The sequence below is a fragment of the Dermacentor silvarum genome, chromosome 7 (assembly GCF_013339745.2).
Source record: "Dermacentor silvarum isolate Dsil-2018 chromosome 7, BIME_Dsil_1.4, whole genome shotgun sequence".
In the NCBI taxonomy this organism is placed as follows: domain Eukaryota; kingdom Metazoa; phylum Arthropoda; class Arachnida; order Ixodida; family Ixodidae; genus Dermacentor; species Dermacentor silvarum.
The window spans coordinates 60,993,514-61,065,602 of NC_051160.1; the positions used below are offsets into that span (position 1 = coordinate 60,993,514).

Genomic DNA, 72,089 nt, shown 5'->3' on the forward strand with positions numbered 1-72,089 from the left:
TGTATAAGTCCAGGCGTTCTTCTTCATTACAATATATATATATATATATATATATATATATATATATATATATATACAGTGTGTTTCAGCGAACAGTTTCAAAATTTATTGAAGGTTGCCTGTGGCAGATAGCCCAATTCTAATTAATGAGCAGGTCTACTCGAAGCGGCGGACATTACTTGCACAAAAAATTGAAATGCATAATCGACTCTTCAACAAAAGTTCACTAATTAAGTTTTTAATTAATTACCTGATGACCCATATTGCAATTTACAAATTGTAGCCGTTGAGTTCGCAAGGCGGATCCACTTGGAACGAATTCTCGGGATGACACCAGTTTCGAGATATTAATTCCCGAACTTCCCGGAGAAATGCATTGGCGTTCCAGTTAATTTTGCGCTTCAATGCATAAAGCGACGTTTTGTTAAGATACTAACTGGAACGCCAATGCATATATGCATATATGCATATATATATATATATATATATATATATATATATATATGTGTGTGTGTGTGTGTGTGTGTGTGTGTGTGTGTGTGTGTGTGTGTGTGGTGTGTGTGTGTGTGTGTGTGTGTGGTGTGTGTGTGTGGTGTGTGTGGTGTGTGTGTGTGTGTGTGTGTGTGTGTGTGTGTGTGTGTGTGTGTGTGTGTGTGTGTGTGTGTGTGTGTGCGCGTGTGTGTGCGCGTGTGCGCGTGTGCGCGTGTGCGCGTGTGCGCGTGTGCGCGTGTGCGCGTGTGCGCGCAGGTTGTATACACAACACAGAGACAAGGCCCTAGGACTCCTCGGAAAAGCATGCTTTTAACAAGGAGGATGACCGTTTTTACGTGGCCGAAAAAAACACTTTGCTTAACTTCTGGCGCTCATTGCTAAGGCGTGCAGTCACTTCGCATCAAATTATGTTATCGTCCTTATGATATTTTGAGAAATGAATATATTTAAAAAATGACCATAACATTTCGTTTACAAATTGATGCACTTCTATAACGTATGTTGATGACCTAGTTTGTAAATGAATCGGAAAACGAACAGCGCTAAATAAGCGACCAAATAAAAGCAAGACAGGTGTCTTCTTGTTTAGCCCCGTCTTTGGAGCTGTATATTTTTCCCATCACTTATGCAAGGAGCATCGTTTACAAACCCATATATGAACAACGTAACCCATCATGGCCCACCCTTCGCAGATATATTCTGCGCATGCGCGAGGGATGCATTTTTCCAATCCCAATATTCTCGCCCACAGACTAGCTGAACAACGTACTCTTATCACTGAAAAGCTTCGCCTTTACCACTCGACACCGCATTACGTGATCTTATAGGTTTCGGTGACGGCAAAAGCCCTTGAATCGCTATATCTCTCGGCGGTCAGGGGTGGCGTCGGGAACCATAAGAACCATAAGTTTTCCCAGAAATTGTAAAGCCTTTGAGATCACGCTCCTTCGATCCCTTGAGAGACCGCAGTTTGAGGGAGGAGTAGAGGCTGTGGAGAAGAGCTATAATCCCCGTTGGAATTGGCAGTATGTAAGAAATAAATAAAACGCCTAACAGCCGGGCAAGACAGCAAACTTGGATTTTTGCCAATGGTCTATAAAAATTAGCCGTCTATGTGTTTTTCGTGAATGGAAAAAGGACTGACGTTTCCTTTAATCATTACTTGACGCGTGAAAGGTGAGGAGAAGGAACGTCTCTGGAAAGAAAGGCAAAGGGCAAAAAGAGACCTGTTGCCGCCCAGTTAACAGCGGAGATCAGCGTTGTTTTCCAACCGAACTGAGCGTTTCGGCCCCGGGTATTTACGGAAGTGGGCGCGCACAATTTTGCAAGTCGCCCGTTACTCAATCGCGCTTCATGCGTTGTGCTGATCCTATATTCTTCTACATTTAAAATACAGGAACGAAGCTTTGCGCTAGCACTTCGATAGTGTCATATGAAGTAAGTTTCACTCACCTTCGGTGACCTGCTGTCCCGACTTGTTCGACGAGATGTTTGGAGGGAACTTGCGGTCGTTGTATCGTACTAGTCCTCGTCGCGCAACACATATCGTTATTTGATCGCACTCGGGAATCGATGAGGCAGACAGTCCGAAGCAGGGCTGCTTTCTGTGTTAGCCTACATGCAAAAACAGCGCTTGTATGTAGGCTCCCTAAGCTATAGGCGGCTGGCCACGGCCGTCTGGTGTCGAGGTGGCGAAACGCTCTTCCTTTGTCCGCAGTTTCTCGCCACCTTCGTTATTCACGCCATTTATCCCCCCCCCCTTCCTCTAGTCGCACTCTTCAGCGTTCACCGGGTTGTTGAACGACGCAGCGGCCCCTGACATTCCTATATATTTCTCAAACGTCAGGTCGACGCAGCCCAACGCGCAGTGAAGGTATTTATAGATACGTAGGCTACTTTTTAGTCATTTTAAATTTAGGCGCACCGACACGCTTAACATCGATCGGTAGCTATGTCGGTCGTAGTAAGCTTTTAGCAAGTGTTCCTCCCGGGTGAAGTTCACGGTGGAGCTCCAGCAGGCCCATTCCATTCCGTTTCTAGACCTTCGCATACTCTTTAATGAAAGTGACCACATCTGGGGTGGTGCTCTTTATGCGTTTCCTATAGGCAAGCGACTCGAAAACATTTTCGGAAAGCTTTTCTTCCACAAAGCGTGGTCGACGATTCGATCAAGTACCAGAAATTAGAAGCTCTTCGGCGACACAAGGGCCTGGTGGGGAGCAACAATGTCCCAAAATTTTAAGCGCGCACACGTCCCCTCTTTCTATGTTGTGTAATTTCTTCTTAGCGCTGACCCCTCCCTCCCTCCCCGACAGTTACGGTTAACACTATCCAGAATGAGGTAGAGACGCGCCTTAATTGGGTGGGGCCGTAATGTTCTGCCTGCTACAGAAGCCGGGCAACACCTTTCCCGTATATATGCTTTTATCTTGCGAAGCGGCGCACTGCTTGCGCCCCTTTGACGCAAGAGTGTGGTCTTAAAGCGGTCCTAAACATTATAGATTCAGCGAAAGGGGGGTTCTACAGCTGATTTTTTTTTTTTTTTCGTCGGCTCTGTGTCCACGCCACAAATATGACTGCAAGCAGCCAGGTTATGCTGCATGCTCCTCTCCTATCTACGGAGGGTCTCATCAGTGGCGCAGTTTGTGTGCGCAACCGGTGAAAGGTTGTCGATTTTCGCTTCAATATCGCTCTCTCTCCGCTCCCGTAATCGCCATGCGCATGTCAGGGCCAAACGTGCCTGGACGGAGCAGCGACACGGTTGAACTTGTGTGTTCGCTTCGAGAATGCCTAGACGCCGGCCGTGAACAAAGCCGAGGCCCACAAAAAATTCTCGAATCTTACTATATTGGTGTCTTCATCAGAACTCGCTTAAAGTGATATGACATTCAAAGTCACCGACTACAACTTGTAAATTGTAACATGTGCCGTAAAGTAATTTGTTTAAAAGTCAATTAGAAATGGTTAATTAGTCAAATATTTACTTTGATTTCTCGCGCAAATAATGTCCGCCTCAGCGTAATTGAGCTTATGAAGTATGATTGTGCTACATGCCACGAGTGAGGTTTAAACATTCTGGTAATGATTGAAAAAATGTCGCAGTTTCGCCAGAAAGGCGAAGCATCAATTACGATAGCAAATTAGTAGAGAACTATACGGAGTAGGGATAGTAGTTTTATCGGCTGCATAAACTTGGACACATTCGCTTACTAACTGAATTAACAAGCGTGGTGTCAGCGCGCACAAGCAAACGTGAATATATCACACTCGATGACCGCAGACAACCACTGTCAGAACGCTGGCGTGAGCTATCGCAATAAAATAGCACGCCGTACTTTTAAGCCCGAGAGCTCGCATGCCGGCACGATTTCTAGCGCAGCGTGCAGGCTCGGCGTTAGCAGAGTTCAAGGCGCCAAAAGAAGCCGCTGTACAGAACAGCAGACCTTCTGTTGACCTTGCTACGAGGTCGCCTAGAGGGCGCAGGAGGGCGCGGCGGCCGCATTCCAACGGGAGAAAAATGCAAAAACACCGGTGTGCTGTGCATTGGGTGCACGTTAGAGAGCCCCGGGTGGTCAAATTAATCCGAAGTCCCCTACTAAGGCGTACTTCATAATCATGGCGTGGTTCTACCAAGTAAAATCCCAGTTTTTCATAAATTTTATTTACGAGTCCGCCTATAGAGTTGCGCTATTTTCAGCCCGCGAGATTTAGCGGATTTAGATTCGTGGCTTTCTGTACGAACGCCGATGCGAATTAAAGTAGGCCAACCACAATGAGTGGGTCAAATGGGTGGCGCCAAGGGAAAAAAAAAAAAAAAGATTATGCGCAAAGCGGCGTGCTCCCGAGAATGCAACCATGAGCGCAGGCTCCCATGAAGATCGAAATATTTTTGTACCGACAAGCAATCAGTCGATTCGAAGCATGAGTGACTGTACCTCGACCGAATGCGCAGTACAGTCACCTCACCGTCACCAAAAGTACATGAAAAGAATAAAACAGGCGTGTCACACGCAAGCAGTACAATACGAGTTGAAACGAAAACGTGCGAATTAGCGCTAGAACGAAGGGGAATCACATTCGAGGCTGGAATATTTTTGAACGGCGCTACCGCCCCACCCCCAGGTATTGAAGAATGATAAAAACGCCAAACAAATTATTTCTGCTACGCGACTTTGTGTGATCGCAAACAATGCTCGAATGGCGGGCCAGCTAGTGGAAGAGCAAGAAACGTAGTTCTATGCCGCCAAACGAGCCGCACAGGTTGAAATCTATAGTTTCGGCATGCTTACAGCACCCGCTGCGATAAGCCTGTCACGAGTAATTAACTCTCCATAATGTCCCTGTATGTACGTATACAGAGACACTAACTCTCCCGAACGCATTCCACGGGCCATGGATGACTGCAGTATGATTACGAATTAAAGTTTGTCTGTGTAACACCGTATCTCGCACGCGTGTCAGGATCACGGAGAAAAACAAGAAAACGCGATAAATCGTCACTCAAAATGTGGAAAAAAGCATTCATTTATCTGTCAAAGTACATGCCTCACCGTTTAATTTGACACCGCGGCAAGTTCACAGCATACCTTGCGAGCGCGTCGCGCAAACGTGACGTGCCCACGCAAAGGACATTTCGGGGTAACACTTCTCAAAAATAAGGCGCTTTCATGCGATACTCACTTTTTTGTCGGCGAAACGCAGGCATTAGAAGAGATCTATAGCTTGTCCGGTAATCGTATAAACGCGGGCGGACCGAGCGTTGGGGCGTGTTGGCGGAACTACGGTGGCTAAACCGTAAACGTGAGCGGCCTGCATGGTGCTGCCACCTGGTGGCGCAGAGCTCAAACAGACAAAAACAGCTAATATTGCAGTAACCAAGTGTATTCTACTTCGCTGATGGTGTAAATTTTCGGCAGCAGCCGAAAAGCAGCCGACAATTTACCCCAGCAGCGAAGTAGATTACACTTGGTTACTGCAATATTAGCTGTTTTTGTCTGTTTGAGCTCTGCGCCACCAGGTGGCAGCACCATACAGGCCGCTCACGTTTACGGTTCCGCCAACACGCCCCAACGCCCGGACCGCCCGCGTTTACCCGATTACCGGACAAGCAAAACCTCTCGACTAACGAGGCTGGATCCGCTTTCCGAGTCAAAGAAGCGACGCCGTGTACTCCAAGGTTCAACAAGGGCCGTTGGTTAACGAATTGAAACCACAAAATGGACAGCATTTGAATGCAAAGCATTATTTGCCTCAAATGCAGGCGCATTGCAATAGGCATTGATTCCCGTCTCGTTCCGGGCCTCTTCAATACTTAAAAAAAAAAGAAATCACCGACGATTACGACACTCCCTAATGCGAAATTTGAGCGCAGTTCTACAAGTGTCTTCATTTCGCGATATATCGGCTGGCACGGACAATTTGTCTCGTGCGGGACGTTGCAAACGGAGCGAAGTGTGGCACAACTCCCTCGCTAATCGTGAGATCGCGAGAGCCAGCGCGTGGGCGCGAATCACAGCAGCCGCCTCAGGACTTCCACTCATGCAGCGCTTTGTTTCCATATATGGTATCGTTGGCATCATCGGTGAACAGACGACGCGTGCTACTCTGGCGCCATCCCGTAGTTATCGTCGCCGCAGTGCCCGTCTTGCGCAACGCTAGGCTTTCCTTCTCAGGCTTTCGCCATACCCTCCTCGTCCTCCGCTTTCCTCCTCGTGCTCTCTTCGCTATCTCTATCTTTCACCCGCCGCTACTCTCCGCGTTCGCTCTTTCAGTTTTACGCTGTGCTAGCTCATTCGCTTGGTCACGAGGGACGCCGACGGCCGACGCTCTCCGTAGGAACGCGCGCCCAAAAGCTGCGCTCTAAAAGTGGTGATCGATGGTGGAATCGAACCTGTATTCGAGCACAGCGCAGCCCAATGCTTTGATTAAGCCCCGATCGCACGCAAACTTCTCGCGTGCCAAAGCACACTAGCTCTTCCAGAGGTCTGCCGCGTGCATCACGTGGCAGTTTCACGCATTATTCCCTCTTGACAGCCAGCGCTTTGACACGCCGTGTTCGGCACTGCCTTCGGGAATGGACCAAATTGCCGTCCTTCTCTCGTAGGAGCTAACGCCTTTTCCGGCTTACCTCCCTAATTTCCTCGCTCCATATTCTCTCATAATACCTAAAATTACCCTTTCTTCAAATTATATAACACTAATGATTATGTAAAACATTCGTGATATCTGTGCAATTTAAAACCCTGGCACACTGCAGAGTTGAGTGAACTCAAAGAGGCACTGAGACCGAGCGTCACATTTTATTGCGATATAAATTATATGGACACTCCCGGCAGATTTCTGCTGCCACCGTATGCTGTAGGTTTGAGGGAAAGGGTGCAAGGGTGATGGCTTGATGCGCTGACTCTTTTCGCGCGCACAAGGGAGGAGGCGGTGTCTTGTCGCGTACACAAGAGGGGGGCGAGAAGAGAAGTGGGACAGATCAGAGCGCGTCTCTTCTACTCCGGCCGCAGCTGCACACGGGGCAGCTGAGCACGGCCGCTTGCCGCTACTGCCACTTTTCGTCATGGCAGCGTTGCACCAGTGCAGTGAGGGTTCGAGTGAGATCTGTTCATGTTTGCCAGTATGTGCGTGACACCAGGCTTGTTAAGTTAATTAGTAAGCGAATGTTTACTGCTATTTATACGACCGATTCAAACTAAGAACCTTGCTTCATCTAGTTCTCTATTACCTTGCTATCGCTATCAATGCCTGCAACTTTTTTTTTTCAGTCTAAAACAGAACTATAATTAATTATCTGCATGTACCACCAATCACTGGTGTGAGAGCCGCTTTAATGAACAGAGTGAGCTGCCATTACAAATGAGTTTGTGCCAAAACAGCATTTTATTCAACGAGAACCAGAACACAGGCACAGGAACACAACCACCAGCCTTCCCCGGTTTATACTGCCACATCTGGTGTCCTTGTTAACATTGAACAATCTTAAGTCAATGGGAAATTGCAATCCCCCCCTACCCCAGAACACACACAAGCATGACGGATACCTTAAAATCAATGAAGAAAAGGAGAAAAATAATGCTGCAAAAAATGAGGTGTGTGTGTGTATAAGTTTAAAAAATACCACAACTTCTCTCTTACGACAACGAGGAATTATGAGCAACACAGCAACATCTTTATCAATTTGGGTCGAGGAGAAAGAGTGGCCCACGGGATCGGGCTAAGGTTAGTTAGCATTGCACGGTTCATAAGGTGTTGGAAAAGACAAGGCTCGAACAAACATGAAATATCTTGCCAAACCTAGCAGGAGTTGCCCCGATCGATGGAACATGACACCCTTTCATCACTCCTAACTAACCACTCTGCGAAACAACCAATGAGCATAACACCTCTGTTTCACGGGAGAATTTAATGAAGTTTGTTACAAACTACATTTGATGCATCAAATAGCATTACGTTTCATGCTGTGCTACACGACAAGCATTTGTGTAGAACAGTGACAGCGATGAGGCAAGTCATAGAAGTTGCAAAGAAAAGCTAGCAATGTTTGTGCAATACATTAATAAAAGTTGTTTTAGATATTCGTATAAATCATCTGAGGCACTTTAATCTTTTTTTTGTACGTAAGCAAGCAATACTTGGCAATACTAAGTCAAGACAAGACCTGGGCCTAGCAGGGATAGCCAATATGGCAGACCACAACATGTGTGCGGAGACTCTGAACACAAACCCTGCACTAGCATTCTAGTAAAGAAAATAACATCACAACAAACCCTTAAAACTGGTCGACTGTGACCATACATTGTGCTGATTTCAGTTATTTTTGTATTTCTTTCACGATGACATTCCATGGAGAGTATGCATTAGTTTGATTCGTAATAATGTGAATCAAATGTTCAATACACACTGGCAGAAATCAAAGGAGTCTCTCGACATACCATTGGAAATGTTTTTAATCTAGTGACACTAAATATACCTGCATAGCAGTGAACTAAACACATTAAATGTGAATGTCATTCTATACATACGACATTAAATATTCCCGTGTGACAAGGGCATAAATAAGACTAGCTACGGGCAAGTGAGATTTCACATGAGACGCAGTAGTCTTCACGTTACTGCAAGGAAGCCTTTCTTTCTTTTCTCTCTTTCTTGCTCTCTCTCTCTCTCTCTCTCTCTAGGAGACCAGCTACAACCAAAGGATTTAGAGAGCCTACATGGATATGCCAGGAAGCCTAACTTTGGTTTGGATGAGTTGTAGCCATGATTTGTGCCTGGAGACAGGACCATGTGCTCTACTAAAAAAAAGACCGTTACGATGTGCACGAACGTTAAAATGACATGGAGGGGGGGGGGGGGGCCCAGTGGGGCAAATGAGACTTGGTCTTTTGTACGTTTCGACATGGTATCGCTGTCGAGGAGAGACTGGGTGCTTTACAACTGAGGCGTTGACAGCCTAGCATCTAAGCTGCTGCCAATCCTACACACACCTCCTCGCGAATCGCCACTACCTTCCATCTTCCTTATGTCTATTTTTCGTCCAGAGTGGGGGCTTGACACCATCTAGCTAACAACCTGGTTTCTTCGCGTTCACTTGATTTTGATTTTATGCAGCTTCAGCTTGAAGCCGAACAGCTCGGTGAGTGCAGCCGAGAACGCGGAGAGGCAGACCACTTTGGTGATGTTGTACAGGTAAGGGTTGGCGCAGAGACCTGAAATCTTGAACGGACTCTCCAGCTCCTGCGAGAAGAAAAAAAGTCAGACATAAATTGCTTGGTTTTGAAGGATCCGTGCCTCCGTGCACTGACAAAAATACAGCAGGTTTTCTAGGAAGCCTGAGCCATCCTTACTTTTTATTTGTGGTTATATGGGGTAATTGAAGCCAAGAATTTCTTTAGCCTTCTTAATTTATTTCCCGTTTCCCTTACTCGGATGCAAGCCTTTAACAAAGGCTTGCAGCCTCTGCAGCCTAAAGGCATTCTTCACATTATTTTTGTATTATGTGCTGGTGATGTGATTGGGGGTATTTTCCGACCGAGGTTGTGAAGAAGCTAGGGTTAGTGAACACCATAGCAGTTTATTCAAAGACATTTCTGGGTAATGACAGCGTCAACTAGATCAATACAAGATTCTACACACTTTGCCACTCACTAGACTCACTAGAAGCACCAAGACATCTAGAGTTTACACTGAGTGATTAGGTGGGAGCCCCCTCAATAAGCTAAAGGTGTGACATTCCTCTTCTTCTGGCCTTTCCTTTTCAGAGTCCCTTTGCTGCACGGGCCTTCCCTCACCACTTGCCCTCTCAGTTTGCACATTTTGATCGTGGCGATTGCGCTGCACAGCAATGAGATCAATGCAATATCAGGAGCCGCTTTCACCGCGATTGCTGGGACTGTGGGGCTGCGCACCATGATCAAGAGCAACCGTCATAAAACAAACGCAAGTAAAAACAAAAAACACAACGACAACAACAAGAAAACAAAAGGCACGGCGGCCAGCAGTGCACTAACACTAACCCACGATTCTGTGGGAACTGTGCAAGCATAGCCATGCGACTCCACTTCACCAACAGTGAAGCTCGGATAAACCCTAGACCTCCTCGCCTGCCATTACTTGCCAGCTTGGGCGATAAGATAAAAGAATGTCGCTACCTTCAGTTTCATTCATGAGGCTTAAATTGGGTGCGGCTATTTGCGCCTGCTGGCGAGAACAATACGAAAGTTACTTTTACACACGCTACTAGACCAACGACACAATGCCCTGCACCGCACCGGCGATATTTCGCTGACACCTACCAAAGCAAAAGCTGTTCTGGCTCAGCGTGGCACAATTTGGGCCATTTCTCCCGCTTTGAGCGAAATATGATGGGTATCGAGTATCACAATGGCGCAACTGGCGCAGTACTCTCATCCCTGCTTTAAGCCACCTTGTCTTTTTATTCTCGTTTTCACTATGCTTTGAATTTTGGGCAGTGCTAACTTTGCTCTGCTCGGCAAAGTTGTGCCCTTGATGTGCAAATGTTGAGAGAAGACACTCTGCTGCCTTATTTGCTGGTACGTGGTGCCCCGATCAAGCTGCATTTAATTCCCAACCTGCGTGAGTTTCAAAACACTGCAAAGATTGTATTAGTGAAATAAACTTCAACTCATGCCAATGTCACCACATAATAAAAGGCTTAGAAGGCCATTAGGGGCGAACACGCACATACAGAAAGGACGAACAGATAAGGTGACCGTCCCTCTTCTGGATGCGCGTCCATTTGTACTTGATGTCCATAGGGATGGGCGAATAGTGAACTTGAGGTTCGAAGAGAATTCAAAGCGAATAGTGATTTGGTCGAATAATTTCGAATCGAATAGTTCGAATATATATATATCACATATTACAGTAAAACCTAGTTAATTCCGATTTCACGGGACCAAAAAAAATGTCCGAATTCACCTAATGCCAAGTTATCGGGTATCCAGAAAACAATGAGCAAATGCTTACTACGTCAGCACGATTTTATTAGTGTAATGGATGAGCACGTTCTTTTGCTATTTTGCGCAAAAGCAGTGTGGAAGCTGCAATTCTCGTGATCTCGTGACTGATTGGCTTTGCAGCGGCGATCGAGGCCTCGCGACTTCCTTCGCTGCACGACCGCGGTGCGCGCCATCATTTGCGACACGCTTTACAATACCGCGCGCACATCCCGACTATTTTGCTCGTCCATCGCGATGTAGCCGGTGCTCTTCATCCTCGACAGCTTTGCACCGAGTCAAACCGAAACACCTGTTTGTCGCAACCACGGCCGCTATCGACGCGATTATGAACGGCGACTTTGCGGTGCTTAAGGCACGCAGCCGACGCACACACCAAGTCAGAACGAAATACCGTTCGCTGCAACAACTGCAGACAAAATCACGGTTACTATCTATGCGATCAAGGATGGCCACTATTCAGCTTTTTAGGCATGCTGCCGACGTGTGTATTGAGTCAAAACAAAACTACTTTTGCCGCAACCGCTGCGGAAGAAACCGCCGCAGCTATCGATGTGATCATGAATGGCGACTATGAAATCCCGCGGCCAACGTGTTGTTATGTGCAGTGGTAAACGCAATAAAGGCACAAATAGGCACGAAGCATTCCGTCGTTGCTGTCATTCACGTACAACATGGACATACGATTTCCACTGATGAATATGGTGATGCGGACTCCGCCGCTTCATTTCGGTTGTATGCTAGTGCCGTTTCTGCTCTTTTGTGTCGCACATTTCCAGCTTATTATTGCAAAAATGTATAGCCTTCGAGATTTATGGTTGATGTATGGCAGCCATGACGTGAAGCATAGCCTCCGAGATGTGTACCAGCTGTCCGTGCCTTCTGGCTGCCTATTCGGAAGCACCGAATAATTCGAAAATATTGAATCCTTGGATTCAAATCAAAGTGAATAACGAATATAAAATTATTCGATCGAACATTCGATGATACCGAATGTTCGCCCATCCCTAGATGTCCATTTAAAATTTTTCACAAACTAGCCGAGCAAAAACTTCTTTCTAAAAGCAGCCTTTAAAGGAAGCGTTAGCTCGGGTCAACTAGGGTGCCGCCTATTCAAATGCACGTAAAACGCATAAATGCTTTTATGAAACAACCCCAAGACCAATCCGAGTGAAGTTTGTTACATTTGAGAGAAAGAGTTAAATTCCAGAGACTGTTAAAATCAGAATTTATATTTTGGCCCTGGAATTGTTTACAGAATTTACCGAAAATCAGTAAGTTAAAAAAAAAATAGAAGCACAAAGTGAACCATATTGTTAACTCCGCAATAAAAACAGATATCAGTTCTGTGAACTGCATATGTTAGATAAACTAAAGCAGACAACATTGATATAGTATCAATTTACAGCTTACGTGAGTTTGGTAGAACATCTACAAGGGTTTTGCAAAAGTCCTAATCACATAATAAAGGTATTTTTTAAAAGCGATGCATAATAAATCAATTTTGTTCCCTTTATACATATTATTAGATGCAATTTAAAGAATTGCGATATTGTTTCTCATTGCCGGGTTACAAAGTTGTAAACGTGATAGCGTTGCTTCTTCAATTCTACAATTTTCAAGAAAATTTCTTTAAATATTGACTGCCTAAATCAAAATTCCGCTTCCTACAGTAATTGTATTTCTTTTTTTTTTAATGCAACAAACTTCATTCAAATCGGAGCAGTGGCTGCCGAGAAAAACAAATTATGCTTTCCTGTGTATTTACGTAGGAGCCCCGAGCTAAAGCTTCCTCATAACAACTTTTCATCTCCAGGCAGCAGCATTTTTAAAACTCCACTTTCTTTTCAACTACAAGAGATGCCGTAACCATACATTCCTTTTGCACATTAAGAAAAACAAAACTAAGCAGTGCACACAGCCATCTCCAGACCAAGAAATAGAGGACATAGATGGCCACTCGACGGCGAGCACAGAAAATACCCCACCTTGAGTAGATCAGCAGCCAGTTTCAACACATTGTTGGCAAGCATCAACTCTTCTTTCTTATGTGGCTTTTGCTCCATGTGCAGGTAGAGGTTGATCTGGAAAAGGTTAAAAAAAAAAGAATGAGCAACCAAGTTAAGCAGTGTGGCACCCAGAATACTGATTCACAGAAATGTGTAACAAACAAACATGAAGAAAAGTGCATTAGTTTTGAAAGAGTCAGCATAAGAAAAGAAAAAAAAATAAGAAGGAAAACTGTGTCGGTGACAGTGAATGACAGTGACAGTGACTGACGGTGACAGTGACTGATGGTGACTGTCACAATGCAGGATTCTTGCACTGCATCAATGCCACGAGGACGTGTCAACACCCACTTCCTGAAGCACTCTCCTGTCTTACAGATGCCATTTTCAATTGCAGTTTTCTTTATCAGCTAAGTTGCCTCTCGATGCAAAACAAATGTAGATAGATTTTTCAAAAGATAGTATTATTAAAGACAATAATTAACAGTGTGTATCTAGCTTTAAAAATATAGTCACCGACCGAAAGTTCAGACAGCTTCGTGGCACTGCCACTGGATGCTTAGACTTAATAATGAAGTCAACTGAAATTACGGACACATTACAGCATGCCGTTCCATAATTCTGAATCCGACTGCACAAAAATGTGCTAATTCAGCTACCGAATCAAGCAGGATGAGCAATTTTTGTTTTGATAAGTTGCCGGAAACAAACTAGTGAAGCCTAATAAATCCAGTAGTTGCCAACTGCACCCAAACCACGGGACAAGCCAGGCCAAGCAACTAAGTTGTAAAGGCTACATTTACGGTTTGTCATGTGAGCCGTGAGAGTTCCACACATCCACCGTTTGTTCCCTTACGTGTTAAACAGTGACACGGTTCCAGGCAATATTGACTTTATCGCTTCCAATCATCAAGTAGCTTCAAGTAGTGCCAACTCCAGCTTTGGTTTCTGAGCCGACAAGGGCAGTGATTAAGCGAGGGAAGTGCAGGACAATGATTGTTACGAACAAGCCTGCATTCATTTGGCTATTGGAGCCCAGCCGACCTCTGCTTACGTTCCAAGGGGACATATATTCAGTGCATGCATTGACTGTACTTTCATTTACTTGTAGCAACAGCATGACAATGGTTGAAATATAGACTCAGTAGGCCGCAGGCAAGCGTAGGTGCATGTAGTAATGCGTTAACAAGCATTTTTTGGCCATTCGTCGAATAAAAAGTCACTCGTTTTTAGGCAAACCTGATATTTCGAAATCTCAATTATTCAGGCATTTAGGCGGACCTCGTCGAGTGCGAATTATCAGTCAGCGATTGTGTGATGAACCCCGCTATGAAGTCGCATCCACCAAGAGAGTACCTTTACCATGCAGAAGACTTCCATTAATTCAACTCTGGTCAATTCAATCTTTTGGTTAACTTGATCCCAACCGAAGGTCCCGGCCAGCACCCATGCATTTCTATGGGGCAAAAATTTTGTTGTTTCGATCATAAAGTTCGCCTTCACCACATAATTTTAACTGACCAGTCAGCGTGCGTGCACATGACCCGTATGGTGACCCCAATAGCGACCACTTTAGTGGCAGTGTCTGTCTCGGCGGAGCTTAGGGAACGGCAAATGCATTCAACACACGTCATCTCCTGTCGAAAACGCTTTTTTTTCGGCCAGCCCTAGGAAGATCTTTAAGCAATAACCGTGGCTTACAATGTCCAATTAAGGTATTTACCCAATTCTAATGCACATCTTCATTATTTAAAAAAGTAAATAAAATTGGGATGAAAATTGCCTGAGGGGTGCAATTGAATACAACACCAAAACCACCTGCATGGACTTTGTATGCTTTGCTGCATAACACAAATGTTCTGCAACGAAGCTCACTTTAAAAACCATGCGGCAAAGCTGACTTTACGGAACCGGCTGCCATTGTGCAACACTTAGTATATTTTTCTTGCTAAAGGATTGGGTGTGCATTAGATTTCTACTTTATTTAGGAGCTATAATATAATTTCTATGGTCGTTTTCTACTTTGGTCACACAGAAAGCTGGCACGTGTTTGATTCGGGGGGTGTGTTAGACTCCAGCAAATACTGCCAAATGAACTGGCAGTGCGTTTTGGCATTTTTTATGCATCTTGTTTAATTCAACCTGTCAGATAATTCCATCAGCTTTGTCGGCCCCGTTAGGGTCGAATTAACCGAAGTCGACTGCCTCCAAATTCTGTTATATAAGCATACATACCTTACACATTGATGTCGGCAAGAAACATTTCACATTATTTCATCATAATCCGATAATTTGTTGTACTCATGTTCATTACACTGAGGTTCGATTTGGTCACTTAGGTATGTACAACTTCCTCCACGCTTACTAAGCTAGGCTTACCGACGTATCCATAAACGGTCCTCGACTCAAAGCTCTTCCATTCCACCGAGTTGAGCTCGTCACCGCCCGTCGACTAAAGAAGACATTACGCTTCCAGTTCTGTCGGATGAGGTGCTGCCATCCACTTTCTCCAGTAGAGGTGGAGCGTTGTTCAGTGGAGGAACATTCGAGAATACGGGGGGTTTGACTTAAGTGTCCTTTTATGCTAGCCATCATGGCATGCCTGACAGGCCTCATTTAGAATTTGCAGCAGTGAGATAAAAAAATTCACAACTAAGTGGATCTATCTGCTTCGCCTTCTGCCTCTACCAGAATCTGTCTTTTACAGGTGAGCCATGCAAGACAGGAGGGTCATGGGAAGATGGATATCTGAAGTGACAAACGGTGTCGCTGGGCATTCCCCGTTCGACCAATGTTGACCGCTTTTGCATGCGAAAGCGCACAAGTGCCGCTGACCTGTTCAGTGATGAGCACCGAGAGGTTGCGGTACTTCTTGTTGATCTTGGAGCCGAGGATCATGAAGCGCATGAGGAAGATGCCGAGGGCCATGCTCCAGCAGACCATCTCCCAGCAGTAGAGGCGCTCGGCAAACTGCTCGTTCTCCTTAAGCCACTGTGGAGTAGAAGGGTCCCCAAACAGAACACACTCTTTTGTGACAGGTCCTGAGCTTAAGTACGAAACGACATAGCATGTGAGATCAAGGACAACATCCCGCTTGGCCGTGAGTAACATTTCGAACCTTTCAACCACACGTTTCTTGGCTGGCACACGGTTTTGTTTTCTTGTACTAATGTGAACTTACCTGCCGACCAGACGAGATGTCGTCGAGGTGCAGATTTCATTTTGCGATCGAACCCGTTTATATTGAACTTGTGTACTCCCCCGCTTATTTCAAACTCATCGCACTCTTTTGTGTGCTCGATATAATGGGTTTGATTGTATTGCAGGAACATGAATAAAAAGAAAGAAAAAAGCAGGATTGTATTGGAAAGTTTCTGTTTCACAACAATCAAACATGCTTGTACTGTACTCTCAAAATGGTGCGCAGGAGTTTGATATAAATGGGAGCGTGCAAGTTCAATGTAAACACGCTTGATTGTACAGCAAAATGAAATCAATAACATCTTGTCTCGTCAGTAGATAGATTCATATTACAAAAACAAAAAACAAACACAAGGGCACCAACTACAAGTCTGGTTAAGAGGCTTAAACAGGTTTTTAAACGAGGTGTCATTCAATTACTAATTTCATTCTGAAATAGAATTAAACCCATTTAATATCAAACTAAAAAAAAAGCATCCACGAATTTGACGTAATCCGTAATTCAATATGAAAGTTCTATGAAATCAGATGTTTAAAATACAGCCAAGTTTTGTTTTCTCTTTCTTTTTTTTAGAACTTCCTTTACTAAGATAGACGTTCATTGGCTCTTAGGCAAATGGTACGTCACAAAATCATGCATCCATTAAACTAGTGCGCATAAACCTATTGGCCGAAGGATAAGTGATTTTCTCTTAGGGGCTGTTGGCACGGCACATATTGGTCATGGCACTGTAATTCTGCACACAGCGCATGCCATGGTAGCAGAAAACTTTTTCTTCCTTCATGGCAAGTGCAGTAGCAGAGCGTCAATGTGGGAAAGCCGACTTACAAGGGCATTTTGCACGGACATAGCTAGCAAGAATATATGCACAAAGACGGGGAGGACACGTGAATAGACTAGACAAGCTTCTGCAAGTAGCTCAGCCTATCGGGCATAGAAACTATATTAATTTGGTACAACCGCTCATTTTGCCACGTATTCTCGCTGAAACTTCGCGATGCCCCACAACTGTTCTACATAAGGGATAATTCGATATATGCGTTCCTATGGAGGCCAAAAACTGTCGCAATGCTGTAAGGTTTTCATCATACCTGCACGCAGAGGAAGGACAGGATGCAAACACCGATGATGAATGCTGTGGACACAATCACAGTCTACCGATCTCTGGGGGCCATGTTTCTGAAAAGATCAAAAGACAAAAAATAAACAATGCACACGAGTTGGCAGAAATTGGGCTCTGTGAAGAAGTGGCAGTTGAGGATGAGAAATGAAGCTATACACTATCCTACTGCATTTATGCAAATTGAGAGAAGTGGCACGTGAGGGAGCAGATCTTACCCATTTTAAATGCTGCCACGTGAACAGCTACATTTAACTATTCACCAACTTTAAGTATCAAGCGGCAAGTTGTCTTTCCTTTCCCTCTCATATCCCCATTTCATTATTATTTCTACAGCTTGTGTCAAACGCGACACACAGGCGTGCCTGCGCGGCAGGCAGGCAGCGGCAGCTCACATTTTGTTTTTGTTTTGCAGGATTTCACGCTCCTTTTCCTTTCAGCACAGATACCCAGCAGCCAGATTGAATTGTTAAACCTTAATGCAGCATGGGAACAAATGCGCATGGGAACAATGTAGCAAGCAGTTCATTTTACTATAAAACACACAGACAAATGTTCACAGTGCCACGACTGCTCATTGATACATCCAAGTATTGTTCAAACCGGTAATGTTATAAGTGGGTTTGGCTGCACTTGTTTCTGTCTAATTAAAATGTTTCGATGTCTGTCCCCTCCTCGTTTCTTTTCTTGCAGCCCGATAATAAAATTATCGGTTATAACAATGAAATTTTCTTGGCACTTGGATGCGCTGGTATACGTGGGTTCAACTTCAGCTCAGACCGATTCTAATGTAACCGCCTATAGTGTGGTCTTTCCTGACTCCCATTTATTTTCCCACAGTGCTCATATACGCATACGGCTTACAGTGCAGCCGCGGGGGACGAAATACCAGTCGTAATGCGGTTGCTAGAAAATCACGCAGACAAGTGAAGCAGCGAGCGCGCTTCTCAACGAGGTGCGCCAATCGAGGATAGAGTGACGAGGGCGATGCGCAGGAGAAGGAACCGCAGAGTGAAAAAGTGAACGCCGAATGTAGGAAAAAAAAGATTTTAACCCCTGCGGTGGCAGTGTGTACGTGCTGCTGGCTCAGCGGGTGTACGGGGGTTGCCTAGGCGACAGAGAAGCCTTTTGCTACAGTTGCTTGCCAGCAGCGCGCGCTCCGCAGCGAACGCGTGTGCATCGTCACTCTTTGGCTCTTCGGTTTGTGCGCGAAGAGTAAATATAGTAGTTTTCTTTGGACACGGACGGGGTTGCAAAAATGTCTGAATTATCGGGCAGGCCGGAAAAACTAATTTGAACCATAAAATCAATTAATTCTTTTACAGTTCGAGCACCGTGGAAAAATCGGTCGAGGCCACAAGTGAATTTCGGTTCGGCCATTGCGAAATGCAGATATTGCGCGTGCGACCTTGACTTCGTGATACTGTCAGTTTAAGCTGTGTTCTGAAATTCATCAATTCGGAACGCTGTTCCCACGTGAACTTTCACCGCTGCTACCAGTACGCGCACGTACAAGCTTTTGCTATATACCTCATCGGGAGGCGGCGCCAAATATTGCAGTTAGATGCAGAGTCAAAGAAATGTTTCGCAGCGGCTGCACGGCACTTGGAAAGCAGCGAAACTACCTTGCCAACAAAAGTGAGGGCACACCCTAGTAGTATTCTTTGACTCCCGAACACAAGCGGCTGCTTCATCTACATGTTTTACATGTGCACAGTCTTTGAAAAATGTTGTTTTGATTATAGTGCAGTACCACTTATAGTGAGTGCGGAAGTTCTCGACTCCGACGACTCATGCTTTAGGCGGTCTATGCTGTATCTTTTCTCTGTCCCTTCACCAGATGCAATACATTCAAAAAAAAAAAAAAAAGAAGTGTTGAACGCAATGGTGGATGCGATGTCACCTTACTTTACCTTGAGGTAGGAGCGCACGGACAACCAGGTTTTTATGTTGCGCACTTTGTTCAGCCGGAAATGTGGGAGATCTGAACGCAGTGCCCTTCTTGCTGAAGTAAGGTGGCAGAAATACTTGGCATAGAGAAACCTCTGCAAACAAACAAATAAAAAAGAAAAGAAAAGAAAGAAGATAAGTACACTGAAAGCAAGCAGAAGAGTGATAGACCTGCAAGTGCCAAGTGTCTGCGTTACTCAAACACTATATTACATAACTTTACCAGAAATAAATCAATGCCACAATTTAGGGAATAGGATTAAGGTGAGACTTTGTTTAGTCAAAAAGACAGATGAACCCTGTGATGACGAAATCAGCAGGGTAAGTGAAAACATTTGCTTTTGCAAGGATTTTGTTGCTGCGAAATGAAACAGCACAGACAGGAGAAGGTGCTGCGAAATGAAACATTGCTGTCAAAATTCTGTTAGCCTACTTTGACGAGCCTTGCTCGTGGCTATTCAGAAGTGCATTGCCAACAGCACAAAGTTGGCCAGTAATGACGGTACTGCCGTGGTGCGGTATTCTCGGCCGATAACTTGCGTGGATATGATAACCTTTGCATGACTCTACACCAGATGCATTGGCTTCTACGACCAACAGCGTTCCTCCAGTGCTAAGCATGCTATCTTGGCACGGGGCCAGGAACACTGTCGCCTAGTAGATGATGACACACCTGGTGCCGAGTTACTCGAAATCTCGCGAAAGTGGTCGTACCCCCAAGAGTGATAGTCCAAGCACAAGGCCTTATTGAACAAATCTTCGACCGGCAATGCCGAATCCGCACACGATGCCAGGTGGGTGGTAATGAAACCAGCGCTCTTGATTTTGGTACTACCCAACGGGCATTGTGATGGGATTTGGCGGCGCCGGACAGAGATTCGCTTGATGGGGCCGTATTTTCCACTCACTTCCCACTCACTACTCACCACTCATTTCCCTCTCCCCCACTCATTTCCCCTCACTTCTCACTCACTTCCCACTCACTCACTTCCCACTCACTTCCCCACTCACTTCCCACTCACTTCCCACTCACTTCCCCAGGTCTCAATCCCAAACAGAAGTGGCTCACACTAAGGCCACCGTCTCAAGCCCCATAAACAAGTCTTTCTTTTTGCTGCACCTTGTTTTCTCTGCCTACGACTGATCAAACAACACTGAGCCACAGAGTATACACGGCGCGCGGTATGCAAAAAGCGCTGTCGCATGTCAGTAGAGCTCAATTGCAATGCGGCCATGCCATTTGGAACAAGCAATTGCAAGCAAGATGGTGTAGTAATCACTAGGATGCTTTTCTGATTTTGTAAACAAAAATGGCGGCGGCCTAGTTACTTTTCATTGTCAACAGATACGAAATGCATTGAATCGTGTTGGTGTTCGCCAGAGATAACAAGAATAATTTCGCTGTGGCGAGAATTTTGTTGTCTCTGGCTTATCTTATTACGAGGTTCGACTGCATACATTTTTTTTACACTCATGTTGTAGTGGCAAAGAAAACCCAGAACCTTGCCAAAAGTGTGAGTTAAGAATTCAGTACTTCATTAGGCAAACTTGGGCGACTACTCAAATCACTATGATAGTAACAAACATGGTTGTTGGCCATCGAATCTAAACTCATGGGTTAAGTCCGTCTGCCATTATACATGTCTAGCCGTACATTCTAGAGTAATAGCTGGTGCTCTTGAGTACATTCAAGAATGCAAAAAGTTATTCACGACACACACCCAATCTATTAGACATGTCTACTTTGCTGCAGAGCTGGTGACAATGTTAGTGAATTTCCAGATTCAATAGGGATGCCTCGATCCAAGCGACAACTTGATTACAGTAATGATCTGGTGAAAACGAAACGCTGGCAAACTCGCACAAAAAAAACCAAAAAAAACAAGGACGTGTGGCAGTATTGCGTTCCTTTCAGAGCACATGTCTTTAGCTTTCAAAAGATTTATAGCCCTTGGGTGCGTGTGACTGCCATAAAAAAACTTAATCCTTTTTGTTGTGTTGTCAACCAGAAAGCGAACACGTCTTGTCCTTGTGCTTCATTTTCATTTTCCTCAGGATGCAATTTCAGAACATGTTCATACTTCTGCTTTTTCAAGAAAACTGCTCACTGCATGTGAATAAAACTCTGTTAACAATTGAGCTGGAGGACAGTGTTTTGAATGAATCAGGTAAATCTGTTCTAAGCGCTCAATTTCAACCAGCTGAACGTACTTTAAGAAACAAGAAATACAGTCAAACCTCGATATAACGAAGTTGTACTTGCAGCGAAAAACTTCGTTATATCGAGCATTTTGTTATATCAAGGTTTCGTTAATTCAATGAAACTAAGATGAGGAAATAAAAATAGTTTGTTACATCGCGAATTTCGTTAAATCGAGGTTCGTTATATCGAGGCTTGACTGTATATCGCAATATGTGCTACTGAGTACGCATTATACCTGTTTGAAGGTTCTCTCGGCAACTGACAGCAGGAAGAAAAACACGGCTCCGAGAAAGAAGCGCTCGATGAGAGAGATTGTCAGAAGCGTGGACGAAACACTGCAGAAAGTGGGAGAAACGAAAATGTCAGTCAGCTTGGTAACACGAGTGATGTGACGCAAGTGCGGAATCACTTCTTCAACAAAAGGGCAGCCTACTGACATGTAAAATCACAGACTGAATTTACTCATGCAAGACGCACACTTATCATCAACATCTTATAAGCTCCCGTCTCTAAATAAGCGAAGACTTTTTTTTTTTTATTTGGGTAACACTGAGTACTAAACTGGGGTGCGATCACGCAAACAGCTCGCTTTTCCGTTCCTTCGCTTGCCTTCTCATGATCGGTCAGAATTGTGATTGCGTCAGCGGCCGTCAGAGACAGCGGGGCGGTAGTGCAGCTTTCCCACTTTGTGACGTAGCAGTCAAACCGAACGTGCGGAAAGCGAGCCGTTTTGCGCGATCGCACCTCTGATGTTCCCTTTAACAGTGGACTGAAATGTACATTAATTGCTTCTGCGTTCCTGACCTGTCGCCAACTAAGCTTTGCCTGGCATCCTATTCTGCCAAGGCACTACCTTGGCAAAAACCTTGTTATAACTTAAGATCCCAAGGTGATCTGTCTTCTAATATTTCCTCTGTGAGAAGCATGCAGTATCTCAAAGGCTGACAAGAACTTCATTTGTTGGTATGCCATCAGTATAAATTGAATACAGAACAGGAAATAACTTATTGGAATGCCTGCCACGCATAATTACATGGAAAGCGTGACGTGTGATGACTCTGTAGTCGGTTTCTAAGCGCACAGTGATCCCAAGTGTAAATTTTGGAGTCTGAATTAAGTTACTGTTACAATTGCAGGTGAACCTAGAAACAACATACGGTCGAGCGCCTCTAGAATGAACGCCTCTACATCGAAATGAGCTGTATAACGAATGAATAATTCTGTCCCAGTTCCATTGTGAGTTGTGCGGAGCGCTACCTTTAGAACGAAGTTATCTGCATAACAAATGATTTCAGAGGCCCGAAGCTCTTCGTTATAGAGGCGTTCGACTGTATTGCAGTAGCTTCGATATTGTTTGTGCCTGAATTTGTACTAATATAGAATATGAATGAATGAATAAATGAATGATGAGTAAATGATTGAATGAATGAATGAACGGTTTATTTATTTCTGTAGATACCCTTCTGTAATGGCCCTTTTAACTCACTTTCTTCCAATAATGTACACCGAGAGCAGCGGAAATGATTTTGCAAGCAAAAACTTCTTACGCGCTGTCATGATCACATGATCAAAACCATACTGACCAGGCAACCAATGCTAAGAAATCCTTCGCTCTTAGAATTGCAACAGACACCTGCACCTAAGAAGTTAATAGTATCTCTAACCCAAAAAGGTGGTATTTATCAAACCCGACGTTGCATGGCCAACCTCCGATAGTTAAATGATGAATGACAGTGGGGTGCGGCTTTATAATCCACAGTAATAAGGGTCATGGAAGGAGAGCTGCACTTTCGATGGTAACTGGTTTCCTAGTATACTTGACCGACGAGACAAGAGGAAAGTGGCTAAGGGATGGTGGTGTCGACGCAAGAACGGGCGCTATTTTGCTGCGGCAGCTTTTACGGTGAAGCTACGTATTAAGGGGAGCTTCACAGCTGCTTTTGCGCGGCAGCATACTTGGTGTAAGCCAGCAACGCAACCTGTGTTGGAGTCACCAATTATGGATTTGAAACGTAATTATCAATGATTATAAAAAATGACTTATCTGTACCTCACTCGAATAGATAACTTCTTCGCACATTTTCTTTTTGCCAAGCATCGATAACTTTTGTTTGTTTATTTATTTATTCTTTATACACAGCGCAAAGAAGGCATTACAGTGGGGGGGGTGAGGTTATAATTCGTAGAACAATAATGATAATATCAGCAGAACCTCTTTCGCAGTACATATAAACAAAGGTAGACAACATGAATCAATTTCATGGACAACAGGAACGGTAAGACCAACAATAATGATAATATAAGGAGGGATTATGTGAATATATATATATATATATATATATATATATAGTGTTCAAAAGTATGAATCAATTAACACGGTCTACAAAAATAATGCTGGCCGAAACATGGGCTTCAATATAGTTGAAATAAGAGTGAGAACATACACTCACTACAACAGCACAAAGAAAACATCACTAGATACAACACTCACGACGTAATAAGACATATATTCCAATCACGAATAGTTTTTTGAAAAATAAGACATCCTGAGCAAATCTAACCTGCAAGCAAGTTCACAGACCTTTAGCGAATGGTCAACGTGTTGTGACCAGTAATGCAGTTGCATTATATGTCTCTCCCTTTGTACGCCAAATATGCAGTATGGGAGGGTCCCATACTACACATGCATATTCAACAACTGATCTAACATACGTTTTATAAAGTAACTTGCACATAGATTGGGTGAATAATCTGGAGTTATGTCACAGAAAACCCGAAGTTTTACTCGCTTCAGCTGCAACATTGCCGATAAGTCACTGCCATGATAATTCGGCTGTGTAATAAACCCCTAAATATTTCAACGCTGTGACTTTAGTTATTAGGTAATTGTTAGTCCTGTAGGAAGAATTAAAGGGGTTCTTTTTGCAAGTAAACGTCATATGAACTGTGTTAGTTTGATTTAATTGCAAATGCCATTGATTACACCATTGATAGACTTGATCTAGGTCCTTCTGAAGGATTTCAGCATCATCCGTTGTAGTAATCGCTCTGTACAAAACGCAGTCATTTGCAAATAGCCTAATGTGTGACGTCACACCTTCAATAACATCACTTATGTATAATAGGAACAACAGGGGCCCCAGAACGAAACTCTGAGGCACCCCGGACGTAACTTTCTGTAAACGCGACTGAACCCCATTTAAAACCACAAACTGTCGTCTTAACATGAGGTACTCTGTGACCCAAAAGACAATCTGAGGATGAATACTTGTGCATTACCATTTTTGTATAAGTAAAGAATGCAGTACCGTAACAAACGCCTTTCTAAAATCAAGAATGACACAGTCAACAAAAAGTCGTTTATTCAAAGCAGAAACAAGATCACGTGTGAATTCAGATAACTGTGGTACAGGAGAAGCCTTCCCGAAATCCATGCGGACAAGGCGTAATCAGAGAATGACAACTCATGTGCTACTATGTTTGCGATAAAAATGTACCGCAATGGTTTGCAGGCAACATAGGTTAGGGATATTGGATGGTAGTTTGCTACATCACTTCGAGGGCCAGACTTGTGAATAGGAACAATAGTGGTTTTCCAGTTGTCTGGTAGGCTGGCCTTGCAAGCAATTTATTGCAAATTAATTTCAAGTACTGGTGCAGCAAAAGATGAAAAAAGAATGTTGGGTAAGCTATCAGGGCCACCAGCTTTCTAAGAGTCTAACCATGGCAGCAACAATTCTATGCCGCACACACTGATTACATATCCTCCATATCACCAACCCTTGTAGGCGTCACAGTCGCACGAGCATCAGATGATATGTCAGGTGTGAAAACGAAACTGAAATAGCTGTTGAAGCATTATGATTTACTGATGTAGTCACAAACAATGACATCACCAAGCATGAGCGGCTGTACAGATACAGTAGAATTCTGTTAATTCGAATCCATTTAATTTAATTTTTGGCTAATTCGATCCTGACCGAAGGTCCCTGCCGGCACCCATGCATTTCTATGGGCCCAAACGCTCATTATTTCGATCCTAAAATTGGCATTCAACAGATAATTCAAACTTGACCAGTCAGTCAGCACACTATGCTGACCTCTATGGTGACCCCAATAACGACCCCTTCAATGGCAGTGTCTGTCTCGGCGGAGCTTAGGGAACAGCGAATGCATTGAACACACGTCATATCCTATCGAAAACACTCACTTTCAGATCACCCTAGGAAGATCTCCAAGCTGTAATGGTAGCTCACAATGTCTGATCACGGTATTTAACCAGTATTTATCCGAAATTGAGTCGAAAATTGCCCCAGTGCAATCAGATACTTTACCTGCATAACAAGGCTGTATTGTGACAAAGCTGACTTTACTAAACCTGCCGCCATTATAAATATTGAGTGCGCATTAGAGTTCTACTTTAATGCGCACTACTACAAATGCGCGCTACTACAAAAAACGTACATAATTTGCACTGTTCTATAAGACGCACCGACGAAAAATTCAGAAAAAAACTGCCTCTTATACACCGGAAAGTACGGTAACAGATTCACATTAAAAAAAATTATTTTCAACTGCAAAACTCCATTATCAGTAAAACAAATGAGGCATAAATGCCAACAGATGTAGACAAAAACATGAAAAAGCCTGAAAACTAAAGTCAGAAAAGACAGCACTAATCAGTCTCTTTCGTGAGAGTCTGGTTTTCCAGTATGTCGGAGGAAAACAATGCAGTGTGGTTTCATCACAATGATGCTCCGTGAACAAAAGTTTTACTTCTGCACTCAGGAAATTCGGGGAGACTTATAGCAAACATTAGTGCAGTCAAAGGCCAGAAAACAGCACGGCAACATACAACACCACTTCAGTCACTTTATATAGGGGTTTTAAGGTCATTTCTACATTACTTTTCTACTTTGGATACATAGAAAGTGAGTGCGCGCGTTTGATTCGAGGGCATGTGAGACTCAGGCAAATACTGTCAAACAAATCAGCTGTGTGCGTTGGCGTTTTTTCTGCATCCTATTTAATTCGACCAACCGGTTAATTCGATCAATTTCGTTGACCCCGTCAGGGCCAATTAATGGAAATCAACTGTACCACATTTTTACCGTTTCTTTTAACGTTCTTCCAGAATTCCTTGGGTTTCTCTTGTGATTGCATCTGATTGCTTCGCATGTTTCGTTAAGCGAACATCAGCCAGCAACTCAGCCTGCCTGGAAGACCCACAGTGGCCGTTTGACCAGGGTGTCAGTGACGAATGATCCCTAAATGCAGCTAGCAAACAGACTCATAGTACTTCCAACAAAGAGGTGTGAGAACCCGCTTATACAGCTTTTCCGTCTTTAATGTATCAATTGCTGATATTGTCATACATCTGCGGAGGATTTTTTTTTTTCTTTTTGTCATGGCATGCAGGTCATCGCCATATACAGTAAAGATGGTCGTTTAACTCCCAAGGAAGGAGTCAAGTTGGCTCTGAAATGTTGGGTCTAATAACCAACACCTTTTAGTTGGGGGCGCTATTGACTATTTCGTAATTAGTTAGCCCCACAAGACTGGTAATTCTTTCAAAATGTATAGCTTCCAGGTATACACACCTCCATCGGGTCTGGTTGAGAACATCCTGTATCACCTCGGGAATCTTGCGCACTTCCAGCGGGAGCCCCAACACGAGGCCATCCGAGTCCAACTGAACATTTTCTAAAGCCGATGAGCTTTGTAGCCTGAACAACAGCGGCAACGTAGAGGTCACTGCTGTAAGCATCAGGCCCAGCAGGACGTACTCTCCACTATGTATCATGCAATCCACCTTTGAAAAAGAAGGAAAGAAAAGACAGGACATTATAAATAAAATAGAGTTTCAGAACAGCGTTTGCTACCAAACATAAATGCATTACAGTAAAACCTCATTATTTGGACCCTCGTTAATTCGGAAAATCAGATAATTTGGACTCATCCTCTGGTCCCGGTAGGTGTATGCATTATTTAACGGAATCAAACTCTCGTTAATTTGAACGTATTTCGCCACACACTGATCAGACAATTGTTGGAGCTCGACTGAGCGCGGAGCATCGCAAATATGCAACGCAAAGGAGGAAAAGTGGCTCTAGCGTCCAACCAAAACGAAGCAGCAGAATCCACATCCCCAGAGTCATCAGTGGAAATTGTACATGAACCACAAGAACGCCGGAACGCTTCATACCTATTCATGCCTTTACAGCCTTTTTTTTGCGGTTACTGCAGTGCATAACATCACATTGGCCATATGCCTACATAACTGCGTAGTCACAATCTATGATCACGTCGTTAGCAATCATGGTTTCGTCCACAGCAGTGGCAGCATTTCGTTTCGACTCAGTGCGCGTGTAGGACGCTTGCCTTCAGAACTGCTTGGTTGCCATCCATGATCGCGTTAATAATGACCATGGTTTCACCCAGAGGGGTTGCGGCAAACAGTATTGTTTTGACTCGGTGCACGCGTCGGCCGCCATGCCTTCAGAACTGCATGGTCGCCGTCCATGAGTGCATCGATAGTGGCTGCAGTTTCGTCCACAGCAATTTCGGCAAACAATAGTTTAGTTTTCACTCAGTTGACTGAGCGCACAGTATCACAAACATGGCGGAAGCTGTCGAGGATGAAGAGCACCGGCTACATCGCGATGGACGGTGGAGCTGTTGGTTACCAGCTCACTGGCAAAACCATCATTGGGATGTGTGCACGGTAGTGAAAAGCATGTCTCGGATGAAGACGGGCACTGCACTGCGTAGGAAGTTACGAGGCCTTCGTCGCTGCGAGTGCTAATCAGTCACGAGATGACGAGAATTGCAGCTTCCACACTGATTTTGTGCAAAACAAAAATAGGATTTCCCCGTCCACTCAGTAAATAAAAGCATGTTGATGTAGTAAGCATTTGTTTACAGTTTTCTTGACACCCTCGATAATCGACAGTCGCTTATTTCAGACATTTTTTCTGGTCCCGTTCAATCTGAATTAACCAAGTTTTACTGTATGTACGTAAGGCAATAGCGTTGCACTCACTGCACATGCTCTGTAAATTATTGGATTTCTGTGTTTTACGTACGCTACGTTAATGTACGTTATTTGGAGTTTAATGTACGTTTAATGCTTAACGTTTATGTACGCTAAGAAATAGTGCTGTTGAGCATAGTGGCCCCGTGGCTCCTGCTTCATTGTGAATTCTTGTGATGGCTACGCTCTCGCTATCGCAGGTCACCAGTAACTGTTGAAATGAACTTTCGCTTCCTCCAAATTCACCTGATACATTAGTTATGAGCGCACAGCACATCCAATTTCCAGGATCGTTCAGCGATTCCAGTGTCCATAGGCCTAATGACACATGTCAACATGGAAACAACAGGATGGTTGCTAATAGATTGTCTTAGCTACAATATGTCTGGCACGAGGCCCTAAACGACACCCTGTCTTATAACGTCTTTCTTATGTTCGCATTCCTGCACATGAAACTAAAAGTCTTGAAGGGATGCACACCATAACGTCCTACAAAGGCGCTTGCATTTAACGTACGTAAGTGTCAAACACTATAATAAAACTATGTAATATAGCAGGAAGTTGGAGTTGCAACGAGATGCCAAATTATTTAAGCTGACTTTGACACTGCAGCTTGTGCAACTGAGCCAATTGCGTTCAAGAAATTAGGTCCGATAGAACCATGTTGTGATTGAAAGTGCCTTTGTGACTTCGGTATAATGCACGTGGCACTTTCCATCACGGCTGTATTTCTCGATTACGAAAGTAAGGCAAATGCTGAAAAATGGAGCAGTGGTGTGTTTGCACGTTTTTACAGCTCTTTAGCTAATTTGGCCCGTCGAATAATTTGACTAACTTTGTCGGTACTGTCAAGGTAGACCTAACCACAAGTATGATTAATGTTACGTTTCCAACAGGCCAACTTTCTGCATTAAGTACAGCGAACCCAGTTTTGAACTTTCAACTCCGGTCGCTCTAAAGCTTGTTGACACTGCGTACGGGTGAGCTGAAGTGGGCTGGCTGGTGCATGTTTTGAAGGGCATCAAACAGCACAAAGGATGGGACGTAGTGTAGACAACAGGCCTGGCACTGTGTCTGTCGCTTACACTACGTCCCGTCCTTGGCACTGTTCTATTCCTTTCAAGACACTAGGTATATAATGTGCTACAATGAACCAGATATGGGAGTGGCTCTGGATATGCTTACCTTGTGGACTATGGCAGATGCAATGTCCATCACAGACAGGTCGACCTTCTTACACTCTCCGTTTTCCCATATCGTGCAGCTCACTGCAAGAAAGACATCTGAGGTGTTCATTCATTCCTTCCAGCTTCTCTGTGGATCAGTTAGGATTTGCATGCATCTGCTAATGATCATTCTCTTTGCCTTAAATGAGTACTAATAAGTTTGCAAATAAGAGGAAATGTCTGTACAGAATGTGCGCTGTGTCTGAATACAGAGCAATCAGTTCGTAATGGTACCACAAAAATGTTTCATTTCGAATGTCTCATTCGTCTAGGGCATGGGTTCTCAAAGTGGGTTCCGCGGAACCCTGGGGTTCCGCAGGGCCCTGCTCGGGGTACCGCGAGCCACTGATAAATTTTCCGTGGCCCCGCGCTAACCAAGTCGCTAAAACGGCGAAAACGAGGTGCGCTCGATCTACAGAACCTCCGTTACTCACGACCGAGTGTCAAAAAGCACTCACAGCGTGTAACGGCAACGCGCGAACTGCGGAATAAATTCGCAAGCCGCTTGTAGCCACCCAACCTCCGAAAACGGGCATTACGCCTAAGCTTTTGCACTTAAATCTCGGAGGCCATAATTTACCAACATGCGCATTTCTCTCGTTTGTAGATAGTGTAGGTGCCGATTGCGTGCGCGCTGACGTATACGTTGGAGGAATAAAAAAAAATGAAGCAAAAAAATGCGCGGAGCATCGCAAATACGCGCCGCAGAAGAGCAAGAACGGCGCTAGCGTCCAACCGAAACGAAGCAGCGCAGTCCGCATCGCCATGGTCCTCAGTGGAAAGCGTGCGCGGCACGTGATTGACAGCAACGCTGAAGCGCTTCGTGCCTAATTGAGCCCTTAAAGACTTTATTCTTGCATTTATCGCCGCGCGTAACACTGCGTTGGCGGCCTGCCGCGTGCCTTCATAAGTGCTCGCGTCGATAACCACTGCAGTTTCGTCCGCAGCGGTTGAGGCAAACAGTGGTTTCGTTTTCACTCGGTGCGCGCGTCGGCTGCGTGCCTTCACAAATGCGTAGTCGCCAACCTATGGTAGCGTCGATAGCGACCGCGGTTTCGTCCGCACTTCTTCCAGCGAACGGTAGTATCGTTTTGACTTAGTGCATGCGTCGGCCGCCTGCCTTCTGAACCGCAAGGTCGCCTGTCCATGATCGCGTCGATAGCGGCCGCGGTTTCGTCCGCAGCGGTTGCGGCAAGCAGTAGTTTTGCTTTGACTCAGTGCAAAGTTGTCGAAGATTAAGAGCCCCGGCTACACCGCGATGGGCGGACAATTTGTTGGCGAACAGCTGACTGGCGAAAAAATAATCGGGATCTATGCGCGCGGGGCCTTCGCCGCTGCTAGTGCTGATCAGTCATGAGATGACAACAATTTCATCTTCCGCACTGGTCTTGTGCTAAATAAATATAAACAAAAGTTGCTGATTCATTGAGCAAATAAAAGCGTGTTGACGTATATATATAGTTAAGCATTTGTTTATTGTTTTCTTGATACCCTCGATAATTCGACATTTGGTTAATTAGGACATTTTAATTCGGTTAATTCGGGGGGGGGGGGGGGTTCCTTGGCGCATCATGGAGCTTAGCAGGGATCCCTGGAACAAACATGCTTGAGAACCCCTGGTCTAGGGGATATAGGATGACGACGATTATGACGATCTTGTACGGATGAAAGCTGTGAAGCGCACACAGCCCTCACAATATATTTATTTCGCACTAAGTCAGTACATTTGCCGATTCTGTGCCGGTTCATAAAAAAAGCTAAGCATATGTGATGTCCAATATTTACAATACTTGTGTAACTTTTTTCCTGACAACGCAGGATGCTAACACTCCAGTGTTATATTTGAGTGAAATGCCACAGGATTTCTCTTCCTTAAAATGTGTCTCCTTTGGATGCCAATATGCAGTCCAAAAGGCAGATTGAGAGTGCTACCATTACTTATAATGCACTATTGCTCATGAATGGCTGCTCTTAACATCAGTCCAGCTATAAGAAAAACCGAATTAAGCAGCTTTGCTCAAGTAAGTACAAACAGGTTTCATTCTGCAGTAGTTCCTCCGCATTCCAGATTTCTGAAGAATTCATTTAAAATTTCTTTTCTTGCTCCCGGTGCGTTGGGTTGCCTCTAAATTCGACCTCACACTGGCATCTGCTAGCCTGCTCCTTAGCTCAGTCTGTGGATGGCAATCTTTAATTGTCCTCTAGACGCATCGATCTTTGTGCGACTCATTTAGGCACTTGACGCATCCACAAATGCTAGTAATATGTAGCCCATAGATGGCGTTCGGTACAGGAAGTTTTACCCAGACGTTCCCCCAATTAAGTGTTAACGCACATGTAGAGTGGTAAATGCACTGTGTGTTAGCTCTCCAACATGGGAAGAGAAATGTATTTCTACGAATATGCCCACAAATTGCACAAACGTGTAAAACTGGTCACAGACACAACCCCTGCATTTTCTATACAGCAGTACCCATCAAGGTAAAAAAAAAAGTCTATATGAGCTAGCTCCACCCTAGACTTGACTGTAGAAGAAAGATAACATAATGCTTGCTCCCATTTTCCATAGCACACAGCAAAGTTTTTCTCTGTCTATTTGTGATGATAAAGCGGTTAAGACATGCAAGGCTGCTTACCTTTGTCAAGGCTGGCCTGTCCCCCAGCTAATGGACCAGAATTCTTTAAAGGAAGGGAAAGAGAGAGAGAGAGATGAAAGCCCTCGTGTTAAATTTCCTAAGTAAATGCTAAAGTCAAATGAAAATCATTAGTTCTCCAAGGTGTCCTAAGCAGTCACTTTTACAGAGAACAGAGCTTTTGTAAGTAAGAAAATGACAGGGCAGAATTTACCGTGGATTTAAAGCATTTAAGATTTAAGTCCCTGGACTGGCAGGCAGTGATGTTTTGCAGAGAATGACATCCGAGAATAGTGGAGCAGTGTAGGATTTACCGTATTTGCAAGCATAACGCTCGCACCATCAAAAATCTGGCCATCAAGAATTTCATTTTTACCTCGAGTAATCATCGCACCCATGAAAATTGCTGCAGTGAATGTCGTCTGCTTGAAACGCACTGCAGCCTAGCGCCATCTGTCAAGCATCATGCATAATATCAGCATGCACAACCACAATCTAATCCAATCGGTGAGGTTTCCACCATTTCATGACGTTTGGAAGTTGTATGCGGGTAAAGTTAAAATTGGCATTGCTTTTCTCCATGCTGCTTCGCCATGGGACAATAGGGAAGCTGCATGGCTGGTTTGAAGCTGAAGGCCGACGACAGATGTGATCCAGACAGTGTTAACGTGGCTAGCAATGAGGCAGCAAACAGTCATGCCAATATTGACACCAATTTTAAATAGGTCAGGCCAGAGCCACTTTATTCGTTTAGTAAGCCCATACAAATAAAAGGTCTTAGCAGTTCCCACTTGTGTAGAAATCATTCTCTTATTACAAAGGTAAGTGCTGTTTGGAATGATGAATAAACTTTTATTAAGCAGACGGCTGTTGTCATCCTAGGGTGTCATTTTTCTTACACCCTAGGATGAATCTTAATGTGGCTAGCGGGAAAACCCCAATTTACAGCCACTTTTTTTCTTCTGTTTAGCACCTAGAAGATACGGCTGGAAAATTTTTGCTGTATAATTATCGCACCTTCCAATTTCGTGTTAATTTACCAGCAAAAAAAAAAAAGCGCGAGCATGATGCAAGTAAATACGGTACAGTAGAACCTCACTCATACGTTTTGAAAAGAAATGCGAGAAATAACATACTAACCGAGAAAACATACGATCTAAAGTAACTAAAAAATTGGACAGACTCAACAGTAGTTGACATCTACACGATAAGAAGCGTTTTGCGAATCGTTGCGCACAAGGCACGAGATGCCGATGTGCGTCGAGCTGGTAGGGCTTCGGCAGCCCGAGACAAGTACATTTTGTTATTTTGCTATTGCGCAGTGTTTAAAGACGGCGACGGGAAACTGAAACGAAATCTGAGCTGGTGGGCCATGCCGGATGCTGCCGAAGCGAAATGTGACACTCGCACCGCGCCGCCTGCAGCAGGGAATGGCGGTGCGCTTGGATTATCGCCTACTAAACACGTGTAGTACGCTACCAACAGCACTATGCCCCACATGCTGTAGAACAGATAGGCGAAGATGCTCATCGCAATAGGTTCGGCAGTGATAGCTGTGAATACGGCATGCGACAACCCAGAAGGAGATTTACTGGTACTGGAATAAGAAACTGAGTGCGCGCTGGCGTTTTCGTGCGAGACGGGCGGGCGAGTATTGCGGGAAAGCTGATGCTGCGGGCGGCTGCTGTGCTGAATCACGCGCACTCGGTGTCTTTTCTTGTTTACGTGAGATCTAGTGGTCGTAAAACGGCACGATCGCAGTCTGCAGCAGGGAACGGTGGTGCGTATGGGCTATCGCCCATTAAAAGCGTGCAGTATGCTTTCAACAGCACCGTGTGTTGTGAAACAGATAGGTGAAGATGCTGATTGCAATAGGGTTGGCGGTGATAGCTGTAAATGTGGCATGCGACAACCCCCGAGAAGATTTGCTGGTAACGAAATAAGAAACTGTGTGCGGGCTGGCATTTTCACATGAGACGGGCGGGACAGTATTGCGGTGAAGCTGCCATGACGGGCAGCTATGTATACAGTTCTCGATCAAGTGTGCGTCGCGCATTTTCTTCTTTACATAGGATCTAGCAGCCAGAAAACATATCATACGATCGCAGCTTGGCGATGTACTGAATGTTGGTGTCGAAAAATTGTGTTTCCCGGAAACGTATCAACCGGTGAAAAATAAGCGTAACTCTATTGGGTCATTCTTTTGTGTTCTCGATCACGAACATTGCCGCCGGGAAATTGCATGTAACGGGATCGTATCAACGAGGTTCTACTGTATACATCAATCACTCTATGGGACATTGACGATCTGGATTGTGAGAGTATTGTGAAGCCCTTTTAGTTGCACTTTTACCTGCAACTGTAATCATAAACATTCTGTAGTTTTAGAGGTGACCTAACAAACCCCATCACTTCAGAGTCTGTGTTTCATGTCCCCTCAAGATGTGCTACCAACAAGTGGATGGACTCAGTGAAAAGACCCAGCTTTGACCTTGACACTACAAGCTATTATCTGTGCTTGGTCTCACAGCACATGAACAGTGGTTGGTGGATTCATTATAAGCCTATGGCTATCGATCTAGCTGTCTGTGTGCAGTAATGTATCGAATGTACAGTTTTAATAAAAGTGTCTCTTTCACTTCTCATTAATCTTCCAAAGAACTAAAACCCAGCTTGACACCTTAATGAACTTTAACATTGTGTTCTGCCAACTGGCTGTAAGGATGCCATCAGGGCTATACATTTATGGTCAAGTTAATTCAAAATCTGCACCAGACACTAATTTGCACAAAACAAAGCACCGATGTCACTTGGTGCAAAACACATTATATTTTAAACCTTCTTTTGCAAACACTGTAAAGCAAAGCAGCCTTTTGATTAGCTTTTAAGATTAGATCATTTTAAGAGACCCTTTGCTCTGTGCATTGCTAGAAAAATGGTGGTCAGCTTGCACCTCAGCTGCACCTGAAGATGCACTCACCTCTGCACCGTCCAACCCAAATGGATCCTCAGGAACATCTTCCTCATCCCCGTCGAGCCCTTCAGAACTTGACGTGTAGCCGTTGCAGTCGGTGTTTGAAAGCAGGGGCCACTCAATATCCGACGCTGGTGGCTGCAGTTTTTTACATCGGACAGATTAGCCATGTCAGCAAGTATTCTTAACTACATTCAACTCTCAATTTTAAGAAAACCCGGTTTAACAATATTTTCAATTTACCAAATTGCATTCAACTCCGTGACAAACGTTCGTACAGCCTAATGCACTGATAACATAGCACTGAAAACACAAACAGAACAACGAACTACATTTTGCAGTTGGGTAACTACCGTATTTATTCAATTGCAACCAGCACCCCGATTTTCATTCTTCCACAAATTATACATGCAGGTACCTTGATTGCTCACTTAGCATTTTTTTGCGGTAAGAGATAGGGTAATAGTGACTTGTTCTCACTTGGAAAAATAAAGTGTATTGCATCTGAGCTACCGTGGACCGGGCATTAATCGTCGTCAGTGTTAAAGGCCTTCCTATCACGCTGAGCTGGCGACGTATTCTTGGGCGATCACTTTCGTCGAAACTATTGCATTCCCGTGATGTAGTGCTGAACCAGCCAATCAGCCCATTTGGTTTTGCTCAACCAGCCAATAAGCGTGCACTGCCAGTGATATCGCCGAAGGTGACAGCTTGAGAATACATCCCCTGGTGAGGCCCGAGCAGCCTGAAACGGGCATTGTTGTTTTTGTGGATTCGGCAACCTTACGTTTGCGCTCCTAAAATTTGGCCTGTGTCAGCAGCTTCTTCAAGCGGGGCATTTTGGCGGGAAGTTTTGACGTGCCCAATCGACGCAAATCGTTGCAGCACGAGACGCCGATGCGCGTTGAGCTGGCGAGGCCCTCCAAGCAAATCGAGATGCCCGTTGACAGGAAACCGAAACAAAATCAAGCAGCTGGGCGACACCGGAATACGATGCCAAAGCGAAACATGACGCTCACTTCATGTCACCTGCACCAGGGAACGGCGGTGCATTTGGGTTATCGCCTATTAAAGGCGTGCAGTATGCTTCCAATGGCACTACGTCCTACGCGCTGCGTAACATATCAGTGAAGATGCTTATCGCAATAGGGTTGACGGCGATAGCTGTGAATGCAGCGTGCGATTTGATGGTACTGGAAGAAGAAACTGAGTGCGCACCGGCACTTTCGCATGAGACGGGCAAGCGAGTATTGTAGGGAAGCAGCTGCAGTGGGCGGGTACTGTTCCCAATCGCGCGCACCTCACGCCTTTTCTTGTTTACATGGGATCTAGCATCCGGAAAATGTTACATACAATGCAGTTTGGCAATTTACTGTATGATGGTGCCGAAAGATCGTGTTTTCCAGGAACGTATGAACCAGTAAAGAAGAAGCATGACTATGTTGAGCCATTTTTTGCGCCCTCGATTGCGAACGATGGGGCGCCAGAAAATCATACATAACGGGATTGCATCTACGAGGTTCTACTGTACATTTCAATTGTAGGGAACCTGTTTATCGTGCCCTTTGCTATTAGCTAGTAGGACCGCTAGCTACTTGAAGGCCCCCAGATGGCAGCTGCTGAGACGGAGAATTATGAAAAAAGTGGTGCACCTGTGTGCATGAAAGGGAGCGACTGTCAAGAGCTAGCTGTGGCCAGAGAGGTGTCTAAGAAGGTGCAGTCCACTGGAAGGCAGCAGAACAGACAGCACAATGCGACTGCATTTTGCTTGCATGATTGTTGTAGCTGTAGCCAGTTACATTGACAGGTTTCCATCTTTGTTAAACCATGCCACTTAAAGGAGTACTGACGTGAATACTTAGTGTCTCACTTTCTTTTTGCTTTCTTAAGCAGCTGTAGCCTCAATTCCTCGAGAGCACCCACAATTAATTATACCAACTTTCACAAAACCCACTCAGAATGCGTTCCAAATGTAGCACAGTTTTAATAATGAAAAAAAAAAGAGACTATTCACGTCACCAAAAGCAGCGGTGGCAGTCAGGCCAGCCCGCCTGTGTGGTGTTGAAGGCCATACATTAACAGTGCTGCCGAAAACAGCCGAACTAGCACTTCCAATTATATACTTCTCTTTAAAACCCAGGGGAACCAGCTTTCCCCTTTTGTCCCATCAAGCGCTCAGTGGACTAAGTTTTCAGCAGCACGGTCACAGTGTATGTGTCAGTGGTGTCTCGCACTACCAGACTGTCGCATCAGGTTTCAGTGACGTGAAAAGTCTCCATTTTAATGTCCGAAGCTGCATTGCAATTTGCCCGTGTTCTGAACTGTCGCATCAAAAGGTAACGTAATGAATTATTTTTTGTGCTCTAAATGAATTGGGGCTCTATAGCATGATTAGTGGCTATCCAATAAAGAAATAAAAACGAGAGAGAAATTTTCTGTCAGTAATCCTTTAAATAAGCGTGTTAGTTTGTTCAACCCACTATCTCAACAGCCACAATGTTCACTACCTTGTACTTGTCTTGTCTTGTGCTACTGTGCTCATAATGAATTGTGCTGTCAGCTGAATCCTTTTTGAGCGCTCTCACCTTGACACGTACCTTGGTGGGAGTGTTGGGGACGGTGGTGTCCTTGTCGGAGTCGCAGGAGCTGTTGTAGTCACACCGCGCTAGGCGGATCGACGGCAGTGTGGGAAAGACGCTCGCCGACAGGCGACGGTTACGGAGGCCAGGCTTCACAGTCTTCTTGGGAGGGAGGTCGGGGGGCGATGAGCGGCGCCGCTGAGGCTCCAGTTTGTCGTCGTCTTCCTCATCGTCTTCCACGCACATGCGGCTGAGTAGGTCCGGGCCCACCGCCTCCTTTTCGAGGCAACGGTGGGGACTGGCATCGATCGGCGGGGCCGTGCACCACTGAGTTGGGAAGCCACTCACGTCACTGGCCTCTTGACAAACTGCGAAAGAGACGTTACGCTTGCCCTGAACATTGAAATCGTCACGCTGCGCTATGTCATGCATAAAATGCAAAACCTCGAAGGCCAACTGGAATGAAATTTCGCTGTGGTTAGATTGGTCATAAATTATTGGCACATACCACGGGTTCTCAAACTTCTTGGCTTCAGTGAACCCCATCAGCCTTCCCAGAGTTCCATGGAACCCCAACCCTCTCCCTCTTTCCACCTATGTGCTCATTGGGGTACTTATACTGGGTCCCTAACCAAATGGCTACATGCATATATCAGTATCAGTTAAACCTCAACATAACGAAGTGACAAAAATCGACAATTAGCTTTGTTTATCTAAACTTTATTATATTAACATTCGACCTTTTATGCAAGTAAGTACAGTCACCGATTAATTTTTCTTACACGGAAGGGCTCGCAAAATTTTCCAAATTATCGGGCAGCCGGAAAAAGCCAATTTGAATGAGAAAAAGCAAAATTGTTGAATTTGAGAGTCAGTGACGAAACATACACTTCTATGCTGTGTCGATGATATCTTCACATCAGCAGTATGAAACGAAGCCAGCCACGCTTTTGCATCCACTCCACCTCCACGACTGATAGTGTTGCCCACAGGGGGACGACACTATCATGAAAGAGCCGGCAGTGGGGAGCGAATGCTTCAATCTGCCTCTCGTTTCAATGAGTCTCCAAAACTCAAGATTACACAACCTCCAGTACTAAACGCACAAGAAGACACTGCACATGATGTCACACCATCTCAACATGCCCACTCTTCGCACACTTGGCAGATCACCTCTAAAACAGGGCACATGGGCTGCGTATGCGCTCAGGTAACAGGTTAAAAGCCAGTTCGCTATGAAATGTACACAGTGATGGATTTCTGCGAGCACACTACTTCCGTAGTTCCTGCAGAGTTGCCTGCTAGTATGAAGCACAAGGTATTTCTCGAAAATCGAGTTGCAATGATCTACATTACGTGGGCAAACACTACGAACGCCGCTTACTGTCGTGGCTTCGGGAACGCTGCTTCCTGGCGACGAAGAACTCTTCGTCGTCAGAGCTGGGCTCTCTCTTGGCGGCGGTCGCTTGGCCGTCGACTTCCGGGACGACGGAGCGGCTGCAGTTACCGCTCGGTTCTATGAAGCTCGACAGCTTGTCCTGGACTTCCTGGGGCACGTACTGTTCCTCGGGACCATTGTGGTTGGAGAGACTCTCGAGACCGCTCTCTTCGTCTGAGTTCTTTCGGTCCTCCATGTGTCGAAACACTGTGATTGGAACAAAGATAGATAAGGAAGAGAGACTCGTCACCTCACCTTATCACAATAATCTCCACAAGCTGCGAGCAAAGAGCGGTGAGACTCACTGCCTTACCAGGCAGATGAGGCAGACAAGAGACAGGTTGGGCGCATGCTGATTCAGGTCGAATCTTGACGACCTCAGCTCGTCATGAACGATAGTCACTCTTTAGCTTATGATGAGCTCGCCTCGTCGTGGGTTTACATGGTGCTGCAAGTGTGGTGTGGTGTCTGTGTGATGTCCAGTAATTGCTATCACAATAATAATAACTTTGAAAGTATCATTCAGTTCAATGCTTAGACAATTTGCACTAATCGTGTGTGCCCACCATATTCGAAATAAAGGTAGCTGACAGCATCTGCCTCTCACTCACCGTCTCTGTCGGGCTGGTTGCTCTGGATGTTGGACGCGCCAACGATGGAGATTCGGCTTGAGTTTCTAACTGGATGGCTCATGTTTTCGGCAGCAGACCCGCAGGACGTACGGTTAGCTTGGAATTCGGACCACACGCTGTCGGGCTTGTCATCAGATGCTGTCCCGGGAGAGGATTTTCCTTCGTAGTTGCTGCGCGACCTGACTTTACGCTTTGGCCTCTTCCTTCTGCAAAAATAAGATTGCAGAAATATTTTACGCAAATGGAAGATTTGTGATCTGGGACCACACATCTGGTATAACTATAATCTGTTTTGCACATAGCTGTGAAGGCTAGAGCGACTTATTTCGCGACCAAAAAAAAGTGTGTCACATGTTGAAGAAAGATATACATTCGAACCCCAATATAATGAGCACAGGTATAACAAATTATTGGACACAACGAGCTAAATTAAAAATGTTTTGCAATATCAGCATGTAACGAGCAGAAGCTTATAACGAATATTGGATATACTGAATATATTTTTGTGTTGGATGTGACCTTGTTATAGCAAAGTTCGACTGTAGTTATACTGGAAGCACAAAGGTGAACAAATAATAGGTGATTTGACATAGTCTCATGACCAAAAGTTGTAGTTGTCAAAAATGAATTAGTTATTTTACAGAAGGCAACGCAGATAAAAAATAACTTTGCTGCAAAACGCACGGGAGTAAGACCTTTATGACCACACTATTTGCGTAGCTTCTGCAGCATTGCCTGCTAAGTATGAAACAGAGTACAGTAACCCAAAAACAAGATGTTCCCAGTTTGAGTTTCACAGGTATAGATTAATATATCAAGAAGACTTGCTTTACAAACGAACAACGGGGGATTTACAACGTGATACAATGCTTACAATGGCATAGTTACAAACAATAAGTAACATCAAAGCCACTAATTAACGAATAGAGTATGGTCGGTAATTCCTAACTGACCAGTTCTACAGATACAGGGATCAGTGGTATGCATTATAGCATTAGATCTCTGTCTTGTATGTTCAGCCATAGGTTGCATGGCAAAGCGTGTTACCTTACATAGCCTTTATAGTTTTTCCAGGTACTTGAATGGCGATTGTCTAAATTTTTCTTTGCAAAATTCATAACTGTCGTGAAGCAATGACTGTAGCGATGAAGAACTTTATTGCAAACTTATTTCTTTTAGCCTAGTACAGTCGCCAACCGATAATTCAAACTCGACGGGGACTGCCAAAACGTCCAAATAAGTGAGAGTCTGAAATACCGGATTCGCCCAAAAAATAAGCGACTTTATTCCGCAAGTGGCTTCAACTGTTGTGCTGTGTTCTTGGATGGTCACTTTCGGGGACACCTTCAATTTTGCATGGCTATAATGCAAGACGCATCAGCGTCTAGGATAGGAGCAACGGCATTGTTGACACAGGGCCAAGCACGCTATCTTATCACTGTGCGGACAACGCTGCCGCCCGTCTACCCGTTAAGGGCTATTTGTGTGAAATATCACGAAAATGAAAGTATTTTTCGAAAGTGATCGTCCATAAATATGGCCCAAGTTTGTCAACGAGTGTTGCTGTGCGTGCATACTCTTGCCCTTGACCTAGACATTCCGTGGCCGTGATTTTCCAGCAGTGCCTTTTATGGTATTCCTTTTCATGCTTTTCACGCTTCGTCAGTGGTCACAGCGATGCTCCGCACGCGTTATAAGCAAGATCAGCCAGCTATGAACAGTGGATAAGAGTGGCATAGAATCGAGCGGAAGGCATCGTTGCAATGGCGGCCCGTATCTCGACTATTATCATACTGTCGCTGCAGATAGGCAGAAGCAGTCAGAAGTAGAGTTCTCGTTGGCGACTAATAGATCGACTAGGCTTCGCTAGTTTCAGTTTCGCAGAATGCCAGTGACATAGCCGAGGACCATGCAGGCGACGTCTCAAAATGAAAATATCGCTAATTCCTGCTCGGCTCTGTCGCTATATTAAAACACGGTCATGTAGTCGGAGTCCAAATTACCCACGACGCATTGTAGGGTGTCCAAAGTTTTGGTCGTCCTTGTAAGTCTATGGGGCTAGTGGCAGTGCCGTGGGGCTGTCCGAATAATCAAGCATGTTCGAATTACCGGTGTCTGAATAATCAGTCGTTGATTGTATAGTTACTACTACAAAGTTGGGCCGTATGTTCAGTCCATGATAGTAGGTATAACCTGATAAATACAAGGATGACAGAGGAGCAGACACCGTAAACGCGGAAAGGAGTGGCACTACCATCATGAACAAATGGTAGCAGCTCCCCTGTCAATGTATAATGTCCAATTTAAATGTAGTAAATGGAAGTTAACCATTGATGCTAATAATGAAAATGCTAATTATGTTGCATTTAAACAAGACGGGGCAGAGAAACACAGGTTGGCCAGTTTTATTAGATCCAGCAGCTTCCATGATGTCTCGTTTAACCCTTTCCTTACCGCAGAATTTGACGAAAAGTGAAACAAATTTCCCAGAGATTTCCAGAAACGTGGCGTCATGATGACTATACTTGTCACCAGCTATACTGGTACCAATTCCGGTCACGACTATCCTCATCAGCAGCATAGAAAGTGGTAAACAGCAGTCAACCACTGATGATAAAAGAAGCTAATTATGTTGCGTTAAAACAAGATTGGGGAGTTATGTCAGATTTGTCTGGTAGAAGAGCTCAATGTTGTTATTTCTTTACACCGCTATGTCAACATTATTTAGTGTGGTGTTCTCTATGCGGTGCAGGCCTCTGACTCGGAATTGTCCCCCGCATTCAGCAGGGCTTGGCATCCGAGGCCACCAGTGCAGCTCAGGATATGCCTCCCCTACTGCAAATGTTTTTGGAGCACAAGGTGCACGTAAACACCAAACTTCTGGTGTAGCCACAACGCCTGTTCTCAGAAAAAAAGGGTGAAGAGGATACTTTAACATACGACTGGAATATTGCTCACCTAATTTACAGGCTAATTGGTGGAATTTTATTGATTATTGATCAATTATCAATTAGCTATCGATTGGCTATCAAATGCCTAGTGATGACTGACTAAGCTTAAGTAGTCCCAACCATGATTAGCTAGACTTAGCCAGGCTCAGTTTCGCTAGTTCACAGGGGTATGTGCCATTGTGCTTGAACCCTTTCTGCACTGCCGCCAGGATCAGCCCACATTTTTGGATTCAGCAAACACATTACGCCCGGCTTAAACAGCTCCCCTGTTAAAGCTTTCGTGGTTGGCTGAACATAACTTACCCCGTTTTTCTCAGGGCAGTTTGCTTAGCACAAAGAATAAAGGGACCCTTTTTGTCCCGATGTTCTACGCAACTCTGCGAATCATCCCTCATCATTAAAAAACCTCATAAAAAACCTCATAAAATCAATTGCTTCAATGTTTTTCTTGTAAGTGTTTCTTTAGCAGCACAGCATCCTGCCAGAGGTATTGTACACATGTGCCGAGGTGGTGGCTGCAACTTATGTGAACTCGAAGATCCACCTTGAAGACACAGCTACTCACCACGGTTAAGTAATAGTTTATTCACTTATTCATTCATTCATTCATGAAGCTAGAAGCGGCATAGCGTAAGAACAGAGAGAGAGATTGACATACGCTTTGGTCCTCTGCATGGGTTTCAGCTGCCCATTGGTGGTGTATGTGGCCACGACTTGAGCATGCATGATCCCCAGCACCAGCATCATGGCTATGGGCGTCAACACCTCCGTCAGCGTGTTCTCCTGTGCAGACATACCACAGGTTACGAGGTGGCGACACGCCAAAGTGAGGGAGAGAACACCTTTAATGAAAAGCAAAAAATTCTGCCAGCATCTCGCTGGTGTTTCTAGAGATGGCGGTTCTAACAAGCAATGCGCCAGAGAAAAAAAATTAGAGGGTTTTTCATGAAAAGCCAACAGTCATTGAAGCCAAGGAAAGCATGGGAGAAACTAACTGTTCTTCTTGAACTGAAATATAGAAATATTAAGCGAAATGAAGGTGGATGAAAAGACAACTGGCCATTGGTGGGAGCCAAACCCACATCTTGAGCATTACACGTGCAATGCTCTACCAGTTGAGCTATGACGACGGCTCTCCCTCTACTCCTGTGCTTCCTGTCATATACCTTATCCGGATTGAGTGTGGCTGTGTCACAAATTAATAATACAGTTGCCCACCGAGGAGCAGCAATGCACTAGAGTAAAACATGCTGTGCTAAGCATGAGAAGTCCCCCTCGTCGACGGGCCAATGTATATTATCACTCCACGACACATGCATGCCACTTCCCAAGAAAGCACACGACAAGAAGCAGCGGAGTTGATGTGCATCGCTGGATTGGCACAACCGTCTCCAACCAATCTCCTCATCATTCACCTGGTTGAGTTGGTGGCGCGAGCCACCAGGTCAACCAGGAGAGTGCTCCAGACATGGCTTGCACGCTGAATGCGATATTACTAATCTTCATACGTAGCAGGGCAATGCTACGAAGACTACAATGAAGACTGCAGACTTCTCCGACTGCTTGCATTCGTGACCAAAAACCTGTCAGTAACATATGAATGAAATATGCAGGTACACGTCATGCATTTCAACATAACATTAAGTCTCAAGCTTTTATGTTGCAAAACCTAATGCATTTTTTATGTGGAAGGCATCGCAGATGCGAACATATTTTACCACGGAACGGGCGGAAGAACACACACCCACAACAAGCAGGCACAGCGCACAGCTTGCGCTTGCAGCCAAATCATAGTATTGCCCCATACTGGAAGCATGAAGCTGCACAACTATTATGTGATTTGGCATAGCCTTAAGTTTACAGGTTGTAGTTGTAATACAGTTAAACCTGCTTATAACGAACCTCCATATAACGAATTCCTGGATATAATGAAGTTTTTCTATTCTCCACCGTTACTCCATAGAAGCACATGTATTTGAGACCTCTACGTAACGAAGTGGCAGCGGGAGACCCCCTCGAAATAACGAATTTTCCCCGCCGACAACCTAGTGATTTCGCCCCAAATTTTGTCATTTTTGCGCGAGCAGCAACCGGAAGCACCTTCTCCGACGCGACGGAATGCGAAGTGGCGGCGTCGCGCTTGGCGCGCTTGAATTCACGGCGACTGCGAGGCGAGAGCATGTGTGCGTGCGTGCGAGCGTGCGCGCGAGGCCCTGCAACCCGGCGATCTTGCCGCCACGGGCGTGCCCTTTCCCCCTCCCTTCATTCAAACCTGATCCCGCCGCTTGCTGCAGCTGGCCTAGCCTGCCAAGCCGGCACTCTTCCTTTTCCTGTTGATGTTGCCGAAATACGTTTTTTTTTTCAGCGCGCTGGCAGCGCTACTCTTTAGTTACTGCGCAAGTCTCTGCGCTTCACTTCACTAACCTGACACTAGGTGACACTATACGACGCTACGATCGTGTAGCTCGCTCTTTGTTTCCGACGCCTCGCGCTTGTGCGCAACGACACGCGTCCACGCATCCAGTACCTGGTGTGACATTCGAAGGACGAGTGGTTCGACGAAGAAACGCGAGATGTTGACCTTGTCTGCAGTTCGCTTTGAAGATAAGCCCGCGCGGGCGCACACTTTTTCCACATCACAGATCGCTTTCAAGATACGGCGGCCACCGCCGAAGTAAACGCCACGCTTTGTCGCCTCCCCCGCCGTGCCTAGCGTGGAAGCGTGCTTCCGCCCCCCTCCCCTTCTCCCTCGTGCACGCGAGATTGAGTCGGCTGACCCCCGCAAGCTTTCACTCGCACGCACAGCGTACGGCACGCGACGACGATGTTGCCGTGTTTGGACTTTACACGGAACCTCAAAGCGACGTCCACGATGACGGCACAAATGCACTTCTCAATAAAATGTGCTTCTGCACGGTTACTACTCCGACGGCGACAGCGAATTCGCACCCCCTACTGGCAGCTTCTCCGCGTTACCGGGAACTTATCTCGAAGGCCATGCTTTTGTGTGCGACAATCGGCAACAGCTGTACGAGCAGGAAATACGTCATGGTGGCCATGTCGTAATTCGAGAATCGAACGTCTGCGCACATGAGATTTTGCCGATTTTGTGCCTGTGCGTGTAGAGCAAGAAAAATAGTACACACTAACCGTTTGGTGGGCGATGAGCGACTACGGCTTAAGTGGTCAGCCAATACATGGGGTTCAATGGGGGCTGGTTGGGGGAATCTTCGCGACTACGTTTAAACCGCAATTACGCATTAAGCTGGGTACGTATTAACGTGGTTTGACTGTACTATCCTTACTTCGTATAGCCGTCTGCTAATTTGCTGTCGCAATCGATGCTTCGCCTTTCGGGCGAAACTGGGACTTTTTTGTTTATCGCAACTTTAGTGTATTGGGAGTAAATCTTGAGCGATAGTACATGCGGTAAGCGTTTCTTTTTCGAATTTTCGTGCCGAACGTGCATATAATGAAATCCTCTTTATAACGAAGTTTTTCGGGAATTTGTCAATTTCGTTATATCCAGGTTTAACTGTATATGAAGTAGTCATTCTGCCAAAAGCGTTGCAGATAAAAAAACTAGTGCATTGCGAGGCACGCGACGCGAGACATCTATGACCTCACTCCTTACGTATAGCTTCTGTACTATGCTATGTATGAGACTGAGTATAGTAAGCATTCTGGAACTGTAGCACAAAAAGAAAAAAAGAAATTAAACACTCTGAGCACAAGAGAAAAGGGGGCACACATGCTATCACTACACATACAACTGAATTTTTATTAGGAAATCAAGAACTTAAATAAATTCCAGAAGTGCAAACGCACGTCCAGAACAACATCACTTTCATGAAAAACCAGAAAACCATCAAAAAGAATGTTAAAGAACTTCATTTTCACAAAATGCCAGTACGTCATTAGAAGTGGGAACGACATCATTTGTGATCGAGGTAGAAAATATTAGCCGGGTGTAGGTGTACAGATGGCTGACTCCGTGCTCACTCTCATTTGCACTACTGCCTTCAAAAATGGCCAACCTATACCAATTCGCCCAATTATCTATTTTGCTTAGGAGTATAGTAAGGTTTAGAAAAAAGAGAAGATAGAAAAAGGTTGACAGCCAGTTTAGCATAAGCTAAAGAGGATGAAGGTGAAAGCCTGTGTGCTCACGAGACATTGATTAAATTATTTGACATTTTCATTTGAATGCGTTGTTACTTCCTATTACTTGTTTTTTCCCGCCAAAGGTCAGGGGTTTAAGTGCCTTAATTAACTCTACCTTAATTAAGGCAGAGTTAATTAAGACACTCGAACCCACGGCCTTTGTTGGTGGCACCCACACATGGTGGCCCCACGAATTTTGGTGCCATAAAGCCAGAGAGCGGATTTTTTGGCCTATGGGCTATCTAAGGCTTTCACCTTAAAACAAGAAGAGAAAAAGGACACTCACCGCGATGAGAGCATCATCTTGCGATGAGTGCAAGCAGAGAGAGCCCAGTTGTAAAAAGTAAAGGACGAGAAGAAACACGCAGATACCACCGCTAGTTTGCTGCTTCCACCTGCGAAAACAATGAGGCCTTGTCACAAACTTGTCAGGACATGCACCTGTGACCCTGGCTTGTAAACAATGCACATGCCAGACACTTGGTGAAGCGAAGCTTTGTGCCATTCCTAATAAACTGAGGCCACAATTTTGTAGCATTGCCTTCCGCTCAATTCTATGCCACTCTTATCATCCACTGTTCTTGGCTGGCTGATCCTGTTGATAATGCCGGTGGAGCATCGCACTTACCACTGACGAAGCGTGAAAAGTGCAAAAAGGAATAGCATCAGAAAAAGGCACCGCTACAAAATCATGGCCTAGATCTCTACCCCAAGTGATCGGATGTGGTTGGAAAAGGCACGTCTCAGGCTTAAGTCAACAGTTCATCAAGTGGATTTGTCTTCAGGGCAACAACTCATTGCAATGACATGTTTTTGTCAGTTCTTGCCCTGCCCTTGCCCAGACGCATACGACGAGACTCATCCGTCTGTATACACATTCACCGAGGAGCCATATTCTTTCGACATATATTGTTCAAATTTAATATGACTAAATGCAAGACCAAGAAAAACACTTTGACCTCTAAAAACTTGAATCTAATCAAATATGAGAAGAAAATATGCTTTGCCAATATTCATTACAATGCCTTGTATATATAAAATGTTATGGTACAGCCAGCATCAAAAGTTAACAGAGCACGAGACCTGGGAAAACAGCAATTTTCCTACCAGTCTGTGGTAGTAGCCAGCAAATCCATACAATGCCATGTTGTTTGCATATACTAATGGATGGCTAGAAATACAAACACCAGGCTGCAAAAATATTTATCAACTTCTTAGATCCTGTGGTCCATTAACCTTTAAGAGCAAGAGCGACATGATATTTCCATAGAACGTTTGAAATATGGCTGAACTGTTAAAAAAAAAAAAAAGGCTCAGGCAACATCATAAAGACTGGCAGCCAACACAAATGACAACACTATCTTGTACTTAGAAATGACATGCAATAGCCGCTGCATTGATTTCCACCCTTGTAATGAGAGCTATAAACAGGATACATCCTCAATCTATGTCACATGAACTAAGCAACGAGAACACAGTGCACATTAAGCCATCAGTCCTCGATGCGCCTAGACCCGTATCTATCACAGATAGCTTTCAAGATAGGGCCTGGGCAGCTGCTGCTCAGCCGCGCTTTATGCAGCTGCGGCCGCAGTAGAACGCTTTCTCCTTTCTACTCCCTTGCACACAATTGAAGATGGCGCACTTCCAAGAAGGATGGGGGCTTCATCTTGCAGGCGCAAGGCCGGAAGGTCACCATCCTTCTCGGCTCACTATTGCGCTTTCATTCCCACCTAACGGCGTGTGGCCGCGATCTTATCGCATTTGGACTTTATACTGAATGTCACGGCGATGACGATAGTGAAAACACTTGGAGTGTCCATATAATTGATATCGCAATAAGTCTGCAGATAATGAAGCCAAGAAAAGCCTAGGTCAAATTGACTGTGTTGTTTAATTGAAATGTAAGATATTGATAATGACATGGGCAATCAAAGACAACTTGCGGCCAGTGGGAGCCAAACTCACAACTTACGCGTGATGGACACGATGCTACGAGGCTTTACTGGCATAATGATTTGGCAGTTGCCTAGTAGTGGCCAGTTGCCTAGCAGTAGTGACGCCTGCAGTTGAAATTATGTTCCCCGCCTGCAACTATGGCCTTGAGTGGTGCTCACTAACACTTCCAGGGCTAGATCTAGTAAACATACGCAAGTGCCCAAGAATGTGATTCGGGGGACAGCCACCACCGTAGCTCAATTGGTGCAGCATTGCGAGTGCGCCATGCAAAAGGCTGAGGGTTTGGCTCCCACCAGTGGAAAGTTGTCTTCTCTTCAACTTTCATTTCCCTTTTGCTTATTCACCCGATATCTCAATTTGAAGTAACACAATTAGCAGTTTTTGAGACTGAATTGATCAATTACGAATCGAATAGTAGTGCCATAATCGAATCGAGTAAACAATCTTCAAATCCTCGTGCTCAGAACATTTGAACGTTTCCATCATTACAGTACACTATATAAAACACGCTTTATTAAAAACGCAAAGGGAGCACTGGGAACAATTAATGAAGCAGGTTGTTTGCGCTTGGGGCTCTTCGGAGCATAGGCGATCATGCGTTATCTTATAAGGTTGAGATAGACAGCCTTGGTGGCTAATTATTACGTGTGAATATGTTTGCGACCACAAAAAATATGTGTGCTGGCTGCGGCGATGGCAGAGCAAAAAAAAAAAAATCACCTTTTCTCTAGTTCAAATGGTTGCCACGAATGGTGCCACTATTGTATAAACTATATTGCAATGAAATGTATTCATATTTATTCCAATAAGAAGACATAGGTGCTGCATCTGTATATAGTACAAAACAATACCCACTGCCGAATGGCATATATAAACATTTTATTGCAAGAGATTGTATTTCGCCGAAAAATCTGGCTGTCTGAGCGACGCGGCGCGCTGTACACTGTTACATCTACTGTGGATGAGAGTAAAGTTGTTGCATTCTGGCTTCAATTACATGTTTCATCTTGTGCAGTCGACAATAACTATTTAAACATATTAAAATTTTTGAATGGTGACTATTTCATTCGAGGACCTAATCGAATAGGACAATATTCAATTCGTTATTCGAAACTTTCGAATATTCGCGCACCCCTAAAAAACAGTTATTTTCACTATGCTTTCCCCGGCTTCATTTGGCTATTGGCTCACAGGGTTGTCACTAACAATACAGTGAGCCTGACTGTACTCCCACATAAAGAGGAAACTTTAGCTCGATGCACACTCGGATTTCCCCATTTAAATACATGTAAAATGCAGAAATGTCCTGAGAAGACAATCGCTGAACTGACTGGAATGAGATTCCTTGCATTTATGAGAGAAAGATCAGTTCTATCGCCTGTAGGAAGAATTTTGATTTAGGGTCTGAATATTTTGACAAACATTTTAAAAAATTGGTAAGTTCGAAAAATATCGAAGCATGAAGTTTACAAGTCCAAAATTCTGCACCATAACCAGGTAACGCATTTCTGTATACTGCATCTGTTAGAGCAACAGACATGGAAAATTCGATAGGAGTTTACAGTCCAAGTGAAATTGTTGCAGCGTTTATGAGGATTTTGCAAATTTCCTACTCACAAATCAGTGGTATACTTCAGAGCAGTGTCATCAATTTTGACCCCTTTATATACAGAGTTGTAAAACCCGATGCCTTAGTTTTCTTAAATTTGACAATTTTCAACAATTCTTGTAAAAAATAAATTTTCTACCAACTTTCAACTTTTCCTTTTAAATGCAACAAGCCTTGCCGAAATCAATGCAGCAAAACTATTTATGCCTTCCCATGTATTTAGATTTAGTTCTCTCTCTTATGGAAAACAAGGTGCTCGAGTTTGCTTGCAACAAGTGTGATTGGTTTCCCTGATAGCACAGTCCCGTCTTCAAAGAAAGAAAAAGAAAGAAGGCACAGTTAATAAACCGCTTCCCACTTTTGTTCTCAGAAGCATCTAATCTACACAGAGAGAAAGCGCTATCAGTAACGACACAGCATAACGGTGCTTTAAGTGGCACCGTGTGAGCTTGACGCTGCACATTCTCAGGCGTCTGATAAAAAGCAAGCTCAAGGTTGCACAATGAGGGTCACACCTCGTCCGCTGTGATGCAGCTACAGCAAGTGCACTGTCCCAACGAAGTGGCAAAGAAAATTACATGAGCTGATAATCTCTTGTAGCTACTTTTGTAGCAATTTCGCTATCTACCAGCTCTAACCCTTTCGGTGTCTTCATATGGAGATGCAATTTACTTTTGAATACAGTCAAGTGCCTCTACAAGAAAATGGCCTGTATAATGAACGAATAATTCTGTCTCGTTTCTATTGCAAGCCGTGCGGTGCGTGACCTTTACAACAAGGTGACCTGCATAATGAATAACTTTGGAGACCCCAAGCACTTCACTATAATGGCTGACTGTGTTCTGACTAGTGTCAGCAGGATAAATACTTCAATATAGCACTGAAGGTTAAACACAACCATCTACTAGCCAAAAGTAATGTCATAAGTCACTTTCATGTGAAGAGGTATCGTAAACAATGGCAGTAAAAGCTGGCGCACTACCACTTTTGATGAGAAGTTAAACGTGTTGTTCTGCATCACTGCTGCTAATTAGCGCTCTTTCATGTATCAAAGGGCTTGAACTTAATAGTAACCAGCGCATCTACTTGCAACAAGTATTCCAGTTCTTATCAACATGTAACAGATCATCCATAAGAGGCCAATATAAGTAAACGATTATTTTTGTAGTTATGACGACTGGACTGGTATGATCTAAATAAAATCATGTTACAGGCCGAAAAATTTTTTGCTGCGAAGTTTGCGTCATGTTCCTAGAAAAATGTATTAAGTTCGAGGTCTTGGGAACACTCAGTCATAATTTGTGACTGAAAGAACTAAGTCGCTGATTTCAGACAGTGCATTCGAAGGTAAACTTCAACAAAATCTCACTGGAGCTTTGCCATGCTGCCAGGAGGCGAGCTTCACTGCAAACATGCACACACTCTGTATTAATGAAAAATTAAAGTCACTGACCAAGTCAAAATTGAAACGTTTGACGCTTTGGAACCTGTACAGGTCCCTTGTTCACAATGCATCAAACGTAGTGCCGTTGCCCACTTAAATACAGGGTATATGACGTAATGAACGGGTATAAACTTGAGGCATGTTTGCTGATGTCACATAGCAAAAAGGCTAGGATATGATGACATTGTTAAAAAAACAAAACTGATGAGAGTGCATGAGGGCATTTCTTCTGGCTATGTTCGTGTGTGGCGGCCGCTGCAATTGTAGAAAAGTAGCAAGCCAACATATCATGGCATCGTGACACATTTATTATCTAATTAGAAATTGGTTTGTAGAAGTAAGTATTATAATAACTTATTTAGGGTGCTCCGACTCTTGCTAGTACTTCTCTTTGTAGGGTTCTGAGGGCTTGAATGTTTGTTTAATGCAAAAAAAAAAAAATAGACTACCATTCCAAGCTTTACATCATTATTCCTTGAATTAGGCTGATGATCTTTTAATCAAGGAACCCTCACACAACTATGTGAAGAAGTTCGAGGCTCCTACCTGTATATAATGTTATCTGTAATTAATTATGATCAATAAAGGTTTGGTTTTGATCTGATGATGATGAGTGGCTGCAAGGCAGTGAATAACTCTATTAGAAGTGCCAGTCAGTGAAAGAATTTCCAGCAGCACATACATACCAGCTATAGTAGAGTGGAAATAATAAAACTCTGACGACTCCATTGGTTGCTAATGCAAGCCAGCTGTTCTGTGGCTTCGACTTCTTGAATGTAGAACCTAGAATGAAGGAAATCGCACTGGTAAGTGGGCACATTGCACATTTTGTTGATGGGCTACTCCGAGCAGTGGCAATACACATTCTGTAGGGTGACCCAATTTTCATAAGGATCCAATTCTTACTCTCTTCGCTCTCAGCGCTCAATTATTCACGCAGAAACACACACTAGTCATGATCCATTTCCATTACGATCCTTAATCCACTAATGTCCCAATCTATTTTAATGCGATAGCTTTAAGGGCCCTGTGTCGCAGAAAATCCGGCGTCGGTCTCAGCGTGCTGCATCGACGGCCAAGAAAATTATAGCGAGCCAACCCAACCCCACAGGCCCTCCGCGTGGCACCGAGGTGCTGGTGAAATAACTGAATTTCTCAAAGTAAAATGCATCATAGAAATCGTAAAGTACGACTTAACCACAACCTACAGCTATGATAGCGCCGGAATGTAATTTTAATATACGAGAAAACATAATTCTGTTACGCGGAAACTCAAACACAAACGCCTTTTCCAGCATTTCTTCCACTCATACAGCGGCGCGGCCCGGTCGGTGCACCTTGCAAAAATGTTATCAAGATGGTGTTCGCCTTCCCGGCCAGCCGCATGCAGAGGCGAAATTGGAGAAAAAAGAAAGCTGCAGTTGCTGGGAAGGCTGACAAACAGTCACTCTTAAAGGCAAAGCTTAGGGTCCTCCAAATTTTTTGTTACAATACACGATCCACTTCTATAACAATATCAGCATCTTTATCGATCAGAGTTGTTGTTTACAGGAAAAGGCGTGCGCAGGGATTTTCACTAGAGGAGCCAAACAATATCTTGCACCAGAGGCACCTGCGGTCCAGGGCCGGGATAACATAAAACTATTACGATCTGTTTTTATTCCAAATACACTATTAGCCCTCTGTGATAGGTCAAAATGGCTCAGGCCCAGCCTATGTGGGCTCATTAACACCGCCATTACCACATGCTGAAAGTGAAGCGTGACCTAACATGCTGCTACTCGGCGTGACATCGACAGCCACGCTGGTGAGTAGTGAAGATACTGCAGCTGTCGTGGAGTGGCGGGATGAGCCCACTCCCCGTTTGGGCTCCCCGTTTGAAACACTCAGACTACCGCATGCTCTGGTTTCTCTCTTTGGTTCTCCAGGCGTGGCTATGCCAGACAGCCTGAACGCCCGGAGCCCACGGTGCGCTGCAAAGTGTCAGACGCAAGCGTGGTGGGACTTTTGTCATAGTGACACCGCTGTTCAAAGGCTGCTAAAAAAATAACTATTGGCCTAGAGGATATACCATGGCGCCATCTGCTGGAATATCTCCGTGACCTAAAAAGCGGCATCATGTGACACCGGCTGCAAAGTGAACGGCATCTCCTTTGATTCAGCCACAGTTAATTCCGAGTGTTTGCATGCAGTAAGCGTTGTATGTGTGGCATCTCGGCTGCAAAACAGCCCAACGTGTACATCCCAGTCTGGTGTGTAGGGCAGTAAAGGTCTTTAGTGAGTGAGCAACCTGATGCTTTGATATTGGTTATTCAGTTCGCAATATCTTTCGTATAAATAGCTAAACACACTTTTGCCGCAATAACAGTACTGTTCACAGCGTTTGGCATGGGGAACGCGGCTTGGGGTCATGTTCACCAGAATTTTCGCACAATGACGATTTATTACCGGTCTGTTATGATACGTCGAATTTCAGTCACTTATATATTTTTTCTCCCATCTGCACTTCCACAGTGTGCATGCATGCATCTCTGCCCAGGGTAGTTTGACTGATGCCATCACAAGCAAGCATGCAACAAGCCCTGTGTTCATTGTTTGCTCAATTTTTGCAATCATATATTATTTCGTTTTCAATGACTTTATCAAAGCCAAGCACCTTGCGGCCACTTCGTTTTGGGACACGCGTGGGAACTAACACCAGGCTCAGTTGAATACGTCCGGCAATGCGGCACTGAGCAGTAAACCACGCTGTAAGAGCAGGCAACTAAATTACTACCTTGGGAATGAGATAAGTTATCTACAACCCTACAATCAAGGCTTCAATCGCCCCGCCAGCAAGCCGCGTTAGCCGCAGCAAAGACATGAAGGCGAGTCACGTGATGTCACTTTCTACTCCATAGCAATAGCAGTGCCAATCTCCCCAGTGGTGGCCCTCGAGGCCAATACAATTACCAGCTCTGTAGCTTTACCAAGATTAGTTCAGCAGTATGTACCACTCACTTGCAACAACTTTAGCCAAATTGAAAATTCGTTGCTGTTGGTCTTTAGCAACTTAGGATGCTAACAAACATGGATGATCTGAGTACTAAAGGTTCTAGCGCTTACACATCCTGTCCCTCACCTACTTAAAGCAAAAGCCTGCACATTTTGGACAAATGCTGAATGATCCAAGCATAGCTGGTAGACAGCGTAATGCGCTGATCAACTAAAGGCAAAAGCAGGTACTTAATGCACTCGTGGGACATGGAAGTCACAACTGTGCACTCGATTTGCACCCCCCAACCACCAGGCAAGATAGAGGGCCATGACGCCCAGCCCCCCCCCCCCCCCCCCTTCGCCCCACCCCCTCACGTGCCTGCCTATGATTACTGAAAATCAAGAAGGGGGCCGATAGATGGAGTAACAAATTGTGGTATAGAAGTTACATAAACAGAGATAAACTTCCTCCAAAAGGCTGGCCTACGTTTCGATAGGGGTCCACCTATCGAAACATAGGCAAGCCTTTCTGGGGCACTTCATCTATATTTATGCAACTTCTATACCATGTGTGATGTTTATAGGACATTCCAAAATTAAGTGGGCAAAAATGCAAAATATTGAGCCAACACACTAAAGGTCATTCAGAGTGAGGTCCAGTGACATTTCTTGCTTTCAAGGTCGCTTTCGCGTATGCTTTCGTAACTGGACACTGAAAGGAAAAAAAAAAAGGTACCTACCTCGAACTAAGTCAATGTCGATAAGCTCTGCCTTAATCCTGGCAGTCTTTTTGGGTATCGCATTGACACCCTGTAAGACAATATAAATGGTAATGATAAATGTAAGCATGATACAGTGAACTCGGAGCTTGCAGGTTCACAGCTGGTGATAGGAATGAACTACTAACAACCAATGGTAAAAAAAGTACACTTACTCTTAGGATACGCTGCTCTAAATTTCTGCCCCATATATCCTTGTCATATGCACCAATCTAGGAGAGAACCACAATCACACAATCAGACAGCAACCTACACCACAACCTGCACATTATCGAACTTATTTCAGTCGTGATATCAACCAGAATTTGAACAGCATTGAAAAATTCAGTCTTTGAGGCCAGCTAATATAGGTATGTAGTTCATGTAATACGAAACACTCAGGTTGCAAGATTGACACTTTACATTAGGCTACTTTAATGGCACTCACAATGCATATTTTGTGTTCACAAATACGGCGAATCACATTGAAACAGAACTCACTTAAACGTAATCAAAGCTACCATAGACTTAGGTCATCGGCCGTTACACTGCCATATAAAATAGCAGTAGTCTGACTGCCATGTAAGAAAGTAATGCTGAAGAAACAAGAACACCCATTCCACTGGACAAATGCCCCGCTGTGATGTCAACGATTCCTCTGTAGCATTCACATGCCTCCCGTTTGCATGTGGTGGTGGAAACAATGACATGTCATATAATGCTTATGTTTGCCACGATAAGTGTCATTAAAGTGATTAACAGCAGCTAGCGACTAGTAAATGAAACTGACTCTAACTTGTGTAGAATAACTAGTGTCGCGATCCTGCACAGGTAATACAGTATCAGCTTAGAAGGCAGAATGGTGGAGTTCAAACTCTGCAGTGTTATGCTTTGAGCAAGACAAGCATGCAGAATTCCTGGACATCCTTTTGCTGATGCGCACATACCTCTTGTGCAAAATAAAACGAATTGAAGCAGAGCGAGCACAATTACACCCCTTTTTCACCCAATTAACCCTTTAATGAGGAGACACAAATCCCCCCATAGAAATGTTCATTTTCTATTTAAATGTGCAATACACATTGAGAATAAGCATAATGAACGAAAAATATAATATATTTTACCGAAACTTTTTCAGCAATAGTCCGGGGAACCAGGCAGAAAACTAGAAGTGGGCTTCACCCCAAGCCACCTATGGCTAGGTTTGGAGCTTGTACGAACAGCTCTCGTCATACGTGAACTATAGGTGCACATTTCATTTCATTTACATCCCAGTGTGCAACACCACACCAGCCGGAGATGTTGCACTGGTCTGTCTCCTATGACTGTGCTTTCAAAACAGAGCGAGTCAAGCAAGTCGCATGCCAAACCTCTTCTTCCTCGTTCTGCGTTCCCACTTTAAATCATCAAATGGCAGTTGCTGCCTGTCATTCAGTGTTGGCTGAAGACATTTAGAAAGAAACTTCACACAATAGCAAAACTCAGCAAGAAAAAGAAAATAGATTCCGATATGTTGACTGTAGGCAACACTCGTCCCGGGTTAACAAATGCACTCAGTGCTATTGAAATAAAGGAATATTTCATGGATTTCGTGTCCTTTGCTTAAATAAATATTTGCATGAAGAAATGTCTTTTCAATTCTCTTTGAGTTCTGCCTAAACGAAGTCTCCTGTACGTATAACTTGGAAGAAAAAAGTTGGCATCCAAATGTGCTGAATGTAGTCAAGATTGAGTACCTTCGGAAGCACTCCGTGCTGCTCACATAGTAGCTAACTACAAACTAAGATCACTAAACTTTCCTTTGTGAATACACAATGGGATCCCGGGTTAAAAACAAACCCTGACAAGATGAACTGGTTTATTGTAAAATTCCCAGGTCACACGGGTGTATCATTTCTGCTGGATTCAGGTGGTTTGAAGCGGTTAGTTTAGACCAAGTTAGGTTGGAACAGCTGAACATGCAAATGACCAGCTATATTAAAGACATATTGTCGAATTCCTAGTTTGTGCAGGTGTTTCTTATTTGGTAGTTTGAAGCGGTTAGTTCAGGCCAGGTTAAGCATGGACTAGTCACCGACCAGCTAGATGAAACACATATTGCCAAATTCACGGCTTGTACAGGTGTTCATTCCTTGCTGGTTTCCGGTGATTTGGACTCTGATTAAGTTAGGCATTGGCCGGACAGGTTGAAGCTAACTGACCAGCTAAATGAAATGACTAATTGTCAAATTCTCAGTTCATACAGGTGTTTCTTCTGCTGGTTTCGGATGGTTTTAAACAGTTAGGTTAGGTTGGATAGTTGAATTTATCTAGCTGACTAACAAGACAGTGTAGTTCCATTATTGAATTCTCAGCTCGTGCATATGTTTCTTCTGCTTTTGCTGGTTTCAGGTGGTTTGAACCAGTTAGGTTAGGCTATTGGCCCAGTCAAACATTTTCGTAAGGCTCCTAACAATTTATCGCTTAATTCCAATGCACTTTTAATGTTTATGCTTACCTTTTTCTGATACCATACCAGCGTGTCATCGAGCCCCATATCATTATCCGGCTCTCGGGATTGAACACCTGCGTGCAAGATATAATATAGTGAGGAAACGTCTCAGTTATCGGCTCTCATTACAGAGCGGGCAGGTTGCCACGTACGTACAGGACCCCCCGACATCAGTCAATTAAAAAAAAAAAAAAGAAAAGTAAGAAAAAGAAACTTTCGCAACGTGTGTACCCTCCTGGCCGTTCCAGGAACAATCGCGCTCCTTTGAAGCGCAGCAGCTCCGCGCGTTGCGCAATTCCCTCTTGTGCGCGCCTGGCTTCTTGGCGTGAACTTACAACAGCGTCACACACGGCTTTTCTCGTACCCGACGGTGAAGCCAAGCGCCTGCGGCGCGCGCGCCCCAACCCAACCGAAACGACCCGGTGAACGAAATTGAAACTAGCAGGGTCGAACGGTCAAACGACAGCTGAGAATTCGCCGCAACAACTGGATTTCGCACCGGTCTCTGAAATGGTTTTGCGCAACGAAGAAACCTTCCAGCAGAGCGCGAATCAATAGAATCGCGTGGGAGAATTCCGTTACCTAGATACGTACATCGACGCGTGAGGAGAGACATCGCGGGCGAGGTGTGTTGCTACCTGAGCCAGGGGTTAATTACATGCCGATGTGTTAAAGACCGCCCGGCCAGCGAAGAAGAAACGGCGTCGCTCGAGGAACAAACCCGACGTCAATTAAATGGAAACACAATCTATCCGTGTACGGGGTGAGTTTTCCTCCTGCGGAAGCTACGGTTCGACGTTCGCTCGACGTTGTTCCTCCGTGCATGCGTCTGCTCGAAAGGTAACCGATTGAAGAGTATGCGAGATCAAAAACATCCCGCAACTATATGCCTCCCAAAGATATGCGGTTTGCCGATTCAGCTTTTCGGAAAAACATCGACGCGATCATCGCTTTTCAATTAAAGAAAAAAAAAAAAAAAAAAAAAAAAGCTCTAAATCTCTGGTGACGCGTCGAATTGCACGTCAAGAAAAAGGCGCAGTTTCTTACGGAACACTCCTCGAAGCAATCAACGCGACTAAAACGAATCGGCATCGAAGGCGCTTCCTTTCATAACCGCGATCACATCACCGGATCGGCGCACCGTGATTGATCACGACGCTCGGAGCAGGCTATAGGAACTCACCTCGGCCGAAACCGCAGCCCCGACGATCACAGATGTACGACGAGGCAGCGAACTGCCGATCCTTTCGCGACAGAGCAATTTAAAAGGCAGGCGGCGTCGTACTACCACAAAAGCGTCGGCGGTACGGCGACTGGTCTCTCAGCTGACTGGCGATGCAGACCCGGTGGCGGCTGCTGCTGCTGCTGCCGTCGTCGTGCTCTTGCCGATCCTGCCACACTAGACCGCGGCGCTCTGCGCCGTCGCGCATCAATATAGACACAAAAACAGAGAGCGCGCAAGACACGCCGTAGAAATCGAGGAGACGGGGGCAAGGGGGAAAACTGGTTGCCAGGCCAACGGGGCCGCCAGGCCTTGCCAGCCTGCAGTCAGCAGCAGCAGCAGGCGGCGAGGACCTGCTCTCGCCTTCGGCGCGTACGTTTTGTCTTCTCTCTCTCACGCACACCTTCGGGCGTGCTAGATATAGTACGACCACTCTGCCATCCGCGTCAAAATTTATGGCGATGGAATCCGCTGCACAATGACGCAGCGCTACAATCGCGTCCGCGTTGCGCATTTTTTTTTTTTATGGAGGACGGTCTTTTGGAGAGTGTGTTGTCTTCATAAAACGTTTTTGTATGTTCGCACTGTTTTTGGTTTTTCATGAGCGCGCAATTTTTTTGTGCAGCTTATTAGTTTATAAGAGAACATTCATGCGAGCAAAGCCCACCGCACCTAAAGGTGGCACGCCAATCACTGCAGCGCAATTTTTTATATATCTCATTTAACTTACGCCACCCCAACACTGCTGCACCAAGGCTGCACACCGAGGAATTCGCTTATACGCCTAACTTTCGCCTGTTTACAATGCGTCGGATTTCAGATTCTTCGAAGTTCGCCTGCAACCCTACACTGCCAACATGTAGTTGCTCTAACTTGCACGAAGTGGTCTAAACTTCCAAACGAAATTAGCACTTGTAGACCACTTTGTTCGCCATTTATCTCAGATCAGTTTTTTTTTTTATTATTCCCCGGGCTATTCTAGCAAAACGGGTTGCCAAAATGAAAGTGCACATATTCTTTTTGTAAAGGGGTTGCAACAGGTCATGCAACAGGTGGTGCCCTATTACGAGGGAAGTTTGGATTAATTTAAGTCCTGAAGCCCTACCAGGGTCCTTCAAGAAAAGTATTGAAGGACCCTGGCCCTACTATTGTTGGTGCCACAAATGTACATAGATATTATGCAACCTACACAATACGACTTCTGCTCAAGCACAGCATTCCGGATGCATGTGTCCAAACATGGTTCGAGAAACTGGCTTCGGCTTTTTACTGACAAGACAGCATGCTGTAGAAGGGGTGAATGCCCTTCTGCCTAGGCTCAAGTAAACTTTTATAAATATATGTGGACACATTCACTAACTAGTATTATGCGTGAACACATTCCTACATTAGAGACAAGGCAAGAAATCGCAAGATCAAAGTTTTTTGTATGCACTGTACACGGGCGATTGAAAATCAGCAAGCATGGCCACATCGAACGGTTCTCTAACCATGCATAGAGACGTGCACAGAATGTGCTCCATTGCTTCGCAAGCACCAACATATTTGAAAATTCTTTCTTCCCCCCATACAATTGCAGAATGAATGCTACCTGTCTTCTTTGTTTGTTTTTTTAAGTCAAGCTGAAAGTGGGTTTAAAATGCACACTGCAGTCACTCTTGCAATGACAAGTTATGTCATGGCCTAGTCACTCACCAAGCCAATCCGTTTTTGTCATGTCATGCCCTGCCGTTTCTGATATGTGCACTGCATCAACAGCGATAACTTGAATGTTTAAAGGCTTCTGTTCACTGTGCAAATTTCATGTGTTGCTTTCTCATTTTATTTCACACTGTCGCCCACTTGCTTGGTCTTCACATCTAAATACCCCACAAAAAATTCACAACTTTTTGACTCCATAGTTGTTTCGGAGTTGCATATGCCAGGAAAAAAAAGTAGGGGTGTGCGAGCATTTGAAATGTTCGAATAACCAATGGAATAGTCATTATTTGATTATGTCCTCAAATCAAATAGTCACTATTTGAAAATAGGAATATTTTTCCAATATTTTACATCGTCAACTATACACGATCAAACATTAAGTTCAAGCAAAAATGCTATATCTTTCATCCCATCCACAGTTCAAGTTACTAGAGCATGCTGCGTCAACCAGTCAGCCGGACTTTGCCGATTAAACAGGATCACTTGCAATAAAATGTTTAGACACGGCATTCCGCAGTAGGTATTGTTGATTACTACAGTTAAACCTCGTTACTATGCGTCTGCTTAATAAGCAATTCCGGTTTAAATATAGCTGTGATGGATCCCCCACCCTGCAGCCATTGAACTTCTTGTATTGGTTGACCGCATATACCGTAGTCGCTTACAGCATGCCAAATGGTTAGTGCGTAGTATTTACTTCATTTTTTGGCGCGTAGAAGCAAGAAATTGGCGAAATGTTGTGCGCACAGACCATAGATAGGGAAATAGCGGCGCATGGACCTTTCACAGACTGTAATTGCCACCAAAGTGACATCAAAACATGGCGGCCATGATGCGTTTCCTGCTCTCATAGCTTCTGGCGCTTCCACGTCGTCAGTGGATGATGTCCCTTCCATATCCGAAGCGGCGCGTGCGTTGACCGTCATGAGGGCATTCGCAGAGAAATGGGGCCCGATGAAGAAACTGGCTCACGGCGTCACCTAGTTTGAGAATGTTGTTGACGCTGCCACGGCGGCAAGTGAAAACCACAGATTTTTAACTGTTGGTGAGTCTGTGTATGTTTGAGTGAGAATAAAGACATAGTTCATCTGCCATTGTCAATTAATTAGTACATTGCTTAGTGCGTACGTGATCCATGTTCCCCACCAACTACATATCGAATCATATGATATGATTAATAATAATCGGGCCCCTCGGTTCCCTTTCTTCTCGTACGTATCATCGAGGTTTTACTGTATTTACCGATGCAGCAACTGTGTCCTCTCATCGAATTAAATGTGAACATGTCTCATTGCAACATACTTTATACAATGTTGGCACCAGGGTGTCGGAACAAAATGTTTTTCATTCTGGTTTTAGTTTCGTTCCACTGAAAAAAGTTCCGTTCTGGTTCTGCTCCGGAAAGAAAAAAAAAAAAGATCCGTAACGGTTCATAACGGTTTTGGTTCGCATGCAAAAATTTTCTACGCAAGGTAACAACAAAAACATACATTTATATTTCTCAATAATTTGAGAATAAATTTCTCAAATTTGTTTCTCCAACATCTTTCTCAAATATTTTTCTCAATTTATTTGCCTATGGGTGCAGTAACCGTTTTGCGCGTGGTTTGATACGGTAGTGTGAATGTTATGCGGCTGACGACGAGGGCTCGCACTAGTCGTCTTGCCCTTGGTGAGATCGTCCTTGCTTCGCGCTATTATGAATTCTGAGATCACGCTCAGTGCCTTGAGTCAAGGCACTGGGCATGATCTCAGAAGCAACACATCATAGAGTGTACTCGCTGAAATGCGAGACCACTGTTCTGATAAAACGAACTTAAGCGAACGATAAAGCTTCGGTAACAAAGCGTTGTACCCCTAGAAAATGAAACAATGAGCTCTTGAGCACGCAAGCCCTGGGTTTTGCTACGATGCCGATCTGCTAGTGCACCGAGCGGCAGGCTTAGATTAGTGGAGCACTCGACCGGCTATTGCTCGCACTATCGCTGCCGGAGATACAAGCTAATTCTGACGTTGCCCGACGTCGGTTGCTGCAGATTGCAGACTTTTCCCTTGAACCGAAAACCGACCAAAAATATTTCGTTTCCATTCCCCCCCCCCTTCCCAAAAACAAGATAATAAATAATGTTTCGGTTACGTTTTCGTTCTGGTCAAAAATTTCATTTTCGTTCCGACACACTGGTTGGCACCATCTGCTGCAAGATATAAAACTAGAGAAAAAGTACTTTTATTTTCACTGTGCTGTCACTGCAGATGACACTATGTCTGCTTGTGACGGTATACGCAAATATTGATTGGTTCACAAGGTTACATCTATAAATTTCATGTGATCATAAATGACCATGTACAGGGGTGGGACTATCCAAAGTCATTTTGGCGCAATTTCTGGAGCGGCTCGAAATGCAGTTTGGAGCAGACAAAATAGCATTTTTGAGCAGCTTGGAGCAGACCAAATTTCATTTTGGCACAATTTGGAGCAGATCAAATTTCATTTTGAAGCAGTTTGAAGTTTGAGCAGGCAAATCTGAATTTTGGTGGAATAATGAAATACGTCGGCGCACTTCGAAACAACGACAACACACAGAATAAACCAACAGGAAGCTCGCAGTAGAAGTGCACTTTCTACAGTTATAGCGTACTTTCATACGTAATATGGAAGAGTGGGTCGAACGACAGCTCGGCACATGCTTTCCTGTAAAGCCGGAAACATCGGTTGGACAAGGATCAAACTATATATTCCCGCACCTACGCTCATGACGATGGCTGAAAATATTCTCAAATTATGCGGTCCAATCGACGCTGTAACAAAATTTCTGGGTCACCATATGTCACCGCAGACCAAGAGAGCCGAAATCATGCAACCCGGGGCTGTTATAATGTAAAACTGTTCCAATATGTTTTTGTTGCGATAGCAATTATATGGACACTCGAAGCGCATTTCTGGCGTCGCCATGATGTTCCATACAAAGTTCTGGGGCGATAACATCGTCGCCGCGCGCCGTATGCTGTATGTGCGAGTGAAAGTGTGAGAATGGGCCGACAAGGGTGAGCCGACGATGGCGGCTCAATCTCGCGCACGCGAGGGAGGAAAGCGGGGACAAAGCGCGCCATCTTCCATCGCTCGCAAGGCACCGGGGGGGAAGGGAGGGAGGGGTTGTTCTACTCCGGCGGCTGCTGCGCATGGCGCGGGCCCTACCTTGAAAGCGACCTGCGATAGGGACAGAGTGCCAGTGCTGATAGCGTCGTGCGCGCTGTTTTTCGCCGCTTAGTTCGCGCTGAAGCGAGGCAGCAGAAAATGAATTCGCTCGCTGCATGGCACGCTTGCTCACTCCAGCATTTTCACAGCGAGTTTCTGCAGTAATCGAGTGAAATGTGTTCATGTTTGCTTGTGCATGCGTGACACCATGCTTGTTAATTTAGTGAGTGGACACATGTTTATACGGCCGATAAAACTACTATCCTTGCTTCTTAAATATCTGCCTACTAATTTGCTATCACAATCGATGCTTCGCCTTTCAGGCGATACTGCGACTTTTTATTCCAAATCCGCTATTAGCCTTTCGTGATAGGCCAAAATAGCTCACATCTCACCCATATGGGCATAAAAACAGATCGGAATAGTTTTATCTTATACCGGCCTTGGGACACAGACGCCCGCCCGTTTCACCCGCTCCAGCGTGTTCCTCCGAAATATCTAGTTCGCTCGCAGCACTCTCAGCCTACTTTTTGTTGTTTTGCACCTCAGTAAGGGAGCGCTGCTTGGCTCTGCCCACTCAACCGTTTCTAGTGTATTCTAAACACAGCCGCACTAGCCGTTCCGAAAGCAGCAACAACAGCCGGCAGCGCACGCATCGGCCGGATGTGCCGAAAAGTGCATTGTTATAAGCGCGAAAATTACCAGAAACTCTGCGGGAGGTGCTGTCAAGCGGTGTGCGTAATGTGAATGGCTGGACTCTTTTTCGGAAAATAAATGCACTCGCTGTTTGCGGCCACTGCCGAAGCTGTTCTGGCACAGGAGTTTGCGTCTGTATCAAAAATGCGCAATTGGCGCAGGATTCCCACCCCTGCATGTATTCTCCTAAGAGCCCGGAGTCTACAAAGAACCTGCTTAGTTGTTCTTAATGCTCCCTTTATGCTTCTAATAAAGCATGCTTTATAATGTGCAGTGTAATTACAAACTTTCTATTGAGAATACCAGGACGTTAAAATTGTTTAATATTAATGGTGAGAAGGCGCTACATTATTCACAAACTATTAGAAAAATATTCAGCATTCGTTTATTGCACTACGCGATTCATAGTCGATTCAGTCTCAAAAACTGCTTTTCGCACACCCCTAGAAAAAAAAAAGGGATGGGCCAACCAAAGACCCCAAGCAGTTCTGACCTGTTCAACCGCCCATGGCTTAGCAGTGCTGCATCCCAAATCTGTTCACAACGTGACGCACCAAGTTTTGGGGAAGCTACACTTAGCATAGTCAAAAGAGCTAAGCCACATAAACACGCATTTGCCTAGACAGCACGCCCGTTTCGTGCACCTGATGCCACAGATAGTTTGTGCGAGATTTGCCTATGGTTCTCGTTTAGGTGATGGCACTTCCCACACAAGTTGTCTGGCTTGACATTCCGAAACTGCCATAGGTCGGCATACTCACGAGTACACCGACTCGTACTCACTCGACACTGATTTCAGAGGCAAGAGATCAAGCATCAGTGCGTGACAAAGGGTGTGAGTGGACGTATCTACGAGTGAGCATCAGATACAGAAGTATGAACATGAAAGCCGGTGATGGCAAGTTTGTGGAAATGAGCCCAAACTTAAGAGACTGTCAGCACGTGTGAGTAGATGTGAGTGTGTATGCAAGTGATTGCCAGTAAACGTGAATGGAAGCAAGTACGAACGCAATTCGTCGGCTGGCGAGTACAAGTGAGCACAGGTAAGAATGTGAGCGAGTGCCGGCGTGTGCAAGTCGGTACATAGCCTGTAAAAATATTGGTAAATGAGTATCCACTTATTTTGCCAACCTGCACAGTGGGTTACGAAGGTTGTTGCAGTGAATGGCTCCAGATTGCTTGACCACTTCGGATTCTTTAACATGCACCCTAAAAGCAGCAGTTCCCACGCAACTTGGTGCAAAAAACAGTGCAGCACGGGTTGGTACGATGTATAGATCATTTTCTTTTTATTTTTGAAAGATGAAATTTTTGTATTGTGGGTCGAAAGGCCCCCTCAGTTTCTTTTGGGCAATTTTCTGTTGATATTCAAGGTAGATTTTCTTTTTTTCAGCATTGTCTTTCTGCAAAAAAAGCTTTCAGAATATTGCTCTTTCAGCAATTCAACATGTTTTCGCAGTCCGACGCTGCACCAACAATGAAAGAACAGATGAAATAGACGCGTGCTTCACTGTAGCCGACGCATATACAAAAAAAAAAAACAAGTTTGAACAACAAAAAATAAAAAAAGAGCACCTTGATCTATCCCAGGAGAACAGAAAAACACACACGCAAAATGACAGCAGGAATAGATGCCAAGGCCTTTTTTCGTTTTCCCTTACCATCAACCAAGAATAAAACGAGCAACAGACTCTGCGCCGCTCTCCGCCCACAAATGTTGATGAGAAATGTTTGCTGTTGCCACCGCATGTAACATTCCCACCTGACCAGGCGACTAGGCCGGTCACGTTTAGCTTTTTTTTTTTTCACTGCTCCACAAAGCCTGCGGAGATTAGGCACTAGTCACTGCGCTAGGATTGCTTCATGCGCTGGCAACAGTCTCTTTCTACCTACTCTTGCTTTCCCCACCGACCGCACAATATGTTGTGATGATGCTTTGTTTGTTTTTTTGTAGTGTTGTGGGAATGACTTTACAAGCAATGTGAACACAACAAGAAGAAAGTTTCTCTTTCAGCTTCTCTCCACAGTTCCGAGTGCACCGAGCCGGGGACGTTTGCACGTTAATAACACACACCAAACGCAGAGCAAGAAGTAGTAGTAGCAGACAGAGGAAAGAAAGACGCGTGTGAAGACAACACCCAAAGCAAAAAGAAAGAAAATAACAACAACAAAACACCGCCCAACATGCCGCGATGAACAAGGAGTCACATACCCCAACCAAAGCAAGTTGCAACTCTGAACCAAGTCTGGCCAATGACTACTGAACTCATGGAACATTTACATCTCTCCAAAAAAGGAAACGGTCGAGATGGGTGTTGTATAATAGCCGAACTACCTGGGAGCACAACCCCCCCTGCAGGCCTCAAAAACAATGCTCAGACGTGTCTGCGCACCATGACTGACACTCCTCTCCCAGCAACGAAGAAATGCATTAAAAAAAAAAGTTTCACGTGGCCACTACACAGTGACGCAATGATCCTGCGTAAGGAAGGCAACCATACCCTAGTTAGTGACTGCTTAGGCGGGAAACCTCTTCACAACAGCTTTCTTGAAGGAACTATTCTGTTGCATGCACGCATGCCTAACAATCCCTGTAAGCTGATCCTTCAAGTTGAAGAAACGGCGCCTGCTATGAAGAAGCATGCGTGAGACGTCTTGGAGTAGCGCAGCAGATGAAAGCACATATGAAACGGTGCACCTGACCAACTCCTCCCATCAAAACCGATCTTCATCGGATGCTGGTGTGACCAGCCACACGGACATCCCATACGACTCCAGACACACTTGTCTCGTGCAAACGCCAACGTGCCCCACATTTCACTGATTATTGATTGCTGCCTCGTGACATCCCCCTAATGAAACTAGTACCAAGCGGAAAAAGGTTTAAGTGCTATCGAACCAAAATGACTCTCTGAACATGTCACGTTAGGCAACTCGAACTTTTCTGCCATGACCGTTCCTTTACCCAGTTCTTCCTGAACGCTTAGCATTACGAATTCAGACAAGTGGTGCTGCAACACTACTGCAACAAGGTAAGTCATTCAAGAGCACCTGCTGTTGCACGACGTCAGTGTGTTTTAGATCCGGGAACAAACGCTGCTTGCGCACGCAAGAAGGCCGGTAATCTCAAAGCTCTCTACTAAGCGAGCCCGGCGTGACTCGAGGTTTTTTATGCGCCACACATGACAGCGGCGCTTCGCTACTTTGCAAGCAGGATCCAAACCTAGATTGAGCCCACCTGCACATTTCGCAACCGCACAGAGGTGTGCTACATTTCGAGCGGTAGAGACAAGTGTGTTTGGGGTGGTACGTTTGGCAGAAAGGGGGGACGGGGGGGTGACCAACGGAGTAAGAATGAAGGGGGGAAAAGGGCAGGAGGGAAACAAAGAAAAAAGAAAGAAAAGGGGATCGGAACATGCAAACAGCGCGGCCCTTTCTTTTTTTCTAGTAAGGATAGAACCACGACGCCCTGCGCGGTCGGTAGGCGCGCCGTGGAAAGCGGTAACCGCCGCCACCGCCGCCGCCGCCTCCGTAGTACATGCCGCGTCCGGGCCTCCGGAAACGACCACGGGGCGGCCTGTTCGTCGAGCTGATTCCCGGTCGGTTGGTGCGCTTGGTCATCACCTTGATCTGGCGGCCGCGGAACAGCGATTCGTCGAGGGCCATGGCCGTCTGTATCGAGTCCTTGTCCGTGAACTCGATGTAGGCGAATCCCTTTGGGTGTCCCGAGAACTTGTCGCACAGGATGGTCACCCGGTTGATGGAGCCGCAGCCGTGGAAGTGCTGCTCCAGTTCCTCGGCCGTCGCGCCGTAGTCGACGTTGCCGACGTAGATGGAGCGCGCGTCAACCTCGATCTTCTCTTCGAGCGTTAGGCCTAGCGAGCCGCCGGGCGGGCTGATGCTCATCTGTTTCTCGACCTCGCTTTGCATCTGCTTCAGTTTCTCGGCCTCTTCCTCCATCTCCCGCACGCGGGCCTTGATCGCCTCGAGCTCGGGGTCGTCCAGGCTGTGCTCGTCGCCCAAACTTTCGTCGAGCAGCTCGCCGCCGGTGGAATCGTGCTGGTGATCGCCGTTCTCCTGCGCCTCGGCGTCGCCGTTCTCGACGGGATTGTCCGCCATGCTTGCGCGAATCTCGTTGGGTTTTTCTTCCGGCACAAAAAAGAGAACGCCACCGGCTCACGCGGCTGCGGATTTGCAGACGGATGCTTCTTCGTTCGCTGGTGTCGCACAGGCGGGACGCGTTCACTACCGGCGGGGCTCACATGAAACGCGATTTTTTTTTTTTTTCCCTAGACGCGTCCACGAAAACACTCCAAATACAACACAAACCGCGTAAGCAACCTTTGTCTTGTTGATGGCGGAAAAGTTGGTGCTGATGACGATGCGGCTGGCCAGGCATCTGCGCTTTTTCTTCAACTTTATCAAATCTTATTGGGTGCGAGATAACGAGAAACAAATAGATAACCCGTGAATCATATGTGAGCGTTTCGCGCATCTGTTGTTTTATTGTATTTTTTTTCTTCCAGATAAATTTGCATTTGATATTTGCTTGTTTTCACGGAGGTCTCCAGGGGAGCGCAGTGACCAGTATCGTTATAAAATCACACTAAAATACTCTACTAACTTATAGTAATATAATTTATTTCTTCGAGCATTGATTAATTAAAAATTTCTAAAGTTATTTTGCAAGACACGTACTGTTGGCGCTGCTCGCCATATTTGCCGATTGCAGCGCCACAAACAGCAAGCGGTTATGGTTTCACATTCTGCTTGCCGGTCTCGGGAGCGCGCACTATTCCTTTGCTCGACCGGTGTGATCAGGATTTTGGATGTGGACGGTGTGGACGCCGTGCATTGCTGCATTGTTTCGCGTATGACTGCGACGCGACGCGTCCCTCGTTCCTGGAACCGCTCGTCGGCGTTACGTTCGAAGGAGGCTTCATGGAACATCGGCCCGTAACAACTCGACGCTGAACGAAGGGTGAGGAGCTGTACGCTTTCGTCTGGCGTAGATACGAACAGCTGACAGATTCGTATGAGTGCGTGCCTGATTTCCCTTTGCTCTGACGTAAACGTCACGTTAGTTTACGTCCCTGGACGTCTTTTAGTGCATCCTGTTTCTGTCGCCTGTGACATCAAGCGGTGCACGGCACAGTGTGAACGTCTTTAAGCACTCAATTGCGCTAGACGGTCCAACTTGCACCGCGTGGTACGAGGATCCGTCAATGTTGTGTTGTTTCGTTTCTTATCGTTGGGTTATCGAAACGCGAAGGCGAACCGGCACGCTTGACGCAACATTGCGTCGTTTCTTCCGATGATGTAAACACAAGCAACAATTTTGCACTCCCTGAAACCTGTGATTGAAAGCTCACTTGAGGTGGAAGGGGGGGGAGCTGAAAATGAATTGGCGCTTTGCCGACCAGCTTGCTTTTTTTTTTTTTTTTTTCGTTCTTGTTTTTATAGTATACTTTAGAGTTGTTGACGTCCTGACACATACGTTCCAAATCAATAACTTGTGCCATTTGGCGCTCCCTCCTGGTTCGCTTATTTACAAACTGCAGCCTTCTACGACATCATCGAACATGCGATGCGCCACCACGCGCGCGTAGTTCTTTTCCTCTTCGAAAAGCGCCCACTCCTCCTTAGGACGGTCGAAAACACGATTGATTTCCTGCATCAACTGCGCAACACTGATTGAAGAGTTGTCGTTAAGGGTAGTTTTATCGCACAGTGCACATTCACTATCGTAAAGTACAGTGAAAATGTGCCGTGATCGAGTACACAGCCTTGAGTAGGAGGTTTTATCTGTGACTCTGAAACTGGCACAGTTAGTTACGCTGTGCTTGCGTGATTGTTTGGCAATCTTCCCATCGGTGAAAGTTACATCTTTCTTTCCTCCTACGTTCTCTCGTTACGCACCAGGGATATAGTTACCGTGGAAATATGCCGAGCCATCGTGGTCAAGCAAAATAGCCATTAGGCGCACACTCGGAAGGATCAGACTACGTGTGTGTGCTTCTCGCCTCCCCGCACCGCGTCAGTGAAATCAATTTATTTCAGCGCGGTGTAATTAATTACGAAACCATGGTACACGGCAGGGGATTCTGCTGTTTGACTCCCTAAATGTGTTACAAAACAGCTGTAAGAATTGTAGGAAACTCATTACCGGGGGGGGGGGGGGGGGGGGGGTAGGCTATAAACAAAACATTACGAATACCACGGTTAAGTGCCAAAAGCTGCGTCTCCACGTACGTGAAAAAAATAGCTACCTCCATCATCTCCTCATGTTTGCTATGGTAAAAACTGCATTTCATTGCCTAACCGCGGAGATGAAGATGGAACTACGTGTAGTACGTTGCCATGTTGTTGCCGCGTCCTGGTATTTCTCAATGTTGCTTCCGACCGTCTGGGACGACACAGAGGTCTAGGTCAACTGGGTGTCAAATTTCTCGAAAGCGGTTGTCAAGAATACGAGTAAAACACTAATTTACAGTTACACATGCACCTTAGTTCATACCCAGAATGAATACTTAGCGTAATCACTTCCGAGTGAATGTCAAAAAAAAAGTTGAAGGTAATGTGCAGAGGTCTAAGGAGGATAAACAAATGCAACCGTGCTGAAACTCTTGAATGAGAGAACTTCGTTAAAACAACAGGAAGGCATTTTTTTTCTTAATTTGTAGAGAAACTGTGGTCACTGTAGTTTGATGGAGAGTGAAGCGTATTTGCATATCGTATTGTTTTCCTCGTGCCGTCTTGGTACGAGGAAGCGGCGCGTAATTTACGCAGCCAGGGAAACAAAATAGAAGACGTTTCAGAGCGGAGAGTAGGTTCTTCACTACGTTTGTTGAAGGGGCGCTTGGCCCCACTGCAGTGAACACAAGTCATGAAAGAAGTACACAGTGTAATACAAGTGTGCGTGATGCCGGATATTTTTTTTTTTTTTTTTT

The 72,089-nt window shown here is 45.0% G+C and overlaps 3 protein-coding genes across 3 annotated transcripts in view; 1 reads left to right on the forward strand and 2 right to left on the reverse strand.

Moving 5' to 3' along the window:
• Positions 1-7,358: 7,358 nt before the first annotated feature.
• Positions 7,359-59,916, reverse strand: LOC119458100 (protein PHTF2-like). Its single transcript, XM_049670751.1, is given in 21 exon segments — positions 7,359-9,231; positions 12,962-13,057; positions 15,818-15,973; positions 17,276-17,335; positions 17,337-17,363; positions 19,218-19,349; positions 21,693-21,792; positions 27,058-27,269; positions 29,676-29,758; positions 32,353-32,395; positions 35,330-35,461; positions 37,909-38,270; positions 39,287-39,547; positions 39,952-40,178; positions 43,582-43,706; positions 47,374-47,482; positions 52,786-52,882; positions 55,816-55,885; positions 56,010-56,066; positions 58,331-58,398; positions 59,508-59,916. Coding segments are annotated over 20 exon segments (2,538 nt in total). The 5' UTR covers positions 58,370-58,398; positions 59,508-59,916; the 3' UTR covers positions 7,359-9,081.
• Positions 59,917-66,404: 6,488 nt separating this feature from the next.
• On the reverse strand, positions 66,405-69,506 carry LOC119458101 (polyadenylate-binding protein 2-like). Its single transcript, XM_037719918.2, has one exon. It carries the CDS (start codon positions 69,256-69,258, stop codon positions 68,584-68,586), a length of 675 nt encoding a protein of 224 aa, XP_037575846.1. The 5' UTR covers positions 69,259-69,506; the 3' UTR covers positions 66,405-68,583.
• A 399-nt stretch (positions 69,507-69,905) lies between these two features.
• LOC119458099 (phosphatidate phosphatase LPIN1) overlaps positions 69,906-72,089 on the forward strand; it is a 99,650-nt gene continuing 97,466 nt past the window's right edge. The window contains exon 1 of the mRNA XM_037719914.2: positions 69,906-70,120. The gene's annotated coding sequence lies outside the window, so the exon portion shown is untranslated. The remainder of the gene's footprint in view (positions 70,121-72,089) is intronic.

What these genes read in the sequence shown, in the direction of transcription:
- LOC119458101 (XM_037719918.2), bottom strand. Translation starts at nt 69,258, where the DNA reads ATGGCGGACAATCCCGTCGAGAACGGCGACGCCGAGGCGCAGGAGAAC.